This window comes from Mesoplodon mirus, assembly GCF_964341445.2.
Source record: "Mesoplodon mirus genome assembly, contig: HAP1_SCAFFOLD_80, whole genome shotgun sequence".
Classification (NCBI taxonomy): domain Eukaryota; kingdom Metazoa; phylum Chordata; class Mammalia; order Artiodactyla; family Ziphiidae; genus Mesoplodon; species Mesoplodon mirus.
In genome coordinates, this window is record NW_028295781.1 from 435,207 (window position 1) to 507,295 (window position 72,089).

Sequence of the window (72,089 nt, forward strand, 5' to 3'; positions counted from 1 at the left end):
GTGGGTGGCCCGGTGTGAGTGGGGTTCTGCTGGCCTTTCTGCAGGAGTTGCCAGGCTGCCGCCTGTAAAGAAGAGGATGTGTCACCCATAGCTTCCGCTGGAATTTCTCTCCGGACAGAGGTGCGGAAGGAAAAAAGCAGTGGGGGCCGGGACAGGAGGGGTATCTCAGGCAGGGCAATGGAAAGCTTCTGGAAGAGCGCCAGGGTCCAGGACCACGCTGGCTGGCCTGCAGGCACCAAGTTGGCCTGCGTGCTGTCGCTGGTGTGGCTCCACGGTCCTTCCTCTAGGCTTTCAAGCCCTTGTACATATTCAGGTGTTTTACCTGGAAAGGGTGGGAACAGTTCAGCAGCAGCTGGCCTGGGGCTCAGCTCACGTTTACTCACAGATGCCTCGGCACGGTCCCCCAGCTTTGCAATGAGGACGCTCCTTGCGTGGGGGTTGGGTTGCTGGCTGTATGGGAGATGGTTCCCCACCTCTGACCAATTTCAGAATTGTTTACCACTGGAGCAAGTGCCGTGATAGGGTTTTCCTCTGTATAACTCGTGGGTTCACTTTTTTTTTCTTTTATGTTTCAAGTTAGATGTTATTCCTCTTTTATGTATTTATAGATATAAGCATGGAAATAATTCATTCCTATAAATACATCTGTGTGACGGGAAGAACTTTTTTCTGTTTTATTTTTAAATTTTATTTTTTAAAATTTCGAAATTTTATTTATTTTTTTATACAGCACGTTATTATTAGTTATGTATTTTATGCATATACATGTATACAGGTCAATCCCAAACTCCCAACTCATCCCACCACCACCACCCCATGGCTTCCCACACTTGGTGTCCATACGTTTGTTCTCTACCTCTGTGTCTCTATTTCTTCCCTGCAAACCAGTTCATCTGTACCATTTTTAGGCTCCACATATATGCATTAATATACAATATTTGTTTTCCTCTTTCTGACTTACTTCATTCTGTATGACAGTCTCTCGATCCATCGATGTCTCTACAAATGACCCAGTTTCATTCCTTTTTATGGCCGAGTCATATTCCATTTTATATATGTACCACATCTTTATCCATTCATCTGTCTGTGGGCATTTAGGTGGCTTCCATTACCTGGCTATTGTAAATAGTGCTGCAACGAACATTGTGGTGAATGTGCCTTTTTGAAATACGGTTTTCTCTGGGTATATGCCCAGAAGTGGGATTGCTGGATCAGATGGTAATTCTATTTCTAATTTTTTTAAGGAAACTCCATACTGTTCTCCATAGGGACTGTATCAATTTACATTCCCACCAATAGTGGAAGAGGGCTCCTTTTGTCCACACCCTCCCCAGAATTGGTTGTTTGTAGATTTTCTGATGATGCCGATTCTAACAGGTGTGAGGTGATACCTCATTGTAGTTTTGATTTGCATTTCTCTAATAATTAGTGCTGTTGAGCAGCTTTTCATGTGCGTCTTGGCCATCTCTGTGTCTCCTTTGAAGAAACGTCTCTTTAGATCTTCTGCCCATTTTTTTTGGGTTGTTTGTTTTCTTAATATTAAGCTGCATGAGCTGTTTATATATATTGGAGATTAAACCTCTGTCCATTGATTCGTCTGCAACGATTTTCGCCCATTCTGAGGGATGCCTTTTTCCATTCCCGTGTTTTTTAACAAAAAAGGAAAGAAAGGAAAAGAAGCAGAACACGAATGTGCGTAAAATATGCCTTTTGAAACGGTCGTTTTGAAATATGGACGTCCTTTGAAATTTTTGGTCGATATGTGACCCCAGGATTTGTTTTCAGGGCAGGTGTCATTTACAGGCCTGCAATGATTTTGAATATCAACTGACCATTAGCGTTGGGATTAAAGCTGCTGTTGTGTGAAACGGCCACAAGGTGGCAGCAGTTCACCCTTACCAAATCTGGTTACTAGGGCAAGAGAGCCTCAGTGGAAGTGGTGTTCTAGATTGGAGTTTAGAATGGAATGTGCCAGGAGAAAGCCCCTCACGTTTGTCTCACTACTTCTTGTTCGTGTTTTTAATTTAATTTTTTTATTTTTTATTACAGCATGTTTGATTGCAATGTTTGGCTTGTTGTAGGTGTGGAAGATGTGGTTCTTTTACACATATACAGATGACTGTTCTTCTTGGGATCCTTTTCCCATGTACGTTATGACAGAATGTTGAGTAGTCCTCTCTTGGTATTCTGTAGGTCTTTGGTGATTATATATGTCACCTGTGTTTGTATATGTCTGTTAACCCCGATATCGTAATGAAACCAATCCTCACACTTTTCCATTGGTGAACCATAAGTTTGTTTAATGAATCTGTGATTGCCCTTCTCCGTGGAAATATCTGCCCTGGTATCCATTTTTAGGTAACACCTATAAGTGATATGATATGATATGTGTCTTTCACTTTCTGACTTACTACAAGTCACGTGATTACTTCTAGACTCATCTACGGTGCTGCAAATGGCATTGTGTCCTTTTTTCCCTTGGCTTCTCTTCTGCCTTAGCGGGGTCCATTTTCAACAATGTGATTCCCTGAGGGTTGTGGATTAGCTGACCTGGGCAGCCTTACCCTGCCGGCCCGCCCTCCCCAGGTGTGCCTCGTTGAGGTCAATATAAACAGAGCTCCAGGCAGCAATAGCCCCTGAAGCTGTGCCTGACTCCATATTCTCTGCCCCGTCAGCAGTCTCGGGGCTGTGCTGGTGGGAGGGAGTGAGGGGCCACAGCTTTGTGGGTGGCCCGGTGTGAGTGGGGTTCTGCTGGCCTTTCTGCAGGAGTTGCCAGGCTGCCGCCTGTAAAGAAGAGGATGTGTCACCCATACCTTCCGCTGGAATTTCTCTCCGGACAGAGGTGAGGAAGGAAAAAAGCAGTGGGGGCCGGGACAGGAGGGGTATCTCAGGCAGGGCAATGGAAAGCTTCTGGAAGAGCGCCAGGGTCCAGGACCACGCTGGCTGGCCTGCAGGCACCAAGTTGGCCTGCGTGCTGTCACTGGTGTGGCTCCACGGTCCCTCCTCTAGGCTTTCAAGCCCTTGTACATATTCAGGTGTTTTACCTGGAAAGGGTGGGAACAGTTCAGCAGCAGCTGGCCTGGGGCTCAGCTCACGTTTACTCACAGATGCCTCGGCACGGTCCCCCAGCTTTGCAATGAGGACGCTCCTTGCGTGGGGGTTGGGTTGCTGGCTGTATGGGAGATGGTTCCCCACCTCTGACCAATTTCAGAATTGTTTACCACTGGAGCAAGTGCCGTGATAGGGTTTTCCTCTGTATAACTCGTGGGTTCACTTTTTTTTTCTTTTATGTTTCAAGTTAGATGTTATTCCTCTTTTATGTATTTATAGATATAAGCATGGAAATAATTCATTCCTATAAATACATCTGTGTGACGGGAAGAACTTTTTTCTGTTTTATTTTTAAATTTTATTTTTTAAAATTTCGAAATTTTATTTATTTTTTTATACAGCACGTTATTATTAGTTATGTATTTTATGCATATACATGTATACAGGTCAATCCCAAACTCCCAACTCATCCCACCACCACCACCCCATGGCTTCCCACACTTGGTGTCCATACGTTTGTTCTCTACCTCTGTGTCTCTATTTCTTCCCTGCAAACCAGTTCATCTGTACCATTTTTAGGCTCCACATATATGCATTAATATACAATATTTGTTTTCCTCTTTCTGACTTACTTCATTCTGTATGACAGTCTCTCGATCCATCGATGTCTCTACAAATGACCCAGTTTCATTCCTTTTTATGGCCGAGTCATATTCCATTTTATATATGTACCACATCTTTATCCATTCATCTGTCTGTGGGCATTTAGGTTGCTTCCATTACCTGGCTATTGTAAATAGTGCTGCAACGAACATTGTGGTGAATGTGCCTTTTTGAAATACGGTTTTCTCTGGGTATATGCCCAGAAGTGGGATTGCTGGATCAGATGGTAATTCTATTTCTAGTTATTTTAAGGAAACTCCATACTGTTCTCCATAGGGACTGTATCAATTTACATTCCCACCAATAGTGGAAGAGGGCTCCTTTTGTCCACACCCTCCCCAGAATTGGTTGTTTGTAGATTTTCTGATGATGCCGATTCTAACAGGTGTGAGGTGATACCTCATTGTAGTTTTGATTTGCATTTCTCTAATAATTAGTGCTGTTGAGCAGCTTTTCATGTGCGTCTTGGCCATCTCTGTGTCTCCTTTGAAGAAACGTCTCTTTAGATCTTCTGCCCATTTTTTTTGGGTTGTTTGTTTTTTTTAATATTAAGCTGCATGAGCTGTTTATATATATTGGAGATTAAACCTCTGTCCATTGATTCGTCTGCAACGATTTTCGCCCATTCTGAGGGATGCCTTTTTCCATTCCCGTGTTTTTTAACAAAAAAGGAAAGAAAGGAAAAGAAGCAGAACACGAATGTGCGTAAAATATGCCTTTTGAAACGGTGGTTTTGAAATATGGACGTCCTTTGAAATTTTTGGTCGATATGTGACCCCAGGATTTGTTTTCAGGGCAGGTGTCATTTACAGGCCTGCAATGATTTTGAATATCAACTGACCATTAGCGTTGGGATTAAAGCTGCTGTTGTGTGAAACGGCCACAAGGTGGCAGCAGTTCACCCTTACCTAATCTGGTTACTAGGGCAAGAGAGCCTCAGTGGAAGTGGTGTTCTAGATTGGAGTTTAGAATGGAATGTGCCAGGAGAAAGCCCCTCACGTTTGTCTCACTACTTCTTGTTCGTGTTTTTAATTTAATTTTTTTTATTTTTTATTACAGCAAGTTTGATTACAATGTTTGGCTTGTTGTAGGTGTGGAAGATGTGGTTCTTTTACACATATACAGATGACTGTTCTTCTTGGGATCCTTTTCCCATGTACGTTATGACAGAATGTTGAGTAGTCCTCTCTTGGTATTCTGTAGGTCTTTGGTGATTATATATGTCACCTGTGTTTGTATATGTCTGTTAACCCCGATATCGTAATGAAACCAATCCTCACACCTTTCCATTGGTGAACCATAAGTTTGTTTAATGAATCTGTGATTGCCCTTCTCCGTGGAAATATCTGCCCTGGTATCCATTTTTAGGTAACACCTATAAGTGATATGATATGATATGTGTCTTTCACTTTCTGACTTACTACAAGTCACGTGATTACTTCTAGACTCATCTACGGTGCTGCAAATGGCATTGTGTCCTTTTTTCCCTTGGCTTCTCTTCTGCCTTAGCGGGGTCCATTTTCAACAATGTGATTCCCTGAGGGTTGTGGATTAGCTGACCTGGGCAGCCTTACCCTGCCGGCCCGCCCTCCCCAGGTGTGCCTCGTTGAGGTCAATATAAACAGAGCTCCAGGCAGCAATAGCCCCTGAAGCTGTGCCTGACTCCATATTCTCTGCCCCGTCAGCAGTCTCGGGGCTGTGCTGGTGGGAGGGAGTGAGGGGCCACAGCTTTGTGGGTGGCCCGGTGTGAGTGGGGTTCTGCTGGCCTTTCTGCAGGAGTTGCCAGGCTGCCGCCTGTAAAGAAGAGGATGTGTCACCCATACCTTCCGCTGGAATTTCTCTCCGGACAGAGGTGAGGAAGGAAAAAAGCAGTGGGGGCCGGGACAGGAGGGGTATCTCAGGCAGGGCAATGGAAAGCTTCTGGAAGAGCGCCAGGGTCCAGGACCACGCTGGCTGGCCTGCAGGCACCAAGTTGGCCTGCGTGCTGTCGCTGGTGTGGCTCCACGGTCCTTCCTCTAGGCTTTCAAGCCCTTGTACATATTCAGGTGTTTTACCTGGAAAGGGTGGGAACAGTTCAGCAGCAGCTGGCCTGGGGCTCAGCTCACGTTTACTCACAGATGCCTCGGCACGGTCCCCCAGCTTTGCAATGAGGACGCTCCTTGCGTGGGGGTTGGGTTGCTGGCTGTATGGGAGATGGTTCCCCACCTCTGACCAATTTCAGAATTGTTTACCACTGGAGCAAGTGCCGTGATAGGGTTTTCCTCTGTATAACTCGTGGGTTCACTTTTTTTTCCTTTTATGTTTCAAGTTAGATGTTATTCCTCTTTTATGTATTTATAGATATAAGCATGGAAATAATTCATTCCTATAAATACATCTGTGTGACGGGAAGAACTTTTTTCTGTTTTATTTTTAAATTTTATTTTTTAAAATTTTGAAATTTTATTTATTTTTTTATACAGCACGTTATTATTAGTTATGTATTTTATGCATATACATGTATACAGGTCAATCCCAAACTCCCAACTCATCCCACCACCACCACCCCATGGCTTCCCACACTTGGTGTCCATACGTTTGTTCTCTACCTCTGTGTCTCTATTTCTTCCCTGGAAACCAGTTCATCTGTACCATTTTTAGGCTCCACATATATGCATTAATATACAATATTTGTTTTCCTCTTTCTGACTTACTTCATTCTGTATGACAGTCTCTCGATCCATCGATGTCTCTACAAATGACCCAGTTTCATTCCTTTTTATGGCCGAGTCATATTCCATTTTATATATGTACCACATCTTTATCCATTCATCTGTCTGTGGGCATTTAGGTTGCTTCCATTACCTGGCTATTGTAAATAGTGCTGCAACGAACATTGTGGTGAATGTGCCTTTTTGAAATACGGTTTTCTCTGGGTATATGCCCAGAAGTGGGATTGCTGGATCAGATGGTAATTCTATTTCTAGTTATTTTAAGGAAACTCCATACTGTTCTCCATAGGGACTGTATCAATTTACATTCCCACCAATAGTGGAAGAGGGCTCCTTTTGTCCACACCCTCCCCAGAATTGGTTGTTTGTAGATTTTCTGATGATGCCGATTCTAACAGGTGTGAGGTGATACCTCATTGTAGTTTTGATTTGCATTTCTCTAATAATTAGTGCTGTTGAGCAGCTTTTCATGTGCGTCTTGGCCATCTCTGTGTCTCCTTTGAAGAAACGTCTCTTTAGATCTTCTGCCCATTTTTTTGGGTTGTTTGTTTTTTTAATATTAAGCTGCATGAGCTGTTTATATATATTGGAGATTAAACCTCTGTCCATTGATTCGTCTGCAACGATTTTCGCCCATTCTGAGGGATGCCTTTTTCCATTCCCGTGTTTTTTAACAAAAAAGGAAAGAAAGGAAAAGAAGCAGAACACGAATGTGCGTAAAATATGCCTTTTGAAACGGTGGTTTTGAAATATGGACGTCCTTTGAAATTTTTGGTCGATATGTGACCCCAGGATTTGTTTTCAGGGCAGGTGTCATTTACAGGCCTGCAATGATTTTGAATATCAACTGACCATTAGCGTTGGGATTAAAGCTGCTGTTGTGTGAAACGGCCACAAGGTGGCAGCAGTTCACCCTTACCAAATCTGGTTACTAGGGCAAGAGAGCCTCAGTGGAAGTGGTGTTCTAGATTGGAGTTTAGAATGGAATGTACCAGGAGAAAGCCCCTCACGTTTGTCTCACTACTTCTTGTTCGTGTTTTTAATTTAAGTTTTTATTTTTTATTACAGCAAGTTTGATTACAATGTTTGGCTTGTTGTAGGTGTGGAAGATGTGGTTCTTTTACACATATACAGATGACTGTTCCTCTTGGGATCCTTTTCCCATGTGCGTTATGACAGAATGTTGAGTAGTCCTCTCTTGGTATTCTGTAGGTCTTTGGTGATTATATATGTCACCTGTGTTTGTATATGTCTGTTAACCCCGATATCGTAATGAAACCAATCCTCACACCTTTCCATTGGTGAACCATAAGTTTGTTTAATGAATCTGTGATTGCCCTTCTCCGTGGAAATATCTGCCCTGGTATCCATTTTTAGGTAACACCTACAAGTGATATGATATGATATGTGTCTTTCACTTTCTGACTTACTACAAGTCACGTGATTACTTCTAGACTCATCTACGGTGCTGCAAATGGCATTGTGTCCTTTTTTCCCTTGGCTTCTCTTCTGCCTTAGCGGGGTCCATTTTCAACAATGTGATTCCCTGAGGGTTGTGGATTAGCTGACCTGGGCAGCCTTACCCTGCCGGCCCGCCCTCCCCAGGTGTGCCTCGTTGAGGTCAATATAAACAGAGCTCCAGGCAGCAATAGCCCCTGAAGCTGTGCCTGACTCCATATTCTCTGCCCCGTCAGCAGTCTCGGGGCTGTGCTGGTGGGAGGGAGTGAGGGGCCACAGCTTTGTGGGTGGCCCGGTGTGAGTGGGGTTCTGTTGGCCTTTCTGCAGGATTTGCCAGGCTGCCGCCTGTAAAGAAGAGGATGTGTCACCCATACCTTCTGCTGGAATTTCTCTCCGGACAGAGGTGAGGAAGGAAAAAAGCAGTGGGGGCCGGGACAGGAGGGGTATCTCAGGCAGGGCAATGGAAAGCTTCTGGAAGAGCGCCAGGGTCCAGGACCACGCTGGCTGGCCTGCAGGCACCAAGTTGGCCTGCGTGCTGTCGCTGGTGTGGCTCCACGGTCCTTCCTCTAGGCTTTCAAGCCCTTGTACATATTCAGGTGTTTTACCTGGAAAGGGTGGGAACAGTTCAGCAGCAGCTGGCCTGGGGCTCAGCTCACGTTTACTCACAGATGCCTCGGCACGGTCCCCCAGCTTTGCAATGAGGACGCTCCTTGCGTGGTGGTTGGGTTGCTGGCTGTATGGGAGATGGTTCCCCACCTCTGACCAATTTCAGAATTGTTTACCACTGGAGCAAGTGCCGTGATAGGGTTTTCCTTTGTATAACTCGTGGGTTCACTTTTTTTTTCTTTTATGTTTCAAGTTAGATGTTATTCCTCTTTTATGTATTTATAGATATAAGCATGGAAATAATTCATTCCTATAAATACATCTGTGTGACGGGAAGAACTTTTTTCTGTTTTATTTTTAAATTTTATTTTTTAAAATTTTGAAATTTTATTTATTTTTTTATACAGCACGTTATTATTAGTTATGTATTTTATGCATATACATGTATACAGGTCAATCCCAAACTCCCAACTCATCCCACCACCACCACCCCATGGCTTCCCACACTTGGTGTCCATACGTTTGTTCTCTACCTCTGTGTCTCTATTTCTTCCCTGCAAACCAGTTCATCTGTACCATTTTTAGGCTCCACATATATGCATTAATATACAATATTTGTTTTCCTCTTTCTGACTTACTTCATTCTGTATGACAGTCTCTCGATCCATCGATGTCTCTACAAATGACCCAGTTTCATTCCTTTTTATGGCCGAGTCATATTCCATTTTATATATGTACCACATCTTTATCCATTCATCTGTCTGTGGGCATTTAGGTTGCTTCCATTACCTGGCTATTGTACATAGTGCTGCAACGAACATTGTGGTGAATGTGCCTTTTTGAAATACGGTTTTCTCTGGGTATATGCCCAGAAGTGGGATTGCTGGATCAGATGGTAATTCTATTTCTAGTTTTTTTAAGGAAACTCCATACAGTTCTCCATAGTGACTGTATCAATTTACATTCCCACCAATAGTGGAAGAGGGCTCCTTTTGTCCACACCCTCCCCAGAATTGGTTGTTTGTAGATTTTCTGATGATGCCGATTCTAACAGGTGTGAGGTGATACCTCATTGTAGTTTTGATTTGCATTTCTCTAATAATTAGTGCTGTTGAGCAGCTTTTCATGTGCGTCTTGGCCATCTCTGTGTCTCCTTTGAAGAAACGTCTCTTTAGATCTTCTGCCCATTTTTTTTGGGTTGTTTGTTTTCTTAATATTAAGCTGCATGAGCTGTTTATATATATTGGAGATTAAACCTCTGTCCATTGATTCGTCTGCAACGATTTTCGCCCATTCTGAGGGATGCCTTTTTCCATTCCCGTGTTTTTTAACAAAAAAGGAAAGAAAGGAAAAGAAGCAGAACACGAATGTGCGTAAAATATACCTTTTGAAACGGTCGTTTTGAAATATGGACGTCCTTTGAAATTTTTGGTCGATATGTGACCCCAGGATTTGTTTTCAGGGCAGGTGTCATTTACAGGCCTGCAATGATTTTGAATATCAACTGACCATTAGCGTTGGGATTAAAGCTGCTGTTGTGTGAAACGGCCACAAGGTGGCAGCAGTTCACTCTTACCAAATCTGGTTACTAGGGCAAGAGAGCCTCAGTGGAAGTGGTGTTCTAGATTGGAGTTTAGAATGGAATGTGCCAGGAGAAAGCCCCTCACGTTTGTCTCACTACTTCTTGTTCGTGTTTTTAATTTAATTTTTTTATTTTTTATTACAGCAAGTTTGATTACAACGTTTGGCTTGTTGTAGGTGTGGAAGATGTGGTTCTTTTACACATATACAGATGACTGTTCTTCTTGGGATCCTTTTCCCATGTACGTTATGACAGAATGTTGAGTAGTCCTCTCTTGGTATTCTGTAGGTCTTTGGTGATTATATATGTCACCTGTGTTTGTATATGTCTGTTAACCCCGATATCGTAATGAAACCAATCCTCACACCTTTCCATTGGTGAACCATAAGTTTGTTTAATGAATCTGTGATTGCCCTTCTCCGTGGAAATATCTGCCCTGGTATCCATTTTTAGGTAACACCTATAAGTGATATGATATGATATGTGTCTTTCACTTTCTGACTTACTACAAGTCACGTGATTACTTCTAGACTCATCTACGGTGCTGCAAATGGCATTGTGTCCTTTTTTCCCTTGGCTTCTCTTCTGCCTTAGCGGGGTCCATTTTCAACAATGTGATTCCCTGAGGGTTGTGGATTAGCTGACCTGGGCAGCCTTACCCTGCCGGCCCGCCCTCCCCAGGTGTGCCTCGTTGAGGTCAATATAAACAGAGCTCCAGGCAGCAATAGCCCCTGAAGCTGTGCCTGACTCCATATTCTCTGCCCCGTCAGCAGTCTCGGGGCTGTGCTGGTGGGAGGGAGTGAGGGGCCACAGCTTTGTGGGTGGCCCGGTGTGAGTGGGGTTCTGCTGGCCTTTCTGCAGGAGTTGCCAGGCTGCCGCCTGTAAAGAAGAGGATGTGTCACCCATACCTTCCGCTGGAATTTCTCTCCGGACAGAGGTGAGGAAGGAAAAAAGCAGTGGGGGCCGGGACAGGAGGGGTATCTCAGGCAGGGCAATGGAAAGCTTCTGGAAGAGCGCCAGGGTCCAGGACCACGCTGGCTGGCCTGCAGGCACCAAGTTGGCCTGCGTGCTGTCGCTGGTGTGGCTCCACGGTCCTTCCTCTAGGCTTTCAAGCCCTTGTACATATTCAGGTGTTTTACCTGGAAAGGGTGGGAACAGTTCAGCAGCAGCTGGCCTGGGGCTCAGCTCACGTTTACTCACAGATGCCTCGGCACGGTCCCCCAGCTTTGCAATGAGGACGCTCCTTGCGTGGGGGTTGGGTTGCTGGCTGTATGGGAGATGGTTCCCCACCTCTGACCAATTTCAGAATTGTTTACCACTGGAGCAAGTGCCGTGATAGGGTTTTCCTTTGTATAACTCGTGGGTTCACTTTTTTTTTCTTTTATGTTTCAAGTTAGATGTTATTCCTCTTTTATGTATTTATAGATATAAGCATGGAAATAATTCATTCCTATAAATACATCTGTGTGACGGGAAGAACTTTTTTCTGTTTTATTTTTAAATTTTATTTTTTAAAATTTTGAAATTTTATTTATTTTTTTATACAGCACGTTATTATTAGTTATGTATTTTATGCATATACATGTATACAGGTCAATCCCAAACTCCCAACTCATCCCACCACCACCACCCCATGGCTTCCCACACTTGGTGTCCATACGTTTGTTCTCTACCTCTGTGTCTCTATTTCTTCGCTGCAAACCAGTTCATCTGTACCATTTTTAGGCTCCACATATATGCATTAATATACAATATTTGTTTTCCTCTTTCTGACTTACTTCATTCTGTATGACAGTCTCTCGATCCATCGATGTCTCTACAAATGACCCAGTTTCATTCCTTTTTATGGCCGAGTAATATTCCATTTTATATATGTACCACATCTTTATCCATTCATCTGTCTGTGGGCATTTAGGTTGCTTCCATTACCTGGCTATTGTAAATAATGCTGCAACGAACATTGTGGTGAATGTGCCTTTTTGAAATACGGTTTTCTCTGGGTATATGCCCAGAAGTGGGATTGCTGGATCAGATGGTAATTCTATTTCTAGTTTTTTTAAGGAAACTCCATACTGTTCTCCATAGTGACTGTATCAATTTACATTCCCACCAATAGTGGAAGAGGGCTCCTTTTGTCCACACCCTCCCCAGAATTGGTTGTTTGTAGATTTTCTGATGATGCCGATTCTAACAGGTGTGAGGTGATACCTCATTGTAGTTTTGATTTGCATTTCTCTAATAATTAGAGCTGTTGAGCAGCTTTTCATGTGCGTCTTGGCCATCTCTGTGTCTCCTTTGAAGAAACGTCTCTTTAGATCTTCTGCCCATTTTTTTTGGGTTGTTTGTTTTCTTAATATTAAGCTGCATGAGCTGTTTATATATATTGGAGATTAAACCTCTGTCCATTGATTCGTCTGCAACGATTTTCGCCCATTCTGAGGGATGCCTTTTTCCATTCCCGTGTTTTTTAACAAAAAAGGAAAGAAAGGAAAAGAAGCAGAACACGAATGTGCGTAAAATATACCTTTTGAAACGGTGGTTTTGAAATATGGACGTCCTTTGAAATTTTTGGTCGATATGTGACCCCAGGATTTGTTTTCAGGGCAGGTGTCATTTACAGGCCTGCAATGATTTTGAATATCAACTGACCATTAGCGTTGGGATTAAAGCTGCTGTTGTGTGAAACGGCCACAAGGTGGCAGCAGTTCACCCTTACCAAATCTGGTTACTAGGGCAAGAGAGCCTCAGTGGAAGTGGTGTTCTAGATTGGAGTTTAGAATGGAATGTGCCAGGAGAAAGCCCCTCACGTTTGTCTCACTACTTCTTGTTCGTGTTTTTAATTTAATTTTTTTATTTTTTATTACAGCAAGTTTGATTACAATGTTTGGCTTGTTGTAGGTGTGGAAGATGTGGTTCTTTTACACATATACAGATGACTGTTCTTCTTGGGATCCTTTTCCCATGTACGTTATGACAGAATGTTGAGTAGTCCTCTCTTGGTATTCTGTAGGTCTTTGGTGATTATATATGTCACCTGTGTTTGTATATGTCTGTTAACCCCGATATCGTAATGAAACCAATCCTCACACCTTTCCATTGGTGAACCATAAGTTTGTTTAATGAATCTGTGATTGCCCTTCTCCGTGGAAATATCTGCCCTGGTATCCATTTTTAGGTAACACCTATAAGTGATATGATATGATATGTGTCTTTCACTTTCTGACTTACTACAAGTCACGTGATTACTTCTAGACTCATCTACGGTGCTGCAAATGGCATTGTGTCCTTTTTTCCCTTGGCTTCTCTTCTGCCTTAGCGGGGTCCATTTTCAACAATGTGATTCCCTGAGGGTTGTGGATTAGCTGACCTGGGCAGCCTTACCCTGCCGGCCCGCCCTCCCCAGGTGTGCCTCGTTGAGGTCAATATAAACAGAGCTCCAGGCAGCAATAGCCCCTGAAGCTGTGCCTGACTCCATATTCTCTGCCCCGTCAGCAGTCTCGGGGCTGTGCTGGTGGGAGGGAGTGAGGGGCCACAGCTTTGTGGGTGGCCCGGTGTGAGTGGGGTTCTGCTGGCCTTTCTGCAGGAGTTGCCAGGCTGCCGCCTGTAAAGAAGAGGATGTGTCACCCATACCTTCCGCTGGAATTTCTCTCCGGACAGAGGTGAGGAAGGAAAAAAGCAGTGGGGGCCGGGACAGGAGGGGTATCTCAGGCAGGGCAATGGAAAGCTTCTGGAAGAGCGCCAGGGTCCAGGACCACGCTGGCTGGCCTGCAGGCACCAAGTTGGCCTGCGTGCTGTCGCTGGTGTGGCTCCACGGTCCTTCCTCTAGGCTTTCAAGCCCTTGTACATATTCAGGTGTTTTACCTGGAAAGGGTGGGAACAGTTCAGCAGCAGCTGGCCTGGGGTTCAGCTCACGTTTACTCACAGATGCCTCGGCACGGTCCCCCAGCTTTGCAATGAGGACGCTCCTTGCGTGGGGGTTGGGTTGCTGGCTGTATGGGAGATGGTTCCCCACCTCTGACCAATTTCAGAATTGTTTACCACTGGAGCAAGTGCCGTGATAGGGTTTTCCTCTGTATAACTCGTGGGTTCACTTTTTTTTTCTTTTATGTTTCAAGTTAGATGTTATTCCTCTTTTATGTATTTATAGATATAAGCATGGAAATAATTCATTCCTATAAATACATCTGTGTGACGGGAAGAACTTTTTTCTGTTTTATTTTTAAATTTTATTTTTTAAAATTTTGAAATTTTATTTATTTTTTTATACAGCACGTTATTATTAGTTATGTATTTTATGCATATACATGTATACAGGTCAATCCCAAACTCCCAACTCATCCCACCACCACCACCCCATGGCTTCCCACACTTGGTGTCCATACGTTTGTTCTCTACCTCTGTGTCTCTATTTCTTCCCTGGAAACCAGTTCATCTGTACCATTTTTAAGCTCCACATATATGCATTAATATACAATATTTGTTTTCCTCTTTCTGACTTACTTCATTCTGTATGACAGTCTCTCGATCCATCGATGTCTCTACAAATGACCCAGTTTCATTCCTTTTTATGGCCGAGTAATATTCCATTTTATATATGTACCACATCTTTATCCATTCATCTGTCTGTGGGCATTTAGGTTGCTTCCATTACCTGGCTATTGTAAATAGTGCTGCAACGAACATTGTGGTGAATGTGCCTTTTTGAAATACGGTTTTCTCTGGGTATATGCCCAGAAGTGGGATTGCTGGATCAGATGGTAATTCTATTTCTAGTTTTTTTAAGGAAACTCCATACTGTTCTCCATAGTGACTGTATCAATTTACATTCCCACCAATAGTGGAAGAGGGCTCCTTTTGTCCACACCCTCCCCAGAATTGGTTGTTTGTAGATTTTCTGATGATGCCGATTCTAACAGGTGTGAGGTGATACCTCATTGTAGTTTTGATTTGCATTTCTCTAATAATTAGTGCTGTTGAGCAGCTTTTCATGTGCGTCTTGGCCATCTCTGTGTCTCCTTTGAAGAAACGTCTCTTTAGATCTTCTGCCCATTTTTTTTGGGTTGTTTGTTTTCTTAATATTAAGCTGCATGAGCTGTTTATATATATTGGAGATTAAACCTCTGTCCATTGATTCGTCTGCAACGATTTTCGCCCATTCTGAGGGATGCCTTTTTCCATTCCCGTGTTTTTTAACAAAAAAGGAAAGAAAGGAAAAGAAGCAGAACACGAATGTGCGTAAAATATGCCTTTTGAAACGGTCGTTTTGAAATATGGACGTCCTTTGAAATTTTTGGTCGATATGTGACCCCAGGATTTGTTTTCAGGGCAGGTGTCATTTACAGGCCTGCAATGATTTTGAATATCAACTGACCATTAGCGTTGGGATTAAAGCTGCTGTTGTGTGAAACGGCCACAAGGTGGTAGCAGTTCACTCTTACCAAATCTGGTTACTAGGGCAAGAGAGCCTCAGTGGAAGTGGTGTTCTAGATTGGAGTTTAGAATGGAATGTGCCAGGAGAAAGCCCCTCACGTTTGTCTCACTACTTCTTGTTCGTGTTTTTAATTTAATTTTTTTTATTTTTTATTACAGCAAGTTTGATTACAATGTTTGGCTTGTTGTAGGTGTGGAAGATGTGGTTCTTTTACACATATACAGATGACTGTTCTTCTTGGGATCCTTTTCCCATGTACGTTATGACAGAATGTTGAGTAGTCCTCTCTTGGTATTCTGTAGGTCTTTGGTGATTATATATGTCACCTGTGTTTGTATATGTCTGTTAACCCCGATATCGTAATGAAACCAATCCTCACACCTTTCCATTGGTGAACCATAAGTTTGTTTAATGAATCTGTGATTGCCCTTCTCCGTGGAAATATCTGCCCTGGTATCCATTTTTAGGTAACACCTATAAGTGATATGATATGATATGTGTCTTTCACTTTCTGACTTACTACAAGTCACGTGATTACTTCTAGACTCATCTACGGTGCTGCAAATGGCATTGTGTCCTTTTTTCCCTTGGCTTCTCTTCTGCCTTAGCGGGGTCCATTTTCAACAATGTGATTCCCTGAGGGTTGTGGATTAGCTGACCTGGGCAGCCTTACCCTGCCGGCCCGCCCTCCCCAGGTGTGCCTCGTTGAGGTCAATATAAACAGAGCTCCAGGCAGCAATAGCCCCTGAAGCTGTGCCTGACTCCATATTCTCTGCCCCGTCAGCAGTCTCGGGGCTGTGCTGGTGGGAGGGAGTGAGGGGCCACAGCTTTGTGGGTGGCCCGGTGTGAGTGGGGTTCTGCTGGCCTTTCTGCAGGAGTTGCCAGGCTGCCGCCTGTAAAGAAGAGGATGTGTCACCCATACCTTCCGCTGGAATTTCTCTCCGGACAGAGGTGAGGAAGGAAAAAAGCAGTGGGGGCCGGGACAGGAGGGGTATCTCAGGCAGGGCAATGGAAAGCTTCTGGAAGAGCGCCAGGGTCCAGGACCACGCTGGCTGGCCTGCAGGCACCAAGTTGGCCTGCGTGCTGTCGCTGGTGTGGCTCCACGGTCCTTCCTCTAGGCTTTCAAGCCCTTGTACATATTCAGGTGTTTTACCTGGAAAGGGTGGGAACAGTTCAGCAGCAGCTGGCCTGGGGCTCAGCTCACGTTTACTCACAGATGCCTCGGCACGGTCCCCCAGCTTTGCAATGAGGACGCTCCTTGCGTGGGGGTTGGGTTGCTGGCTGTATGGGAGATGGTTCCCCACCTCTGACCAATTTCAGAATTGTTTACCACTGGAGCAAGTGCCGTGATAGGGTTTTCCTCTGTATAACTCGTGGGTTCACTTTTTTTTTCTTTTATGTTTCAAGTTAGATGTTATTCCTCTTTTATGTATTTATAGATATAAGCATGGAAATAATTCATTCCTATAAATACATCTGTGTGACGGGAAGAACTTTTTTCTGTTTTATTTTTAAATTTTACTTTTTAAAATTTTGAAATTTTATTTATTTTTTTATACAGCACGTTATTATTAGTTATGTATTTTATGCATATACATGTATACAGGTCAATCCCAAACTCCCAACTCATCCCACCACCACCACCCCATGGCTTCCCACACTTGGTGTCCATACGTTTGTTCTCTACCTCTGTGTCTCTATTTCTTCGCTGCAAACCAGTTCATCTGTACCATTTTTAGGCTCTACATATATGCATTAATATACAATATTTGTTTTCCTCTTTCTGACTTACTTCATTCTGTATGACAGTCTCTCGATCCATCGATGTCTCTACAAATGACCCAGTTTCATTCCTTTTTATGGCCGAGTCATATTCCATTTTATATATGTACCACATCTTTATCCATTCATCTGTCTGTGGGCATTTAGGTTGCTTCCATTACCTGGCTATTGTAAATAGTGCTGCAACGAACATTGTGGTGAATGTGCCTTTTTGAAATACGGTTTTCTCTGGGTATATGCCCAGAAGTGGGATTGCTGGATCAGATGGTAATTCTATTTCTAGTTATTTTAAGGAAACTCCATACTGTTCTCCATAGGGACTGTATCAATTTACATTCCCACCAATAGTGGAAGAGGGCTCCTTTTGTCCACACCCTCCCCAGAATTGGTTGTTTGTAGATTTTCTGATGATGCCGATTCTAACAGGTGTGAGGTGATACCTCATTGTAGTTTTGATTTGCATTTCTCTAATAATTAGTGCTGTTGAGCAGCTTTTCATGTGCGTCTTGGCCATCTCTGTGTCTCCTTTGAAGAAACGTCTCTTTAGATCTTCTGCCCATTTTTTTGGGTTGTTTGTTTTCTTAATATTAAGCTGCATGAGCTGTTTATATATATTGGAGATTAAACCTCTGTCCATTGATTCGTCTGCAACGATTTTCGCCCATTCTGAGGGATGCCTTTTTCCATTCCCGTGTTTTTTAACAAAAAAGGAAAGAAAGGAAAAGAAGCAGAACACGAATGTGCGTAAAATATGCCTTTTGAAACGGTGGTTTTGAAATATGGACGTCCTTTGAAATTTTTGGTCGATATGTGACCCCAGGATTTGTTTTCAGGGCAGGTGTCATTTACAGGCCTGCAATGATTTTGAATATCAACTGACCATTAGCGTTGGGATTAAAGCTGCTGTTGTGTGAAACGGCCACAAGGTGGCAGCAGTTCACCCTTACCAAATCTGGTTACTAGGGCAAGAGAGCCTCAGTGGAAGTGGTGTTCTAGATTGGAGTTTAGAATGGAATGTACCAGGAGAAAGCCCCTCACGTTTGTCTCACTACTTCTTGTTCGTGTTTTTAATTTAAGTTTTTATTTTTTATTACAGCAAGTTTGATTACAATGTTTGGCTTGTTGTAGGTGTGGAAGATGTGGTTCTTTTACACATATACAGATGACTGTTCCTCTTGGGATCCTTTTCCCATGTACGTTATGACAGAATGTTGAGTAGTCCTCTCTTGGTATTCTGTAGGTCTTTGGTGATTATATATGTCACCTGTGTTTGTATATGTCTGTTAACCCCGATATCGTAATGAAACCAATCCTCACACCTTTCCATTGGTGAACCATAAGTTTGTTTAATGAATCTGTGATTGCCCTTCTCCGTGGAAATATCTGCCCTGGTATCCATTTTTAGGTAACACCTACAAGTGATATGATATGATATGTGTCTTTCACTTTCTGACTTACTACAAGTCACGTGATTACTTCTAGACTCATCTACGGTGCTGCAAATGGCATTGTGTCCTTTTTTCCCTTGGCTTCTCTTCTGCCTTAGCGGGGTCCATTTTCAACAATGTGATTCCCTGAGGGTTGTGGATTAGCTGACCTGGGCAGCCTTACCCTGCCAGCCCGCCCTCCCCAGGTGTGCCTCGTTGAGGTCAATATAAACAGAGCTCCAGGCAGCAATAGCCCCTGAAGCTGTGCCTGACTCCATATTCTCTGCCCCGTCAGCAGTCTCGGGGCTGTGCTGGTGGGAGGGAGTGAGGGGCCACAGCTTTGTGGGTGGCCCGGTGTGAGTGGGGTTCTGCTGGCCTTTCTGCAGGAGTTGCCAGGCTGCCGCCTGTAAAGAAGAGGATGTGTCACCCATACCTTCCGCTGGAATTTCTCTCCGGACAGAGGTGAGGAAGGAAAAAAGCAGTGGGGGCCGGGACAGGAGGGGTATCTCAGGCAGGGCAATGGAAAGCTTCTGGAAGAGCGCCAGGGTCCAGGACCACGCTGGCTGGCCTGCAGGCACCAAGTTGGCCTGCGTGCTGTCGCTGGTGTGGCTCCACGGTCCTTCCTCTAGGCTTTCAAGCCCTTGTACATATTCAGGTGTTTTACCTGGAAAGGGTGGGAACAGTTCAGCAGCAGCTGGCCTGGGGCTCAGCTCACGTTTACTCACAGATGCCTCGGCACGGTCCCCCAGCTTTGCAATGAGGACGCTCCTTGCGTGGTGGTTGGGTTGCTGGCTGTATGGGAGATGGTTCCCCACCTCTGACCAATTTCAGAATTGTTTACCACTGGAGCAAGTGCCGTGATAGGGTTTTCCTTTGTATAACTCGTGGGTTCACTTTTTTTTTCTTTTATGTTTCAAGTTAGATGTTATTCCTCTTTTATGTATTTATAGATATAAGCATGGAAATAATTCATTCCTATAAATACATCTGTGTGACGGGAAGAACTTTTTTCTGTTTTATTTTTAAATTTTATTTTTTAAAATTTTGAAATTTTATTTATTTTTTTATACAGCACGTTATTATTAGTTATGTATTTTATGCATATACATGTATACAGGTCAATCCCAAACTCCCAACTCATCCCACCACCACCACCCCATGGCTTCCCACACTTGGTGTCCATACGTTTGTTCTCTACCTCTGTGTCTCTATTTCTTCCCTGCAAACCAGTTCATCTGTACCATTTTTAGGCTCCACATATATGCATTAATATACAATATTTGTTTTCCTCTTTCTGACTTACTTCATTCTGTATGACAGTCTCTCGATCCATCGATGTCTCTACAAATGACCCAGTTTCATTCCTTTTTATGGCCGAGTCATATTCCATTTTATATATGTACCACATCTTTATCCATTCATCTGTCTGTGGGCATTTAGGTTGCTTCCATTACCTGGCTATTGTAAATAGTGCTGCAACGAACATTGTGGTGAATGTGCCTTTTTGAAATACGGTTTTCTCTGGGTATATGCCCAGAAGTGGGATTGCTGGATCAGATGGTAATTCTATTTCTAGTTATTTTAAGGAAACTCCATACTGTTCTCCATAGGGACTGTATCAATTTACATTCCCACCAATAGTGGAAGAGGGCTCCTTTTGTCCACACCCTCCCCAGAATTGGTTGTTTGTAGATTTTCTGATGATGCCGATTCTAACAGGTGTGAGGTGATACCTCATTGTAGTTTTGATTTGCATTTCTCTAATAATTAGTGCTGTTGAGCAGCTTTTCATGTGCGTCTTGGCCATCTCTGTGTCTCCTTTGAAGAAACGTCTCTTTAGATCTTCTGCCCATTTTTTCTGGGTTGTTTGTTTTTTTTAATATTAAGCTGCATGAGCTGTTTATATATATTGGAGATTAAACCTCTGTCCATTGATTCGTCTGCAACGATTTTCGCCCATTCTGAGGGATGCCTTTTTCCATTCCCGTGTTTTTTAACAAAAAAGGAAAGAAAGGAAAAGAAGCAGAACACTAATGTGCGTAAAATATGCCTTTTGAAACGGTGGTTTTGAAATATGGACGTCCTTTGAAATTTTTGGTCGATATGTGACCCCAGGATTTGTTTTCAGGGCAGGTGTCATTTACAGGCCTGCAATGATTTTGAATATCAACTGACCATTAGCGTTGGGATTAAAGCTGCTGTTGTGTGAAACGGCCACAAGGTGGTAGCAGTTCACTCTTACCAAATCTGGTTACTAGGGCAAGAGAGCCTCAGTGGAAGTGGTGTTCTAGATTGGAGTTTAGAATGGAATGTGCCAGGAGAAAGCCCCTCACGTTTGTCTCACTACTTCTTGTTCGTGTTTTTAATTTAATTTTTTTTATTTTTTATTACAGCAAGTTTGATTACAATGTTTGGCTTGTTGTAGGTGTGGAAGATGTGGTTCTTTTACACATATACAGATGACTGTTCTTCTTGGGATCCTTTTCCCATGTACGTTATGACAGAATGTTGAGTAGTCCTCTCTTGGTATTCTGTAGGTCTTTGGTGATTATATATGTCACCTGTGTTTGTATATGTCTGTTAACCCCGATATCGTAATGAAACCAATCCTCACACCTTTCCATTGGTGAACCATAAGTTTGTTTAATGAATCTGTGATTGCCCTTCTCCGTGGAAATATCTGCCCTGGTATCCATTTTTAGGTAACACCTATAAGTGATATGATATGATATGTGTCTTTCACTTTCTGACTTACTACAAGTCACGTGATTACTTCTAGACTCATCTACGGTGCTGCAAATGGCATTGTGTCCTTTTTTCCCTTGGCTTCTCTTCTGCCTTAGCGGGGTCCATTTTCAACAATGTGATTCCCTGAGGGTTGTGGATTAGCTGACCTGGGCAGCCTTACCCTGCCGGCCCGCCCTCCCCAGGTGTGCCTCGTTGAGGTCAATATAAACAGAGCTCCAGGCAGCAATAGCCCCTGAAGCTGTGCCTGACTCCATATTCTCTGCCCCGTCAGCAGTCTCGGGGCTGTGCTGGTGGGAGGGAGTGAGGGGCCACAGCTTTGTGGGTGGCCCGGTGTGAGTGGGGTTCTGCTGGCCTTTCTGCAGGAGTTGCCAGGCTGCCGCCTGTAAAGAAGAGGATGTGTCACCCATACCTTCCGCTGGAATTTCTCTCCGGACAGAGGTGAGGAAGGAAAAAAGCAGTGGGGGCCGGGACAGGAGGGGTATCTCAGGCAGGGCAATGGAAAGCTTCTGGAAGAGCGCCAGGGTCCAGGACCACGCTGGCTGGCCTGCAGGCACCAAGTTGGCCTGCGTGCTGTCGCTGGTGTGGCTCCACGGTCCTTCCTCTAGGCTTTCAAGCCCTTGTACATATTCAGGTGTTTTACCTGGAAAGGGTGGGAACAGTTCAGCAGCAGCTGGCCTGGGGCTCAGCTCACGTTTACTCACAGATGCCTCGGCACGGTCCCCCAGCTTTGCAATGAGGACGCTCCTTGCGTGGGGGTTGGGTTGCTGGCTGTATGGGAGATGGTTCCCCACCTCTGACCAATTTCAGAATTGTTTACCACTGGAGCAAGTGCCGTGATAGGGTTTTCCTCTGTATAACTCGTGGGTTCACTTTTTTTTTCTTTTATGTTTCAAGTTAGATGTTATTCCTCTTTTATGTATTTATAGATATAAGCATGGAAATAATTCATTCCTATAAATACATCTGTGTGACGGGAAGAACTTTTTTCTGTTTTATTTTTAAATTTTACTTTTTAAAATTTTGAAATTTTATTTATTTTTTTATACAGCACGTTATTATTAGTTATGTATTTTATGCATATACATGTATACAGGTCAATCCCAAACTCCCAACTCATCCCACCACCACCACCCCATGGCTTCCCACACTTGGTGTCCATACGTTTGTTCTCTACCTCTGTGTCTCTATTTCTTCGCTGCAAACCAGTTCATCTGTACCATTTTTAGGCTCTACATATATGCATTAATATACAATATTTGTTTTCCTCTTTCTGACTTACTTCATTCTGTATGACAGTCTCTCGATCCATCGATGTCTCTACAAATGACCCAGTTTCATTCCTTTTTATGGCCGAGTCATATTCCATTTTATATATGTACCACATCTTTATCCATTCATCTGTCTGTGGGCATTTAGGTTGCTTCCATTACCTGGCTATTGTAAATAGTGCTGCAACGAACATTGTGGTGAATGTGCCTTTTTGAAATACGGTTTTCTCTGGGTATATGCCCAGAAGTGGGATTGCTGGATCAGATGGTAATTCTATTTCTAGTTATTTTAAGGAAACTCCATACTGTTCTCCATAGGGACTGTATCAATTTACATTCCCACCAATAGTGGAAGAGGGCTCCTTTTGTCCACACCCTCCCCAGAATTGGTTGTTTGTAGATTTTCTGATGATGCCGATTCTAACAGGTGTGAGGTGATACCTCATTGTAGTTTTGATTTGCATTTCTCTAATAATTAGTGCTGTTGAGCAGCTTTTCATGTGCGTCTTGGCCATCTCTGTGTCTCCTTTGAAGAAACGTCTCTTTAGATCTTCTGCCCATTTTTTTGGGTTGTTTGTTTTCTTAATATTAAGCTGCATGAGCTGTTTATATATATTGGAGATTAAACCTCTGTCCATTGATTCGTCTGCAACGATTTTCGCCCATTCTGAGGGATGCCTTTTTCCATTCCCGTGTTTTTTAACAAAAAAGGAAAGAAAGGAAAAGAAGCAGAACACGAATGTGCGTAAAATATGCCTTTTGAAACGGTGGTTTTGAAATATGGACGTCCTTTGAAATTTTTGGTCGATATGTGACCCCAGGATTTGTTTTCAGGGCAGGTGTCATTTACAGGCCTGCAATGATTTTGAATATCAACTGACCATTAGCGTTGGGATTAAAGCTGCTGTTGTGTGAAACGGCCACAAGGTGGCAGCAGTTCACCCTTACCAAATCTGGTTACTAGGGCAAGAGAGCCTCAGTGGAAGTGGTGTTCTAGATTGGAGTTTAGAATGGAATGTACCAGGAGAAAGCCCCTCACGTTTGTCTCACTACTTCTTGTTCGTGTTTTTAATTTAAGTTTTTATTTTTTATTACAGCAAGTTTGATTACAATGTTTGGCTTGTTGTAGGTGTGGAAGATGTGGTTCTTTTACACATATACAGATGACTGTTCCTCTTGGGATCCTTTTCCCATCTACGTTATGACAGAATGTTGAGTAGTCCTCTCTTGGTATTCTGTAGGTCTTTGGTGATTATATATGTCACCTGTGTTTGTATATGTCTGTTAACCCCGATATCGTAATGAAACCAATCCTCACACCTTTCCATTGGTGAACCATAAGTTTGTTTAATGAATCTGTGATTGCCCTTCTCCGTGGAAATATCTGCCCTGGTATCCATTTTTAGGTAACACCTACAAGTGATATGATATGATATGTGTCTTTCACTTTCTGACTTACTACAAGTCACGTGATTACTTCTAGACTCATCTACGGTGCTGCAAATGGCATTGTGTCCTTTTTTCCCTTGGCTTCTCTTCTGCCTTAGCGGGGTCCATTTTCAACAATGTGATTCCCTGAGGGTTGTGGATTAGCTGACCTGGGCAGCCTTACCCTGCCAGCCCGCCCTCCCCAGGTGTGCCTCGTTGAGGTCAATATAAACAGAGCTCCAGGCAGCAATAGCCCCTGAAGCTGTGCCTGACTCCATATTCTCTGCCCCGTCAGCAGTCTCGGGGCTGTGCTGGTGGGAGGGAGTGAGGGGCCACAGCTTTGTGGGTGGCCCGGTGTGAGTGGGGTTCTGCTGGCCTTTCTGCAGGAGTTGCCAGGCTGCCGCCTGTAAAGAAGAGGATGTGTCACCCATACCTTCCGCTGGAATTTCTCTCCGGACAGAGGTGAGGAAGGAAAAAAGCAGTGGGGGCCGGGACAGGAGGGGTATCTCAGGCAGGGCAATGGAAAGCTTCTGGAAGAGCGCCAGGGTCCAGGACCACGCTGGCTGGCCTGCAGGCACCAAGTTGGCCTGCGTGCTGTCGCTGGTGTGGCTCCACGGTCCTTCCTCTAGGCTTTCAAGCCCTTGTACATATTCAGGTGTTTTACCTGGAAAGGGTGGGAACAGTTCAGCAGCAGCTGGCCTGGGGCTCAGCTCACGTTTACTCACAGATGCCTCGGCACGGTCCCCCAGCTTTGCAATGAGGACGCTCCTTGCGTGGTGGTTGGGTTGCTGGCTGTATGGGAGATGGTTCCCCACCTCTGACCAATTTCAGAATTGTTTACCACTGGAGCAAGTGCCGTGATAGGGTTTTCCTTTGTATAACTCGTGGGTTCACTTTTTTTTTCTTTTATGTTTCAAGTTAGATGTTATTCCTCTTTTATGTATTTATAGATATAAGCATGGAAATAATTCATTCCTATAAATACATCTGTGTGACGGGAAGAACTTTTTTCTGTTTTATTTTTAAATTTTATTTTTTAAAATTTTGAAATTTTATTTATTTTTTTATACAGCACGTTATTATTAGTTATGTATTTTATGCATATACATGTATACAGGTCAATCCCAAACTCCCAACTCATCCCACCACCACCACCCCATGGCTTCCCACACTTGGTGTCCATACGTTTGTTCTCTACCTCTGTGTCTCTATTTCTTCCCTGCAAACCAGTTCATCTGTACCATTTTTAGGCTCCACATATATGCATTAATATACAATATTTGTTTTCCTCTTTCTGACTTACTTCATTCTGTATGACAGTCTCTCGATCCATCGATGTCTCTACAAATGACCCAGTTTCATTCCTTTTTATGGCCGAGTCATATTCCATTTTATATATGTACCACATCTTTATCCATTCATCTGTCTGTGGGCATTTAGGTTGCTTCCATTACCTGGCTATTGTAAATAGTGCTGCAACGAACATTGTGGTGAATGTGCCTTTTTGAAATACGGTTTTCTCTGGGTATATGCCCAGAAGTGGGATTGCTGGATCAGATGGTAATTCTATTTCTAGTTATTTTAAGGAAACTCCATACTGTTCTCCATAGGGACTGTATCAATTTACATTCCCACCAATAGTGGAAGAGGGCTCCTTTTGTCCACACCCTCCCCAGAATTGGTTGTTTGTAGATTTTCTGATGATGCCGATTCTAACAGGTGTGAGGTGATACCTCATTGTAGTTTTGATTTGCATTTCTCTAATAATTAGTGCTGTTGAGCAGCTTTTCATGTGCGTCTTGGCCATCTCTGTGTCTCCTTTGAAGAAACGTCTCTTTAGATCTTCTGCCCATTTTTTCTGGGTTGTTTGTTTTTTTTAATATTAAGCTGCATGAGCTGTTTATATATATTGGAGATTAAACCTCTGTCCATTGATTCGTCTGCAACGATTTTCGCCCATTCTGAGGGATGCCTTTTTCCATTCCCGTGTTTTTTAACAAAAAAGGAAAGAAAGGAAAAGAAGCAGAACACTAATGTGCGTAAAATATGCCTTTTGAAACGGTGGTTTTGAAATATGGACGTCCTTTGAAATTTTTGGTCGATATGTGACCCCAGGATTTGTTTTCAGGGCAGGTGTCATTTACAGGCCTGCAATGATTTTGAATATCAACTGACCATTAGCGTTGGGATTAAGGCTGCTGTTGTGTGAAACGGCCACAAGGTGGCAGCAGTTCACCCTTACCAAATCTGGTTACTAGGGCAAGAGAGCCTCAGTGGAAGTGGTGTTCTAGATTGGAGTTTAGAATGGAATGTACCAGGAGAAAGCCCCTCACGTTTGTCTCACTACTTCTTGTTCGTGTTTTTAATTTAAGTTTTTATTTTTTATTACAGCAAGTTTGATTACAATATTTGGCTTGTTGTAGGTGTGGAAGATGTGGTTCTTTTACACATATACAGATGACTGTTCTTCTTGGGATCCTTTTCCCATGTACGTTATGACAGAATGTTGAGTAGTCCTCTCTTGGTATTCTGTAGGTCTTTGGTGATTATATATGTCACCTGTGTTTGTATATGTCTGTTAACCCCGATATCGTAATGAAACCAATCCTCACACCTTTCCATTGGTGAACCATAAGTTTGTTTAATGAATCTGTGATTGCCCTTCTCCGTGGAAATATCTGCCCTGGTATCCATTTTTAGGTAACACCTATAAGTGATATGATATGATATGTGTCTTTCACTTTCTGACTTACTACAAGTCACGTGATTACTTCTAGACACATCTACGGTGCTTCAAATGGCATTGTGTCCTTTTTTCCCTTGGCTTCTCTTCTGCCTTAGCGGGGTCCATTTTCAACAATGTGATTCCCTGAGGGTTGTGGATTAGCTGACCTGGGCAGCCTTACCCTGCCGGCCCGCCCTCCCCAGGTGTGCCTCGTTGAGGTCAATATAAACAGAGCTCCAGGCAGCAATAGCCCCTGAAGCTGTGCCTGACTCCATATTCTCTGCCCCGTCAGCAGTCTCGGGGCTGTGCTGGTGGGAGGGAGTGAGGGGCCACAGCTTTGTGGGTGGCCCGGTGTGAGTGGGGTTCTGCTGGCCTTTCTGCAGGAGTTGCCAGGCTGCCGCCTGTAAAGAAGAGGATGTGTCACCCATACCTTCCGCTGGAATTTCTCTCCGGACAGAGGTGAGGAAGGAAAAAAGCAGTGGGGGCCGGGACAGGAGGGGTATCTCAGGCAGGGCAATGGAAAGCTTCTGGAAGAGCGCCAGGGTCCAGGACCACGCTGGCTGGCCTGCAGGCACCAAGTTGGCCTGCGTGCTGTCGCTGGTGTGGCTCCACGGTCCTTCCTCTAGGCTTTCAAGCCCTTGTACATATTCAGGTGTTTTACCTGGAAAGGGTGGGAACAGTTCAGCAGCAGCTGGCCTGGGGCTCAGCTCACGTTTACTCACAGATGCCTCGGCACGGTCCCCCAGCTTTGCAATGAGGACGCTCCTTGCGTGGGGGTTGGGTTGCTGGCTGTATGGGAGATGGTTCCCCACCTCTGACCAATTTCAGAATTGTTTACCACTGGAGCAAGTGCCGTGATAGGGTTTTCCTCTGTATAACTCGTGGGTTCACTTTTTTTTTCTTTTATGTTTCAAGTTAGATGTTATTCCTCTTTTATGTATTTATAGATATAAGCATGGAAATAATTCATTCCTATAAATACATCTGTGTGACGGGAAGAACTTTTTTCTGTTTTATTTTTAAATTTTATTTTTTAAAATTTTGAAATTTTATTTATTTTTTTATACAGCACGTTATTATTAGTTATGTATTTTATGCATATACATGTATACAGGTCAATCCCAAACTCCCAACTCATCCCACCACCACCACCCCATGGCTTCCCACACTTGGTGTCCATACGTTTGTTCTCTACCTCTGTGTCTCTATTTCTTCCCTGCAAACCAGTTCATCTGTACCATTTTTAGGCTCCACATATATGCATTAATATACAATATTTGTTTTCCTCTTTCTGACTTACTTCATTCTGTATGACAGTCTCTCGATCCATCGATGTCTCTACAAATGACCCAGTTTCATTCCTTTTTATGGCCGAGTCATATTCCATTTTATATATGTACCACATCTTTATCCATTCATCTGTCTGTGGGCATTTAGGTTGCTTCCATTACCTGGCTATTGTAAATAGTGCTGCAACGAACATTGTGGTGAATGTGCCTTTTTGATTTACGGTTTTCTCTGGGTATATGCCCAGAAGTGGGATTGCTGGATCAGATGGTAATTCTATTTCTAGTTTTTTTAAGGAAACTCCATACTGTTCTCCATAGTGACTGTATCAATTTACATTCCCACCAATAGTGGAAGAGGGCTCCTTTTGTCCACACCCTCCCCAGAATTGGTTGTTTGTAGATTTTCTGATGATGCCGATTCTAACAGGTGTGAGGTGATACCTCATTGTAGTTTTGATTTGCATTTCTCTAATAATTAGTGCTGTTGAGCAGCTTTTCATGTGCGTCTTGGCCATCTCTGTGTCTCCTTTGAAGAAACGTCTCTTTAGATCTTCTGCCCATTTTTTTTGGGTTGTTTGTTTTCTTAATATTAAGCTGCATGAGCTGTTTATATATACTGGAGATTAAACCTCTGTCCATTGATTCGTCTGCAACGATTTTCGCCCATTCTGAGGGATGCCTTTTTCCATTCCCGTGTTTTTTAACAAAAAAGGAAAGAAAGGAAAAGAAGCAGAACACGAATGTGCGTAAAATATGCCTTTTGAAACGGTGGTTTTGAAATATGGACGTCCTTTGAAATTTTTGGTCGATATGTGACCCCAGGATTTGTTTTCAGGGCAGGTGTCATTTACAGGCCTGCAATGATTTTGAATATCAACTGACCATTAGCGTTGGGATTAAAGCTGCTGTTGTGTGAAACGGCCACAAGGTGGCAGCAGTTCACCCTTACCAAATCTGGTTACTAGGGCAAGAGAGCCTCAGTGGAAGTGGTGTTCTAGATTGGAGTTTAGAATGGAATGTGCCAGGAGAAAGCCCCTCACGTTTGTCTCACTACTTCTTGTTCGTGTTTTTAATTTAATTTTTTTTATTTTTTATTACAGCAAGTTTGATTACAATGTTTGGCTTGTTGTAGGTGTGGAAGATGTGGTTCTTTTACACATATACAGATGACTGTTCCTCTTGGGATCCTTTTCCCATGTACGTTATGACAGAATGTTGAGTAGTCCTCTCTTGGTATTCTGTAGGTCTTTGGTGATTATATATGTCACCTGTGTTTGTATATGTCTGTTAACCCCGATATCGTAATGAAACCAATCCTCACACCTTTCCATTGGTGAACCATAAGTTTGTTTAATGAATCTGTGATTGCCCTTCTCCGTGGAAATATCTGCCCTGGTATCCATTTTTAGGTAACACCTACAAGTGATATGATATGATATGTGTCTTTCACTTTCTGACTTACTACAAGTCACGTGATTACTTCTAGACTCATCTACGGTGCTGCAAATGGCATTGTGTCCTTTTTTCCCTTGGCTTCTCTTCTGCCTTAGCGGGGTCCATTTTCAACAATGTGATTCCCTGAGGGTTGTGGATTAGCTGACCTGGGCAGCCTTACCCTGCCAGCCCGCCCTCCCCAGGTGTGCCTCGTTGAGGTCAATATAAACAGAGCTCCAGGCAGCAATAGCCCCTGAAGCTGTGCCTGACTCCATATTCTCTGCCCCGTCAGCAGTCTCGGGGCTGTGCTGGTGGGAGGGAGTGAGGGGCCACAGCTTTGTGGGTGGCCCGGTGTGAGTGGGGTTCTGCTGGCCTTTCTGCAGGAGTTGCCAGGCTGCCGCCTGTAAAGAAGAGGATGTGTCACCCATACCTTCCGCTGGAATTTCTCTCCGGACAGAGGTGAGGAAGGAAAAAAGCAGTGGGGGCCGGGACAGGAGGGGTATCTCAGGCAGGGCAATGGAAAGCTTCTGGAAGAGCGCCAGGGTCCAGGACCACGCTGGCTGGCCTGCAGGCACCAAGTTGGCCTGCGTGCTGTCGCTGGTGTGGCTCCACGGTCCTTCCTCTAGGCTTTCAAGCCCTTGTACATATTCAGGTGTTTTACCTGGAAAGGGTGGGAACAGTTCAGCAGCAGCTGGCCTGGGGCTCAGCTCACGTTTACTCACAGATGCCTCGGCACGGTCCCCCAGCTTTGCAATGAGGACGCTCCTTGCGTGGGGGTTGGGTTGCTGGCTGTATGGGAGATGGTTCCCCACCTCTGACCAATTTCAGAATTGTTTACCACTGGAGCAAGTGCCGTGATAGGGTTTTCCTTTGTATAACTCGTGGGTTCACTTTTTTTTTCTTTTATGTTTCAAGTTAGATGTTATTCCTCTTTTATGTATTTATAGATATAAGCATGGAAATAATTCATTCCTATAAATACATCTGTGTGACGGGAAGAACTTTTTTCTGTTTTATTTTTAAATTTTATTTTTTAAAATTTTGAAATTTTATTTATTTTTTTATACAGCACGTTATTATTAGTTATGTATTTTATGCATATACATGTATACAGGTCAATCCCAAACTCCCAACTCATCCCACCACCACCACCCCATGGCTTCCCACACTTGGTGTCCATACGTTTGTTCTCTACCTCTGTGTCTCTATTTCTTCCCTGCAAACCAGTTCATCTGTACCATTTTTAGGCTCCACATATATGCATTAATATACAATATTTGTTTTCCTCTTTCTGACTTACTTCATTCTGTATGACAGTCTCTCGATCCATCGATGTCTCTACAAATGACCCAGTTTCATTCCTTTTTATGGCCGAGTCATATTCCATTTTATATATGTACCACATCTTTATCCATTCATCTGTCTGTGGGCATTTAGGTTGCTTCCATTACCTGGCTATTGTAAATAGTGCTGCAACGAACATTGTGGTGAATGTGCCTTTTTGAAATACGGTTTTCTCTGGGTATATGCCCAGAAGTGGGATTGCTGGATCAGATGGTAATTCTATTTCTAGTTATTTTAAGGAAACTCCATACTGTTCTCCATAGGGACTGTATCAATTTACATTCCCACCAATAGTGGAAGAGGGCTCCTTTTGTCCACACCCTCCCCAGAATTGGTTGTTTGTAGATTTTCTGATGATGCCGATTCTAACAGGTGTGAGGTGATACCTCATTGTAGTTTTGATTTGCATTTCTCTAATAATTAGTGCTGTTGAGCAGCTTTTCATGTGCGTCTTGGCCATCTCTGTGTCTCCTTTGAAGAAACGTCTCTTTAGATCTTCTGCCCATTTTTTCTGGGTTGTTTGTTTTTTTTAATATTAAGCTGCATGAGCTGTTTATATATATTGGAGATTAAACCTCTGTCCATTGATTCGTCTGCAACGATTTTCGCCCATTCTGAGGGATGCCTTTTTCCATTCCCGTGTTTTTTAACAAAAAAGGAAAGAAAGGAAAAGAAGCAGAACACTAATGTGCGTAAAATATGCCTTTTGAAACGGTGGTTTTGAAATATGGACGTCCTTTGAAATTTTTGGTCGATATGTGACCCCAGGATTTGTTTTCAGGGCAGGTGTCATTTACAGGCCTGCAATGATTTTGAATATCAACTGACCATTAGCGTTGGGATTAAGGCTGCTGTTGTGTGAAACGGCCACAAGGTGGCAGCAGTTCACCCTTACCAAATCTGGTTACTAGGGCAAGAGAGCCTCAGTGGAAGTGGTGTTCTAGATTGGAGTTTAGAATGGAATGTACCAGGAGAAAGCCCCTCACGTTTGTCTCACTACTTCTTGTTCGTGTTTTTAATTTAAGTTTTTATTTTTTATTACAGCAAGTTTGATTACAATATTTGGCTTGTTGTAGGTGTGGAAGATGTGGTTCTTTTACACATATACAGATGACTGTTCTTCTTGGGATCCTTTTCCCATGTACGTTATGACAGAATGTTGAGTAGTCCTCTCTTGGTATTCTGTAGGTCTTTGGTGATTATATATGTCACCTGTGTTTGTATATGTCTGTTAACCCCGATATCGTAATGAAACCAATCCTCACACCTTTCCATTGGTGAACCATAAGTTTGTTTAATGAATCTGTGATTGCCCTTCTCCGTGGAAATATCTGCCCTGGTATCCATTTTTAGGTAACACCTATAAGTGATATGATATGATATGTGTCTTTCACTTTCTGACTTACTACAAGTCACGTGATTACTTCTAGACACATCTACGGTGCTTCAAATGGCATTGTGTCCTTTTTTCCCTTGGCTTCTCTTCTGCCTTAGCGGGGTCCATTTTCAACAATGTGATTCCCTGAGGGTTGTGGATTAGCTGACCTGGGCAGCCTTACCCTGCCGGCCCGCCCTCCCCAGGTGTGCCTCGTTGAGGTCAATATAAACAGAGCTCCAGGCAGCAATAGCCCCTGAAGCTGTGCCTGACTCCATATTCTCTGCCCCGTCAGCAGTCTCGGGGCTGTGCTGGTGGGAGGGAGTGAGGGGCCACAGCTTTGTGGGTGGCCCGGTGTGAGTGGGGTTCTGCTGGCCTTTCTGCAGGAGTTGCCAGGCTGCCGCCTGTAAAGAAGAGGATGTGTCACCCATACCTTCCGCTGGAATTTCTCTCCGGACAGAGGTGAGGAAGGAAAAAAGCAGTGGGGGCCGGGACAGGAGGGGTATCTCAGGCAGGGCAATGGAAAGCTTCTGGAAGAGCGCCAGGGTCCAGGACCACGCTGGCTGGCCTGCAGGCACCAAGTTGGCCTGCGTGCTGTCGCTGGTGTGGCTCCACGGTCCTTCCTCTAGGCTTTCAAGCCCTTGTACATATTCAGGTGTTTTACCTGGAAAGGGTGGGAACAGTTCAGCAGCAGCTGGCCTGGGGCTCAGCTCACGTTTACTCACAGATGCCTCGGCACGGTCCCCCAGCTTTGCAATGAGGACGCTCCTTGCGTGGGGGTTGGGTTGCTGGCTGTATGGGAGATGGTTCCCCACCTCTGACCAATTTCAGAATTGTTTACCACTGGAGCAAGTGCCGTGATAGGGTTTTCCTCTGTATAACTCGTGGGTTCACTTTTTTTTTCTTTTATGTTTCAAGTTAGATGTTATTCCTCTTTTATGTATTTATAGATATAAGCATGGAAATAATTCATTCCTATAAATACATCTGTGTGACGGGAAGAACTTTTTTCTGTTTTATTTTTAAATTTTATTTTTTTAAAATTTTGAAATTTTATTTATTTTTTTATACAGCACGTTATTATTAGTTATGTATTTTATGCATATACATGTATACAGGTCAATCCCAAACTCCCAACTCATCCCACCACCACCACCCCATGGCTTCCCACACTTGGTGTCCATACGTTTGTTCTCTACCTCTGTGTCTCTATTTCTTCCCTGCAAACCAGTTCATCTGTACCATTTTTAGGCTCCACATATATGCATTAATATACAATATTTGTTTTCCTCTTTCTGACTTACTTCATTCTGTATGACAGTCTCTCGATCCATCGATGTCTCTACAAATGACCCAGTTTCATTCCTTTTTATGGCCGAGTCATATTCCATTTTATATATGTACCACATCTTTATCCATTCATCTGTCTGTGGGCATTTAGGTTGCTTCCATTACCTGGCTATTGTAAATAGTGCTGCAACGAACATTGTGGTGAATGTGCCTTTTTGATTTACGGTTTTCTCTGGGTATATGCCCAGAAGTGGGATTGCTGGATCAGATGGTAATTCTATTTCTAGTTTTTTTAAGGAAACTCCATACTGTTCTCCATAGTGACTGTATCAATTTACATTCCCACCAATAGTGGAAGAGGGCTCCTTTTGTCCACACCCTCCCCAGAATTGGTTGTTTGTAGATTTTCTGATGATGCCGATTCTAACAGGTGTGAGGTGATACCTCATTGTAGTTTTGATTTGCATTTCTCTAATAATTAGTGCTGTTGAGCAGCTTTTCATGTGCGTCTTGGCCATCTCTGTGTCTCCTTTGAAGAAACGTCTCTTTAGATCTTCTGCCCATTTTTTTTGGGTTGTTTGTTTTCTTAATATTAAGCTGCATGAGCTGTTTATATATACTGGAGATTAAACCTCTGTCCATTGATTCGTCTGCAACGATTTTCGCCCATTCTGAGGGATGCCTTTTTCCATTCCCGTGTTTTTTAACAAAAAAGGAAAGAAAGGAAAAGAAGCAGAACACGAATGTGCGTAAAATATGCCTTTTGAAACGGTGGTTTTGAAATATGGACGTCCTTTGAAATTTTTGGTCGATATGTGACCCCAGGATTTGTTTTCAGGGCAGGTGTCATTTACAGGCCTGCAATGATTTTGAATATCAACTGACCATTAGCGTTGGGATTAAAGCTGCTGTTGTGTGAAACGGCCACAAGGTGGCAGCAGTTCACCCTTACCAAATCTGGTTACTAGGGCAAGAGAGCCTCAGTGGAAGTGGTGTTCTAGATTGGAGTTTAGAATGGAATGTGCCAGGAGAAAGCCCCTCACGTTTGTCTCAATACTTCTTGTTCGTGTTTTTAATTTAATTTTTTTTATTTTTTATTACAGCAAGTTTGATTACAATGTTTGGCTTGTTGTAGGTGTGGAAGATGTGGTTCTTTTACACATATACAGATGACTGTTCCTCTTGGGATCCTTTTCCCATGTACGTTATGACAGAATGTTGAGTAGTCCTCTCTTGGTATTCTGTAGGTCTTTGGTGATTATATATGTCACCTGTGTTTGTATATGTCTGTTAACCCCGATATCGTAATGAAACCAATCCTCACACCTTTCCATTGGTGAACCATAAGTTTGTTTAATGAATCTGTGATTGCCCTTCTCCGTGGAAATATCTGCCCTGGTATCCATTTTTAGGTAACACCTACAAGTGATATGATATGATATGTGTCTTTCACTTTCTGACTTACTACAAGTCACGTGATTACTTCTAGACTCATCTACGGTGCTGCAAATGGCATTGTGTCCTTTTTTCCCTTGGCTTCTCTTCTGCCTTAGCGGGGTCCATTTTCAACAATGTGATTCCCTGAGGGTTGTGGATTAGCTGACCTGGGCAGCCTTACCCTGCCAGCCCGCCCTCCCCAGGTGTGCCTCGTTGAGGTCAATATAAACAGAGCTCCAGGCAGCAATAGCCCCTGAAGCTGTGCCTGACTCCATATTCTCTGCCCCGTCAGCAGTCTCGGGGCTGTGCTGGTGGGAGGGAGTGAGGGGCCACAGCTTTGTGGGTGGCCCGGTGTGAGTGGGGTTCTGCTGGCCTTTCTGCAGGAGTTGCCAGGCTGCCGCCTGTAAAGAAGAGGATGTGTCACCCATACCTTCCGCTGGAATTTCTCTCCGGACAGAGGTGAGGAAGGAAAAAAGCAGTGGGGGCCGGGACAGGAGGGGTATCTCAGGCAGGGCAATGGAAAGCTTCTGGAAGAGCGCCAGGGTCCAGGACCACGCTGGCTGGCCTGCAGGCACCAAGTTGGCCTGCGTGCTGTCGCTGGTGTGGCTCCACGGTCCTTCCTCTAGGCTTTCAAGCCCTTGTACATATTCAGGTGTTTTACCTGGAAAGGGTGGGAACAGTTCAGCAGCAGCTGGCCTGGGGCTCAGCTCACGTTTACTCACAGATGCCTCGGCACGGTCCCCCAGCTTTGCAATGAGGACGCTCCTTGCGTGGGGGTTGGGTTGCTGGCTGTATGGGAGATGGTTCCCCACCTCTGACCAATTTCAGAATTGTTTACCACTGGAGCAAGTGCCGTGATAGGGTTTTCCTTTGTATAACTCGTGGGTTCACTTTTTTTTTCTTTTATGTTTCAAGTTAGATGTTATTCCTCTTTTATGTATTTATAGATATAAGCATGGAAATAATTCATTCCTATAAATACATCTGTGTGACGGGAAGAACTTTTTTCTGTTTTATTTTTAAATTTTATTTTTTAAAATTTTGAAATTTTATTTATTTTTTTATACAGCACGTTATTATTAGTTATGTATTTTATGCATATACATGTATACAGGTCAATCCCAAACTCCCAACTCATCCCACCACCACCACCCCATGGCTTCCCACACTTGGTGTCCATACGTTTGTTCTCTACCTCTGTGTCTCTATTTCTTCCCTGCAAACCAGTTCATCTGTACCATTTTTAGGCTCCACATATATGCATTAATATACAATATTTGTTTTCCTCTTTCTGACTTACTTCATTCTGTATGACAGTCTCTCGATCCATCGATGTCTCTACAAATGACCCAGTTTCATTCCTTTTTATGGCCGAGTCATATTCCATTTTATATATGTACCACATCTTTATCCATTCATCTGTCTGTGGGCATTTAGGTTGCTTCCATTACCTGGCTATTGTAAATAGTGCTGCAACGAACATTGTGGTGAATGTGCCTTTTTGAAATACGGTTTTCTCTGGGTATATGCCCAGAAGTGGGATTGCTGGATCAGATGGTAATTCTATTTCTAGTTATTTTAAGGAAACTCCATACTGTTCTCCATAGGGACTGTATCAATTTACATTCCCACCAATAGTGGAAGAGGGCTCCTTTTGTCCACACCCTCCCCAGAATTGGTTGTTTGTAGATTTTCTGATGATGCCGATTCTAACAGGTGTGAGGTGATACCTCATTGTAGTTTTGATTTGCATTTCTCTAATAATTAGTGCTGTTGAGCAGCTTTTCATGTGCGTCTTGGCCATCTCTGTGTCTCCTTTGAAGAAACGTCTCTTTAGATCTTCTGCCCATTTTTTTTGGGTTGTTTGTTTTCTTAATATTAAGCTGCATGAGCTGTTTATATATATTGGAGATTAAACCTCTGTCCATTGATTCGTCTGCAACGATTTTCGCCCATTCTGAGGGATGCCTTTTTCCATTCCCGTGTTTTTTAACAAAAAAGGAAAGAAAGGAAAAGAAGCAGAACACGAATGTGCGTAAAATATGCCTTTTGAAACGGTCGTTTTGAAATATGGACGTCCTTTGAAATTTTTGGTCGATATGTGACCCCAGGATTTGTTTTCAGGGCAGGTGTCATTTACAGGCCTGCAATGATTTTGAATATCAACTGACCATTAGCGTTGGGATTAAAGCTGCTGTTGTGTGAAACGGCCACAAGGTGGTAGCAGTTCACTCTTACCAAATCTGGTTACTAGGGCAAGAGAGCCTCAGTGGAAGTGGTGTTCTAGATTGGAGTTTAGAATGGAATGTGCCAGGAGAAAGCCCCTCACGTTTGTCTCACTACTTCTTGTTCGTGTTTTTAATTTAATTTTTTTTATTTTTTATTACAGCAAGTTTGATTACAATGTTTGGCTTGTTGTAGGTGTGGAAGATGTGGTTCTTTTACACATATACAGATGACTGTTCTTCTTGGGATCCTTTTCCCATGTACGTTATGACAGAATGTTGAGTAGTCCTCTCTTGGTATTCTGTAGGTCTTTGGTGATTATATATGTCACCTGTGTTTGTATATGTCTGTTAACCCCGATATCGTAATGAAACCAATCCTCACACCTTTCCATTGGTGAACCATAAGTTTGTTTAATGAATCTGTGATTGCCCTTCTCCGTGGAAATATCTGCCCTGGTATCCATTTTTAGGTAACACCTATAAGTGATATGATATGATATGTGTCTTTCACTTTCTGACTTACTACAAGTCACGTGATTACTTCTAGACTCATCTACGGTGCTGCAAATGGCATTGTGTCCTTTTTTCCCTTGGCTTCTCTTCTGCCTTAGCGGGGTCCATTTTCAACAATGTGATTCCCTGAGGGTTGTGGATTAGCTGACCTGGGCAGCCTTACCCTGCCGGCCCGCCCTCCCCAGGTGTGCCTCGTTGAGGTCAATATAAACAGAGCTCCAGGCAGCAATAGCCCCTGAAGCTGTGCCTGACTCCATATTCTCTGCCCCGTCAGCAGTCTCGGGGCTGTGCTGGTGGGAGGGAGTGAGGGGCCACAGCTTTGTGGGTGGCCCGGTGTGAGTGGGGTTCTGCTGGCCTTTCTGCAGGAGTTGCCAGGCTGCCGCCTGTAAAGAAGAGGATGTGTCACCCATACCTTCCGCTGGAATTTCTCTCCGGACAGAGGTGAGGAAGGAAAAAAGCAGTGGGGGCCGGGACAGGAGGGGTATCTCAGGCAGGGCAATGGAAAGCTTCTGGAAGAGCGCCAGGGTCCAGGACCACGCTGGCTGGCCTGCAGGCACCAAGTTGGCCTGCGTGCTGTCGCTGGTGTGGCTCCACGGTCCTTCCTCTAGGCTTTCAAGCCCTTGTACATATTCAGGTGTTTTACCTGGAAAGGGTGGGAACAGTTCAGCAGCAGCTGGCCTGGGGCTCAGCTCACGTTTACTCACAGATGCCTCGGCACGGTCCCCCAGCTTTGCAATGAGGACGCTCCTTGCGTGGGGGTTGGGTTGCTGGCTGTATGGGAGATGGTTCCCCACCTCTGACCAATTTCAGAATTGTTTACCACTGGAGCAAGTGCCGTGATAGGGTTTTCCTCTGTATAACTCGTGGGTTCACTTTTTTTTTCTTTTATGTTTCAAGTTAGATGTTATTCCTCTTTTATGTATTTATAGATATAAGCATGGAAATAATTCATTCCTATAAATACATCTGTGTGACGGGAAGAACTTTTTTCTGTTTTATTTTTAAATTTTACTTTTTAAAATTTTGAAATTTTATTTATTTTTTTATACAGCACGTTATTATTAGTTATGTATTTTATGCATATACATGTATACAGGTCAATCCCAAACTCCCAACTCATCCCACCACCACCACCCCATGGCTTCCCACACTTGGTGTCCATACGTTTGTTCTCTACCTCTGTGTCTCTATTTCTTCGCTGCAAACCAGTTCATCTGTACCATTTTTAGGCTCTACATATATGCATTAATATACAATATTTGTTTTCCTCTTTCTGACTTACTTCATTCTGTATGACAGTCTCTCGATCCATCGATGTCTCTACAAATGACCCAGTTTCATTCCTTTTTATGGCCGAGTCATATTCCATTTTATATATGTACCACATCTTTATCCATTCATCTGTCTGTGGGCATTTAGGTTGCTTCCATTACCTGGCTATTGTAAATAGTGCTGCAACGAACATTGTGGTGAATGTGCCTTTTTGAAATACGGTTTTCTCTGGGTATATGCCCAGAAGTGGGATTGCTGGATCAGATGGTAATTCTATTTCTAGTTATTTTAAGGAAACTCCATACTGTTCTCCATAGGGACTGTATCAATTTACATTCCCACCAATAGTGGAAGAGGGCTCCTTTTGTCCACACCCTCCCCAGAATTGGTTGTTTGTAGATTTTCTGATGATGCCGATTCTAACAGGTGTGAGGTGATACCTCATTGTAGTTTTGATTTGCATTTCTCTAATAATTAGTGCTGTTGAGCAGCTTTTCATGTGCGTCTTGGCCATCTCTGTGTCTCCTTTGAAGAAACGTCTCTTTAGATCTTCTGCCCATTTTTTTGGGTTGTTTGTTTTCTTAATATTAAGCTGCATGAGCTGTTTATATATATTGGAGATTAAACCTCTGTCCATTGATTCGTCTGCAACGATTTTCGCCCATTCTGAGGGATGCCTTTTTCCATTCCCGTGTTTTTTAACAAAAAAGGAAAGAAAGGAAAAGAAGCAGAACACGAATGTGCGTAAAATATGCCTTTTGAAACGGTGGTTTTGAAATATGGACGTCCTTTGAAATTTTTGGTCGATATGTGACCCCAGGATTTGTTTTCAGGGCAGGTGTCATTTACAGGCCTGCAATGATTTTGAATATCAACTGACCATTAGCGTTGGGATTAAAGCTGCTGTTGTGTGAAACGGCCACAAGGTGGCAGCAGTTCACCCTTACCAAATCTGGTTACTAGGGCAAGAGAGCCTCAGTGGAAGTGGTGTTCTAGATTGGAGTTTAGAATGGAATGTACCAGGAGAAAGCCCCTCACGTTTGTCTCACTACTTCTTGTTCGTGTTTTTAATTTAAGTTTTTAGTTTTTATTACAGCAAGTTTGATTACAATGTTTGGCTTGTTGTAGGTGTGGAAGATGTGGTTCTTTTACACATATACAGATGACTGTTCCTCTTGGGATCCTTTTCCCATGTACGTTATGACAGAATGTTGAGTAGTCCTCTCTTGGTATTCTGTAGGTCTTTGGTGATTATATATGTCACCTGTGTTTGTATATGTCTGTTAACCCCGATATCGTAATGAAACCAATCCTCACACCTTTCCATTGGTGAACCATAAGTTTGTTTAATGAATCTGTGATTGCCCTTCTCCGTGGAAATATCTGTCCTGGTATCCATTTTTAGGTAACACCTACAAGTGATATGATATGATATGTGTCTTTCACTTTCTGACTTACTACAAGTCACGTGATTACTTCTAGACTCATCTACGGTGCTGCAAATGGCATTGTGTCCTTTTTTCGCTTGGCTTCTCTTCTGCCTTAGCGGGGTCCATTTTCAACAATGTGATTCCCTGAGGGTTGTGGATTAGCTGACCTGGGCAGCCTTACCCTGCCAGCCCGCCCTCCCCAGGTGTGCCTCGTTGAGGTCAATATAAACAGAGCTCCAGGCAGCAATAGCCCCTGAAGCTGTGCCTGACTCCATATTCTCTGCCCCGTCAGCAGTCTCGGGGCTGTGCTGGTGGGAGGGAGTGAGGGGCCACAGCTTTGTGGGTGGCCCGGTGTGAGTGGGGTTCTGCTGGCCTTTCTGCAGGAGTTGCCAGGCTGCCGCCTGTAAAGAAGAGGATGTGTCACCCATACCTTCCGCTGGAATTTCTCTCCGGACAGAGGTGAGGAAGGAAAAAAGCAGTGGGGGCCGGGACAGGAGGGGTATCTCAGGCAGGGCAATGGAAAGCTTCTGGAAGAGCGCCAGGGTCCAGGACCACGCTGGCTGGCCTGCAGGCACCAAGTTGGCCTGCGTGCTGTCGCTGGTGTGGCTCCACGGTCCTTCCTCTAGGCTTTCAAGCCCTTGTACATATTCAGGTGTTTTACCTGGAAAGGGTGGGAACAGTTCAGCAGCAGCTGGCCTGGGGCTCAGCTCACGTTTACTCACAGATGCCTCGGCACGGTCCCCCAGCTTTGCAATGAGGACGCTCCTTGCGTGGTGGTTGGGTTGCTGGCTGTATGGGAGATGGTTCCCCACCTCTGACCAATTTCAGAATTGTTTACCACTGGAGCAAGTGCCGTGATAGGGTTTTCCTTTGTATAACTCGTGGGTTCACTTTTTTTTTCTTTTATGTTTCAAGTTAGATGTTATTCCTCTTTTATGTATTTATAGATATAAGCATGGAAATAATTCATTCCTATAAATACATCTGTGTGACGGGAAGAACTTTTTTCTGTTTTATTTTTAAATTTTATTTTTTAAAATTTTGAAATTTTATTTATTTTTTTATACAGCACGTTATTATTAGTTATGTATTTTATGCATATACATGTATACAGGTCAATCCCAAACTCCCAACTCATCCCACCACCACCACCCCATGGCTTCCCACACTTGGTGTCCATACGTTTGTTCTCTACCTCTGTGTCTCTATTTCTTCCCTGCAAACCAGTTCATCTGTACCATTTTTAGGCTCCACATATATGCATTAATATACAATATTTGTTTTCCTCTTTCTGACTTACTTCATTCTGTATGACAGTCTCTCGATCCATCGATGTCTCTACAAATGACCCAGTTTCATTCCTTTTTATGGCCGAGTCATATTCCATTTTATATATGTACCACATCTTTATCCATTCATCTGTCTGTGGGCATTTAGGTTGCTTCCATTACCTGGCTATTGTAAATAGTGCTGCAACGAACATTGTGGTGAATGTGCCTTTTTGAAATACGGTTTTCTCTGGGTATATGCCCAGAAGTGGGATTGCTGGATCAGATGGTAATTCTATTTCTAGTTATTTTAAGGAAACTCCATACTGTTCTCCATAGGGACTGTATCAATTTACATTCCCACCAATAGTGGAAGAGGGCTCCTTTTGTCCACACCCTCCCCAGAATTGGTTGTTTGTAGATTTTCTGATGATGCCGATTCTAACAGGTGTGAGGTGATACCTCATTGTAGTTTTGATTTGCATTTCTCTAATAATTAGTGCTGTTGAGCAGCTTTTCATGTGCGTCTTGGCCATCTCTGTGTCTCCTTTGAAGAAACGTCTCTTTAGATCTTCTGCCCATTTTTTCTGGGTTGTTTGTTTTTTTTAATATTAAGCTGCATGAGCTGTTTATATATATTGGAGATTAAACCTCTGTCCATTGATTCGTCTGCAACGATTTTCGCCCATTCTGAGGGATGCCTTTTTCCATTCCCGTGTTTTTTAACAAAAAAGGAAAGAAAGGAAAAGAAGCAGAACACTAATGTGCGTAAAATATGCCTTTTGAAACGGTGGTTTTGAAATATGGACGTCCTTTGAAATTTTTGGTCGATATGTGACCCCAGGATTTGTTTTCAGGGCAGGTGTCATTTACAGGCCTGCAATGATTTTGAATATCAACTGACCATTAGCGTTGGGATTAAAGCTGCTGTTGTGTGAAACGGCCACAAGGTGGTAGCAGTTCACTCTTACCAAATCTGGTTACTAGGGCAAGAGAGCCTCAGTGGAAGTGGTGTTCTAGATTGGAGTTTAGAATGGAATGTGCCAGGAGAAAGCCCCTCACGTTTGTCTCACTACTTCTTGTTCGTGTTTTTAATTTAATTTTTTTTATTTTTTATTACAGCAAGTTTGATTACAATGTTTGGCTTGTTGTAGGTGTGGAAGATGTGGTTCTTTTACACATATACAGATGACTGTTCTTCTTGGGATCCTTTTCCCATGTACGTTATGACAGAATGTTGAGTAGTCCTCTCTTGGTATTCTGTAGGTCTTTGGTGATTATATATGTCACCTGTGTTTGTATATGTCTGTTAACCCCGATATCGTAATGAAACCAATCCTCACACCTTTCCATTGGTGAACCATAAGTTTGTTTAATGAATCTGTGATTGCCCTTCTCCGTGGAAATATCTGCCCTGGTATCCATTTTTAGGTAACACCTATAAGTGATATGATATGATATGTGTCTTTCACTTTCTGACTTACTACAAGTCACGTGATTACTTCTAGACTCATCTACGGTGCTGCAAATGGCATTGTGTCCTTTTTTCCCTTGGCTTCTCTTCTGCCTTAGCGGGGTCCATTTTCAACAATGTGATTCCCTGAGGGTTGTGGATTAGCTGACCTGGGCAGCCTTACCCTGCCGGCCCGCCCTCCCCAGGTGTGCCTCGTTGAGGTCAATATAAACAGAGCTCCAGGCAGCAATAGCCCCTGAAGCTGTGCCTGACTCCATATTCTCTGCCCCGTCAGCAGTCTCGGGGCTGTGCTGGTGGGAGGGAGTGAGGGGCCACAGCTTTGTGGGTGGCCCGGTGTGAGTGGGGTTCTGCTGGCCTTTCTGCAGGAGTTGCCAGGCTGCCGCCTGTAAAGAAGAGGATGTGTCACCCATACCTTCCGCTGGAATTTCTCTCCGGACAGAGGTGAGGAAGGAAAAAAGCAGTGGGGGCCGGGACAGGAGGGGTATCTCAGGCAGGGCAATGGAAAGCTTCTGGAAGAGCGCCAGGGTCCAGGACCACGCTGGCTGGCCTGCAGGCACCAAGTTGGCCTGCGTGCTGTCGCTGGTGTGGCTCCACGGTCCTTCCTCTAGGCTTTCAAGCCCTTGTACATATTCAGGTGTTTTACCTGGAAAGGGTGGGAACAGTTCAGCAGCAGCTGGCCTGGGGCTCAGCTCACGTTTACTCACAGATGCCTCGGCACGGTCCCCCAGCTTTGCAATGAGGACGCTCCTTGCGTGGGGGTTGGGTTGCTGGCTGTATGGGAGATGGTTCCCCACCTCTGACCAATTTCAGAATTGTTTACCACTGGAGCAAGTGCCGTGATAGGGTTTTCCTCTGTATAACTCGTGGGTTCACTTTTTTTTTCTTTTATGTTTCAAGTTAGATGTTATTCCTCTTTTATGTATTTATAGATATAAGCATGGAAATAATTCATTCCTATAAATACATCTGTGTGACGGGAAGAACTTTTTTCTGTTTTATTTTTAAATTTTACTTTTTAAAATTTTGAAATTTTATTTATTTTTTTATACAGCACGTTATTATTAGTTATGTATTTTATGCATATACATGTATACAGGTCAATCCCAAACTCCCAACTCATCCCACCACCACCACCCCATGGCTTCCCACACTTGGTGTCCATACGTTTGTTCTCTACCTCTGTGTCTCTATTTCTTCGCTGCAAACCAGTTCATCTGTACCATTTTTAGGCTCTACATATATGCATTAATATACAATATTTGTTTTCCTCTTTCTGACTTACTTCATTCTGTATGACAGTCTCTCGATCCATCGATGTCTCTACAAATGACCCAGTTTCATTCCTTTTTATGGCCGAGTCATATTCCATTTTATATATGTACCACATCTTTATCCATTCATCTGTCTGTGGGCATTTAGGTTGCTTCCATTACCTGGCTATTGTAAATAGTGCTGCAACGAACATTGTGGTGAATGTGCCTTTTTGAAATACGGTTTTCTCTGGGTATATGCCCAGAAGTGGGATTGCTGGATCAGATGGTAATTCTATTTCTAGTTATTTTAAGGAAACTCCATACTGTTCTCCATAGGGACTGTATCAATTTACATTCCCACCAATAGTGGAAGAGGGCTCCTTTTGTCCACACCCTCCCCAGAATTGGTTGTTTGTAGATTTTCTGATGATGCCGATTCTAACAGGTGTGAGGTGATACCTCATTGTAGTTTTGATTTGCATTTCTCTAATAATTAGTGCTGTTGAGCAGCTTTTCATGTGCGTCTTGGCCATCTCTGTGTCTCCTTTGAAGAAACGTCTCTTTAGATCTTCTGCCCATTTTTTTGGGTTGTTTGTTTTCTTAATATTAAGCTGCATGAGCTGTTTATATATATTGGAGATTAAACCTCTGTCCATTGATTCGTCTGCAACGATTTTCGCCCATTCTGAGGGATGCCTTTTTCCATTCCCGTGTTTTTTAACAAAAAAGGAAAGAAAGGAAAAGAAGCAGAACACGAATGTGCGTAAAATATGCCTTTTGAAACGGTGGTTTTGAAATATGGACGTCCTTTGAAATTTTTGGTCGATATGTGACCCCAGGATTTGTTTTCAGGGCAGGTGTCATTTACAGGCCTGCAATGATTTTGAATATCAACTGACCATTAGCGTTGGGATTAAAGCTGCTGTTGTGTGAAACGGCCACAAGGTGGCAGCAGTTCACCCTTACCAAATCTGGTTACTAGGGCAAGAGAGCCTCAGTGGAAGTGGTGTTCTAGATTGGAGTTTAGAATGGAATGTACCAGGAGAAAGCCCCTCACGTTTGTCTCACTACTTCTTGTTCGTGTTTTTAATTTAAGTTTTTATTTTTTATTACAGCAAGTTTGATTACAATGTTTGGCTTGTTGTAGGTGTGGAAGATGTGGTTCTTTTACACATATACAGATGACTGTTCCTCTTGGGATCCTTTTCCCATGTACGTTATGACAGAATGTTGAGTAGTCCTCTCTTGGTATTCTGTAGGTCTTTGGTGATTATATATGTCACCTGTGTTTGTATATGTCTGTTAACCCCGATATCGTAATGAAACCAATCCTCACACCTTTCCATTGGTGAACCATAAGTTTGTTTAATGAATCTGTGATTGCCCTTCTCCGTGGAAATATCTGCCCTGGTATCCATTTTTAGGTAACACCTACAAGTGATATGATATGATATGTGTCTTTCACTTTCTGACTTACTACAAGTCACGTGATTACTTCTAGACTCATCTACGGTGCTGCAAATGGCATTGTGTCCTTTTTTCCCTTGGCTTCTCTTCTGCCTTAGCGGGGTCCATTTTCAACAATGTGATTCCCTGAGGGTTGTGGATTAGCTGACCTGGGCAGCCTTACCCTGCCAGCCCGCGCTCCCCAGGTGTGCCTCGTTGAGGTCAATATAAACAGAGCTCCAGGCAGCAATAGCCCCTGAAGCTGTGCCTGACTCCATATTCTCTGCCCCGTCAGCAGTCTCGGGGCTGTGCTGGTGGGAGGGAGTGAGGGGCCACAGCTTTGTGGGTGGCCCGGTGTGAGTGGGGTTCTGCTGGCCTTTCTGCAGGAGTTGCCAGGCTGCCGCCTGTAAAGAAGAGGATGTGTCACCCATACCTTCCGCTGGAATTTCTCTCCGGACAGAGGTGAGGAAGGAAAAAAGCAGTGGGGGCCGGGACAGGAGGGGTATCTCAGGCAGGGCAATGGAAAGCTTCTGGAAGAGCGCCAGGGTCCAGGACCACGCTGGCTGGCCTGCAGGCACCAAGTTGGCCTGCGTGCTGTCGCTGGTGTGGCTCCACGGTCCTTCCTCTAGGCTTTCAAGCCCTTGTACATATTCAGGTGTTTTACCTGGAAAGGGTGGGAACAGTTCAGCAGCAGCTGGCCTGGGGCTCAGCTCACGTTTACTCACAGATGCCTCGGCACGGTCCCCCAGCTTTGCAATGAGGACGCTCCTTGCGTGGTGGTTGGGTTGCTGGCTGTATGGGAGATGGTTCCCCACCTCTGACCAATTTCAGAATTGTTTACCACTGGAGCAAGTGCCGTGATAGGGTTTTCCTTTGTATAACTCGTGGGTTCACTTTTTTTTTCTTTTATGTTTCAAGTTAGATGTTATTCCTCTTTTATGTATTTATAGATATAAGCATGGAAATAATTCATTCCTATAAATACATCTGTGTGACGGGAAGAACTTTTTTCTGTTTTATTTTTAAATTTTATTTTTTAAAATTTTGAAATTTTATTTATTTTTTTATACAGCACGTTATTATTAGTTATGTATTTTATGCATATACATGTATACAGGTCAATCCCAAACTCCCAACTCATCCCACCACCACCACCCCATGGCTTCCCACACTTGGTGTCCATACGTTTGTTCTCTACCTCTGTGTCTCTATTTCTTCCCTGCAAACCAGTTCATCTGTACCATTTTTAGGCTCCACATATATGCATTAATATACAATATTTGTTTTCCTCTTTCTGACTTACTTCATTCTGTATGACAGTCTCTCGATCCATCGATGTCTCTACAAATGACCCAGTTTCATTCCTTTTTATGGCCGAGTCATATTCCATTTTATATATGTACCACATCTTTATCCATTCATCTGTCTGTGGGCATTTAGGTTGCTTCCATTACCTGGCTATTGTAAATAGTGCTGCAACGAACATTGTGGTGAATGTGCCTTTTTGAAATACGGTTTTCTCTGGGTATATGCCCAGAAGTGGGATTGCTGGATCAGATGGTAATTCTATTTCTAGTTATTTTAAGGAAACTCCATACTGTTCTCCATAGGGACTGTATCAATTTACATTCCCACCAATAGTGGAAGAGGGCTCCTTTTGTCCACACCCTCCCCAGAATTGGTTGTTTGTAGATTTTCTGATGATGCCGATTCTAACAGGTGTGAGGTGATACCTCATTGTAGTTTTGATTTGCATTTCTCTAATAATTAGTGCTGTTGAGCAGCTTTTCATGTGCGTCTTGGCCATCTCTGTGTCTCCTTTGAAGAAACGTCTCTTTAGATCTTCTGCCCATTTTTTCTGGGTTGTTTGTTTTTTTTAATATTAAGCTGCATGAGCTGTTTATATATATTGGAGATTAAACCTCTGTCCATTGATTCGTCTGCAACGATTTTCGCCCATTCTGAGGGATGCCTTTTTCCATTCCCGTGTTTTTTAACAAAAAAGGAAAGAAAGGAAAAGAAGCAGAACACTAATGTGCGTAAAATATGCCTTTTGAAACGGTGGTTTGGAAATATGGACGTCCTTTGAAATTTTTGGTCGATATGTGACCCCAGGATTTGTTTTCAGGGCAGGTGTCATTTACAGGCCTGCAATGATTTTGAATATCAACTGACCATTAGCGTTGGGATTAAGGCTGCTGTTGTGTGAAACGGCCACAAGGTGGCAGCAGTTCACCCTTACCAAATCTGGTTACTAGGGCAAGAGAGCCTCAGTGGAAGTGGTGTTCTAGATTGGAGTTTAGAATGGAATGTACCAGGAGAAAGCCCCTCACGTTTGTCTCACTACTTCTTGTTCGTGTTTTTAATTTAAGTTTTTATTTTTTATTACAGCAAGTTTGATTACAATGTTTGGCTTGTTGTAGGTGTGGAAGATGTGGTTCTTTTACACATATACAGATGACTGTTCTTCTTGGGATCCTTTTCCCATGTACGTTATGACAGAATGTTGAGTAGTCCTCTCTTGGTATTCTGTAGGTCTTTGGTGATTATATATGTCACCTGTGTTTGTATATGTCTGTTAACCCCGATATCGTAATGAAACCAATCCTCACACCTTTCCATTGGTGAACCATAAGTTTGTTTAATGAATCTGTGATTGCCCTTCTCCGTGGAAATATCTGCCCTGGTATCCATTTTTAGGTAACACCTATAAGTGATATGATATGATATGTGTCTTTCACTTTCTGACTTACTACAAGTCACGTGATTACTTCTAGACACATCTACGGTGCTTCAAATGGCATTGTGTCCTTTTTTCCCTTGGCTTCTCTTCTGCCTTAGCGGGGTCCATTTTCAACAATGTGATTCCCTGAGGGTTGTGGATTAGCTGACCTGGGCAGCCTTACCCTGCCGGCCCGCCCTCCCCAGGTGTGCCTCGTTGAGGTCAATATAAACAGAGCTCCAGGCAGCAATAGCCCCTGAAGCTGTGCCTGACTCCATATTCTCTGCCCCGTCAGCAGTCTCGGGGCTGTGCTGGTGGGAGGGAGTGAGGGGCCACAGCTTTGTGGGTGGCCCGGTGTGAGTGGGGTTCTGCTGGCCTTTCTGCAGGAGTTGCCAGGCTGCCGCCTGTAAAGAAGAGGATGTGTCACCCATACCTTCCGCTGGAATTTCTCTCCGGACAGAGGTGAGGAAGGAAAAAAGCAGTGGGGGCCGGGACAGGAGGGGTATCTCAGGCAGGGCAATGGAAAGCTTCTGGAAGAGCGCCAGGGTCCAGGACCACGCTGGCTGGCCTGCAGGCACCAAGTTGGCCTGCGTGCTGTCGCTGGTGTGGCTCCACGGTCCTTCCTCTAGGCTTTCAAGCCCTTGTACATATTCAGGTGTTTTACCTGGAAAGGGTGGGAACAGTTCAGCAGCAGCTGGCCTGGGGCTCAGCTCACGTTTACTCACAGATGCCTCGGCACGGTCCCCCAGCTTTGCAATGAGGACGCTCCTTGCGTGGGGGTTGGGTTGCTGGCTGTATGGGAGATGGTTCCCCACCTCTGACCAATTTCAGAATTGTTTACCACTGGAGCAAGTGCCGTGATAGGGTTTTCCTCTGTATAACTCGTGGGTTCACTTTTTTTTTCTTTTATGTTTCAAGTTAGATGTTATTCCTCTTTTATGTATTTATAGATATAAGCATGGAAATAATTCATTCCTATAAATACATCTGTGTGACGGGAAGAACTTTTTTCTGTTTTATTTTTAAATTTTATTTTTTAAAATTTTGAAATTTTATTTATTTTTTTATACAGCACGTTATTATTAGTTATGTATTTTATGCATATACATGTATACAGGTCAATCCCAAACTCCCAACTCATCCCACCACCACCACCCCATGGCTTCCCACACTTGGTGTCCATACGTTTGTTCTCTACCTCTGTGTCTCTATTTCTTCCCTGCAAACCAGTTCATCTGTACCATTTTTAGGCTCCACATATATGCATTAATATACAATATTTGTTTTCCTCTTTCTGACTTACTTCATTCTGTATGACAGTCTCTCGATCCATCGATGTCTCTACAAATGACCCAGTTTCATTCCTTTTTATGGCCGAGTCATATTCCATTTTATATATGTACCACATCTTTATCCATTCATCTGTCTGTGGGCATTTAGGTTGCTTCCATTACCTGGCTATTGTAAATAGTGCTGCAACGAACATTGTGGTGAATGTGCCTTTTTGATTTACGGTTTTCTCTGGGTATATGCCCAGAAGTGGGATTGCTGGATCAGATGGTAATTCTATTTCTAGTTTTTTTAAGGAAACTCCATACTGTTCTCCATAGTGACTGTATCAATTTACATTCCCACCAATAGTGGAAGAGGGCTCCTTTTGTCCACACCCTCCCCAGAATTGGTTGTTTGTAGATTTTCTGATGATGCCGATTCTAACAGGTGTGAGGTGATACCTCATTGTAGTTTTGATTTGCATTTCTCTAATAATTAGTGCTGTTGAGCAGCTTTTCATGTGCGTCTTGGCCATCTCTGTGTCTCCTTTGAAGAAACGTCTCTTTAGATCTTCTGCCCATTTTTTTTGGGTTGTTTGTTTTCTTAATATTAAGCTGCATGAGCTGTTTATATATACTGGAGATTAAACCTCTGTCCATTGATTCGTCTGCAACGATTTTCGCCCATTCTGAGGGATGCCTTTTTCCATTCCCGTGTTTTTTAACAAAAAAGGAAAGAAAGGAAAAGAAGCAGAACACGAATGTGCGTAAAATATGCCTTTTGAAACGGTGGTTTTGAAATATGGACGTCCTTTGAAATTTTTGGTCGATATGTGACCCCAGGATTTGTTTTCAGGGCAGGTGTCATTTACAGGCCTGCAATGATTTTGAATATCAACTGACCATTAGCGTTGGGATTAAAGCTGCTGTTGTGTGAAACGGCCACAAGGTGGCAGCAGTTCACCCTTACCAAATCTGGTTACTAGGGCAAGAGAGCCTCAGTGGAAGTGGTGTTCTAGATTGGAGTTTAGAATGGAATGTGCCAGGAGAAAGCCCCTCACGTTTGTCTCAATACTTCTTGTTCGTGTTTTTAATTTAATTTTTTTATTTTTTATTACAGCAAGTTTGATTACAATGTTTGGCTTGTTGTAGGTGTGGAAGATGTGGTTCTTTTACACATATACAGATGACTGTTCCTCTTGGGATCCTTTTCCCATGTACGTTATGACAGAATGTTGAGTAGTCCTCTCTTGGTATTCTGTAGGTCTTTGGTGATTATATATGTCACCTGTGTTTGTATATGTCTGTTAACCCCGATATCGTAATGAAACCAATCCTCACACCTTTCCATTGGTGAACCATAAGTTTGTTTAATGAATCTGTGATTGCCCTTCTCCGTGGAAATATCTGCCCTGGTATCCATTTTTAGGTAACACCTACAAGTGATATGATATGATATGTGTCTTTCACTTTCTGACTTACTACAAGTCACGTGATTACTTCTAGACTCATCTACGGTGCTGCAAATGGCATTGTGTCCTTTTTTCCCTTGGCTTCTCTTCTGCCTTAGCGGGGTCCATTTTCAACAATGTGATTCCCTGAGGGTTGTGGATTAGCTGACCTGGGCAGCCTTACCCTGCCAGCCCGCCCTCCCCAGGTGTGCCTCGTTGAGGTCAATATAAACAGAGCTCCAGGCAGCAATAGCCCCTGAAGCTGTGCCTGACTCCATATTCTCTGCCCCGTCAGCAGTCTCGGGGCTGTGCTGGTGGGAGGGAGTGAGGGGCCACAGCTTTGTGGGTGGCCCGGTGTGAGTGGGGTTCTGCTGGCCTTTCTGCAGGAGTTGCCAGGCTGCCGCCTGTAAAGAAGAGGATGTGTCACCCATACCTTCCGCTGGAATTTCTCTCCGGACAGAGGTGAGGAAGGAAAAAAGCAGTGGGGGCCGGGACAGGAGGGGTATCTCAGGCAGGGCAATGGAAAGCTTCTGGAAGAGCGCCAGGGTCCAGGACCACGCTGGCTGGCCTGCAGGCACCAAGTTGGCCTGCGTGCTGTCGCTGGTGTGGCTCCACGGTCCTTCCTCTAGGCTTTCAAGCCCTTGTACATATTCAGGTGTTTTACCTGGAAAGGGTGGGAACAGTTCAGCAGCAGCTGGCCTGGGGCTCAGCTCACGTTTACTCACAGATGCCTCGGCACGGTCCCCCAGCTTTGCAATGAGGACGCTCCTTGCGTGGTGGTTGGGTTGCTGGCTGTATGGGAGATGGTTCCCCACCTCTGACCAATTTCAGAATTGTTTACCACTGGAGCAAGTGCCGTGATAGGGTTTTCCTTTGTATAACTCGTGGGTTCACTTTTTTTTTCTTTTATGTTTCAAGTTAGATGTTATTCCTCTTTTATGTATTTATAGATATAAGCATGGAAATAATTCATTCCTATAAATACATCTGTGTGACGGGAAGAACTTTTTTCTGTTTTATTTTTAAATTTTATTTTTTAAAATTTTGAAATTTTATTTATTTTTTTATACAGCACGTTATTATTAGTTATGTATTTTATGCATATACATGTATACAGGTCAATCCCAAACTCCCAACTCATCCCACCACCACCACCCCATGGCTTCCCACACTTGGTGTCCATACGTTTGTTCTCTACCTCTGTGTCTCTATTTCTTCCCTGCAAACCAGTTCATCTGTACCATTTTTAGGCTCCACATATATGCATTAATATACAATATTTGTTTTCCTCTTTCTGACTTACTTCATTCTGTATGACAGTCTCTCGATCCATCGATGTCTCTACAAATGACCCAGTTTCATTCCTTTTTATGGCCGAGTCATATTCCATTTTATATATGTACCACATCTTTATCCATTCATCTGTCTGTGGGCATTTAGGTTGCTTCCATTACCTGGCTATTGTAAATAGTGCTGCAACGAACATTGTGGTGAATGTGCCTTTTTGAAATACGGTTTTCTCTGGGTATATGCCCAGAAGTGGGATTGCTGGATCAGATGGTAATTCTATTTCTAGTTATTTTAAGGAAACTCCATACTGTTCTCCATAGGGACTGTATCAATTTACATTCCCACCAATAGTGGAAGAGGGCTCCTTTTGTCCACACCCTCCCCAGAATTGGTTGTTTGTAGATTTTCTGATGATGCCGATTCTAACAGGTGTGAGGTGATACCTCATTGTAGTTTTGATTTGCATTTCTCTAATAATTAGTGCTGTTGAGCAGCTTTTCATGTGCGTCTTGGCCATCTCTGTGTCTCCTTTGAAGAAACGTCTCTTTAGATCTTCTGCCCATTTTTTCTGGGTTGTTTGTTTTTTTTAATATTAAGCTGCATGAGCTGTTTATATATATTGGAGATTAAACCTCTGTCCATTGATTCGTCTGCAACGATTTTCGCCCATTCTGAGGGATGCCTTTTTCCATTCCCGTGTTTTTTAACAAAAAAGGAAAGAAAGGAAAAGAAGCAGAACACTAATGTGCGTAAAATATGCCTTTTGAAACGGTGGTTTTGAAATATGGACGTCCTTTGAAATTTTTGGTCGATATGTGACCCCAGGATTTGTTTTCAGGGCAGGTGTCATTTACAGGCCTGCAATGATTTTGAATATCAACTGACCATTAGCGTTGGGATTAAAGCTGCTGTTGTGTGAAACGGCCACAAGGTGGTAGCAGTTCACTCTTACCAAATCTGGTTACTAGGGCAAGAGAGCCTCAGTGGAAGTGGTGTTCTAGATTGGAGTTTAGAATGGAATGTGCCAGGAGAAAGCCCCTCACGTTTGTCTCACTACTTCTTGTTCGTGTTTTTAATTTAATTTTTTTTATTTTTTATTACAGCAAGTTTGATTACAATGTTTGGCTTGTTGTAGGTGTGGAAGATGTGGTTCTTTTACACATATACAGATGACTGTTCTTCTTGGGATCCTTTTCCCATGTACGTTATGACAGAATGTTGAGTAGTCCTCTCTTGGTATTCTGTAGGTCTTTGGTGATTATATATGTCACCTGTGTTTGTATATGTCTGTTAACCCCGATATCGTAATGAAACCAATCCTCACACCTTTCCATTGGTGAACCATAAGTTTGTTTAATGAATCTGTGATTGCCCTTCTCCGTGGAAATATCTGCCCTGGTATCCATTTTTAGGTAACACCTATAAGTGATATGATATGATATGTGTCTTTCACTTTCTGACTTACTACAAGTCACGTGATTACTTCTAGACTCATCTACGGTGCTGCAAATGGCATTGTGTCCTTTTTTCCCTTGGCTTCTCTTCTGCCTTAGCGGGGTCCATTTTCAACAATGTGATTCCCTGAGGGTTGTGGATTAGCTGACCTGGGCAGCCTTACCCTGCCGGCCCGCCCTCCCCAGGTGTGCCTCGTTGAGGTCAATATAAACAGAGCTCCAGGCAGCAATAGCCCCTGAAGCTGTGCCTGACTCCATATTCTCTGCCCCGTCAGCAGTCTCGGGGCTGTGCTGGTGGGAGGGAGTGAGGGGCCACAGCTTTGTGGGTGGCCCGGTGTGAGTGGGGTTCTGCTGGCCTTTCTGCAGGAGTTGCCAGGCTGCCGCCTGTAAAGAAGAGGATGTGTCACCCATACCTTCCGCTGGAATTTCTCTCCGGACAGAGGTGAGGAAGGAAAAAAGCAGTGGGGGCCGGGACAGGAGGGGTATCTCAGGCAGGGCAATGGAAAGCTTCTGGAAGAGCGCCAGGGTCCAGGACCACGCTGGCTGGCCTGCAGGCACCAAGTTGGCCTGCGTGCTGTCGCTGGTGTGGCTCCACGGTCCTTCCTCTAGGCTTTCAAGCCCTTGTACATATTCAGGTGTTTTACCTGGAAAGGGTGGGAACAGTTCAGCAGCAGCTGGCCTGGGGCTCAGCTCACGTTTACTCACAGATGCCTCGGCACGGTCCCCCAGCTTTGCAATGAGGACGCTCCTTGCGTGGGGGTTGGGTTGCTGGCTGTATGGGAGATGGTTCCCCACCTCTGACCAATTTCAGAATTGTTTACCACTGGAGCAAGTGCCGTGATAGGGTTTTCCTCTGTATAACTCGTGGGTTCACTTTTTTTTTCTTTTATGTTTCAAGTTAGATGTTATTCCTCTTTTATGTATTTATAGATATAAGCATGGAAATAATTCATTCCTATAAATACATCTGTGTGACGGGAAGAACTTTTTTCTGTTTTATTTTTAAATTTTACTTTTTAAAATTTTGAAATTTTATTTATTTTTTTATACAGCACGTTATTATTAGTTATGTATTTTATGCATATACATGTATACAGGTCAATCCCAAACTCCCAACTCATCCCACCACCACCACCCCATGGCTTCCCACACTTGGTGTCCATACGTTTGTTCTCTACCTCTGTGTCTCTATTTCTTCGCTGCAAACCAGTTCATCTGTACCATTTTTAGGCTCTACATATATGCATTAATATACAATATTTGTTTTCCTCTTTCTGACTTACTTCATTCTGTATGACAGTCTCTCGATCCATCGATGTCTCTACAAATGACCCAGTTTCATTCCTTTTTATGGCCGAGTCATATTCCATTTTATATATGTACCACATCTTTATCCATTCATCTGTCTGTGGGCATTTAGGTTGCTTCCATTACCTGGCTATTGTAAATAGTGCTGCAACGAACATTGTGGTGAATGTGCCTTTTTGAAATACGGTTTTCTCTGGGTATATGCCCAGAAGTGGGATTGCTGGATCAGATGGTAATTCTATTTCTAGTTATTTTAAGGAAACTCCATACTGTTCTCCATAGGGACTGTATCAATTTACATTCCCACCAATAGTGGAAGAGGGCTCCTTTTGTCCACACCCTCCCCAGAATTGGTTGTTTGTAGATTTTCTGATGATGCCGATTCTAACAGGTGTGAGGTGATACCTCATTGTAGTTTTGATTTGCATTTCTCTAATAATTAGTGCTGTTGAGCAGCTTTTCATGTGCGTCTTGGCCATCTCTGTGTCTCCTTTGAAGAAACGTCTCTTTAGATCTTCTGCCCATTTTTTTGGGTTGTTTGTTTTCTTAATATTAAGCTGCATGAGCTGTTTATATATATTGGAGATTAAACCTCTGTCCATTGATTCGTCTGCAACGATTTTCGCCCATTCTGAGGGATGCCTTTTTCCATTCCCGTGTTTTTTAACAAAAAAGGAAAGAAAGGAAAAGAAGCAGAACACGAATGTGCGTAAAATATGCCTTTTGAAACGGTGGTTTTGAAATATGGACGTCCTTTGAAATTTTTGGTCGATATGTGACCCCAGGATTTGTTTTCAGGGCAGGTGTCATTTACAGGCCTGCAATGATTTTGAATATCAACTGACCATTAGCGTTGGGATTAAAGCTGCTGTTGTGTGAAACGGCCACAAGGTGGCAGCAGTTCACCCTTACCAAATCTGGTTACTAGGGCAAGAGAGCCTCAGTGGAAGTGGTGTTCTAGATTGGAGTTTAGAATGGAATGTACCAGGAGAAAGCCCCTCACGTTTGTCTCACTACTTCTTGTTCGTGTTTTTAATTTAAGTTTTTATTTTTTATTACAGCAAGTTTGATTACAATGTTTGGCTTGTTGTAGGTGTGGAAGATGTGGTTCTTTTACACATATACAGATGACTGTTCCTCTTGGGATCCTTTTCCCATGTACGTTATGACAGAATGTTGAGTAGTCCTCTCTTGGTATTCTGTAGGTCTTTGGTGATTATATATGTCACCTGTGTTTGTATATGTCTGTTAACCCCGATATCGTAATGAAACCAATCCTCACACCTTTCCATTGGTGAACCATAAGTTTGTTTAATGAATCTGTGATTGCCCTTCTCCGTGGAAATATCTGCCCTGGTATCCATTTTTAGGTAACACCTACAAGTGATATGATATGATATGTGTCTTTCACTTTCTGACTTACTACAAGTCACGTGATTACTTCTAGACTCATCTACGGTGCTGCAAATGGCATTGTGTCCTTTTTTCGCTTGGCTTCTCTTCTGCCTTAGCGGGGTCCATTTTCAACAATGTGATTCCCTGAGGGTTGTGGATTAGCTGACCTGGGCAGCCTTACCCTGCCAGCCCGCCCTCCCCAGGTGTGCCTCGTTGAGGTCAATATAAACAGAGCTCCAGGCAGCAATAGCCCCTGAAGCTGTGCCTGACTCCATATTCTCTGCCCCGTCAGCAGTCTCGGGGCTGTGCTGGTGGGAGGGAGTGAGGGGCCACAGCTTTGTGGGTGGCCCGGTGTGAGTGGGGTTCTGCTGGCCTTTCTGCAGGAGTTGCCAGGCTGCCGCCTGTAAAGAAGAGGATGTGTCACCCATACCTTCCGCTGGAATTTCTCTCCGGACAGAGGTGAGGAAGGAAAAAAGCAGTGGGGGCCGGGACAGGAGGGGTATCTCAGGCAGGGCAATGGAAAGCTTCTGGAAGAGCGCCAGGGTCCAGGACCACGCTGGCTGGCCTGCAGGCACCAAGTTGGCCTGCGTGCTGTCGCTGGTGTGGCTCCACGGTCCTTCCTCTAGGCTTTCAAGCCCTTGTACATATTCAGGTGTTTTACCTGGAAAGGGTGGGAACAGTTCAGCAGCAGCTGGCCTGGGGCTCAGCTCACGTTTACTCACAGATGCCTCGGCACGGTCCCCCAGCTTTGCAATGAGGACGCTCCTTGCGTGGTGGTTGGGTTGCTGGCTGTATGGGAGATGGTTCCCCACCTCTGACCAATTTCAGAATTGTTTACCACTGGAGCAAGTGCCGTGATAGGGTTTTCCTTTGTATAACTCGTGGGTTCACTTTTTTTTTCTTTTATGTTTCAAGTTAGATGTTATTCCTCTTTTATGTATTTATAGATATAAGCATGGAAATAATTCATTCCTATAAATACATCTGTGTGACGGGAAGAACTTTTTTCTGTTTTATTTTTAAATTTTATTTTTTAAAATTTTGAAATTTTATTTATTTTTTTATACAGCACGTTATTATTAGTTATGTATTTTATGCATATACATGTATACAGGTCAATCCCAAACTCCCAACTCATCCCACCACCACCACCCCATGGCTTCCCACACTTGGTGTCCATACGTTTGTTCTCTACCTCTGTGTCTCTATTTCTTCCCTGCAAACCAGTTCATCTGTACCATTTTTAGGCTCCACATATATGCATTAATATACAATATTTGTTTTCCTCTTTCTGACTTACTTCATTCTGTATGACAGTCTCTCGATCCATCGATGTCTCTACAAATGACCCAGTTTCATTCCTTTTTATGGCCGAGTCATATTCCATTTTATATATGTACCACATCTTTATCCATTCATCTGTCTGTGGGCATTTAGGTTGCTTCCATTACCTGGCTATTGTAAATAGTGCTGCAACGAACATTGTGGTGAATGTGCCTTTTTGAAATACGGTTTTCTCTGGGTATATGCCCAGAAGTGGGATTGCTGGATCAGATGGTAATTCTATTTCTAGTTATTTTAAGGAAACTCCATACTGTTCTCCATAGGGACTGTATCAATTTACATTCCCACCAATAGTGGAAGAGGGCTCCTTTTGTCCACACCCTCCCCAGAATTGGTTGTTTGTAGATTTTCTGATGATGCCGATTCTAACAGGTGTGAGGTGATACCTCATTGTAGTTTTGATTTGCATTTCTCTAATAATTAGTGCTGTTGAGCAGCTTTTCATGTGCGTCTTGGCCATCTCTGTGTCTCCTTTGAAGAAACGTCTCTTTAGATCTTCTGCCCATTTTTTCTGGGTTGTTTGTTTTTTTTAATATTAAGCTGCATGAGCTATTTATATATATTGGAGATTAAACCTCTGTCCATTGATTCGTCTGCAACGATTTTCGCCCATTCTGAGGGATGCCTTTTTCCATTCCCGTGTTTTTTAACAAAAAAGGAAAGAAAGGAAAAGAAGCAGAACACTAATGTGCGTAAAATATGCCTTTTGAAACGGTGGTTTTGAAATATGGACGTCCTTTGAAATTTTTGGTCGATATGTGACCCCAGGATTTGTTTTCAGGGCAGGTGTCATTTACAGGCCTGCAATGATTTTGAATATCAACTGACCATTAGCGTTGGGATTAAGGCTGCTGTTGTGTGAAACGGCCACAAGGTGGCAGCAGTTCACCCTTACCAAATCTGGTTACTAGGGCAAGAGAGCCTCAGTGGAAGTGGTGTTCTAGATTGGAGTTTAGAATGGAATGTACCAGGAGAAAGCCCCTCACGTTTGTCTCACTACTTCTTGTTCGTGTTTTTAATTTAAGTTTTTATTTTTTATTACAGCAAGTTTGATTACAATGTTTGGCTTGTTGTAGGTGTGGAAGATGTGGTTCTTTTACACATATACAGATGACTGTTCTTCTTGGGATCCTTTTCCCATGTACGTTATGACAGAATGTTGAGTAGTCCTCTCTTGGTATTCTGTAGGTCTTTGGTGATTATATATGTCACCTGTGTTTGTATATGTCTGTTAACCCCGATATCGTAATGAAACCAATCCTCACACCTTTCCATTGGTGAACCATAAGTTTGTTTAATGAATCTGTGATTGCCCTTCTCCGTGGAAATATCTGCCCTGGTATCCATTTTTAGGTAACACCTATAAGTGATATGATATGATATGTGTCTTTCACTTTCTGACTTACTACAAGTCACGTGATTACTTCTAGACACATCTACGGTGCTTCAAATGGCATTGTGTCCTTTTTTCCCTTGGCTTCTCTTCTGCCTTAGCGGGGTCCATTTTCAACAATGTGATTCCCTGAGGGTTGTGGATTAGCTGACCTGGGCAGCCTTACCCTGCCGGCCCGCCCTCCCCAGGTGTGCCTCGTTGAGGTCAATATAAACAGAGCTCCAGGCAGCAATAGCCCCTGAAGCTGTGCCTGACTCCATATTCTCTGCCCCGTCAGCAGTCTCGGGGCTGTGCTGGTGGGAGGGAGTGAGGGGCCACAGCTTTGTGGGTGGCCCGGTGTGAGTGGGGTTCTGCTGGCCTTTCTGCAGGAGTTGCCAGGCTGCCGCCTGTAAAGAAGAGGATGTGTCACCCATACCTTCCGCTGGAATTTCTCTCCGGACAGAGGTGAGGAAGGAAAAAAGCAGTGGGGGCCGGGACAGGAGGGGTATCTCAGGCAGGGCAATGGAAAGCTTCTGGAAGAGCGCCAGGGTCCAGGACCACGCTGGCTGGCCTGCAGGCACCAAGTTGGCCTGCGTGCTGTCGCTGGTGTGGCTCCACGGTCCTTCCTCTAGGCTTTCAAGCCCTTGTACATATTCAGGTGTTTTACCTGGAAAGGGTGGGAACAGTTCAGCAGCAGCTGGCCTGGGGCTCAGCTCACGTTTACTCACAGATGCCTCGGCACGGTCCCCCAGCTTTGCAATGAGGACGCTCCTTGCGTGGGGGTTGGGTTGCTGGCTGTATGGGAGATGGTTCCCCACCTCTGACCAATTTCAGAATTGTTTACCACTGGAGCAAGTGCCGTGATAGGGTTTTCCTCTGTATAACTCGTGGGTTCACTTTTTTTTTCTTTTATGTTTCAAGTTAGATGTTATTCCTCTTTTATGTATTTATAGATATAAGCATGGAAATAATTCATTCCTATAAATACATCTGTGTGACGGGAAGAACTTTTTTCTGTTTTATTTTTAAATTTTATTTTTTAAAATTTTGAAATTTTATTTATTTTTTTATACAGCACGTTATTATTAGTTATGTATTTTATGCATATACATGTATACAGGTCAATCCCAAACTCCCAACTCATCCCACCACCACCACCCCATGGCTTCCCACACTTGGTGTCCATACGTTTGTTCTCTACCTCTGTGTCTCTATTTCTTCCCTGCAAACCAGTTCATCTGTACCATTTTTAGGCTCCACATATATGCATTAATATACAATATTTGTTTTCCTCTTTCTGACTTACTTCATTCTGTATGACAGTCTCTCGATCCATCGATGTCTCTACAAATGACCCAGTTTCATTCCTTTTTATGGCCGAGTCATATTCCATTTTATATATGTACCACATCTTTATCCATTCATCTGTCTGTGGGCATTTAGGTTGCTTCCATTACCTGGCTATTGTAAATAGTGCTGCAACGAACATTGTGGTGAATGTGCCTTTTTGATTTACGGTTTTCTCTGGGTATATGCCCAGAAGTGGGATTGCTGGATCAGATGGTAATTCTATTTCTAGTTTTTTTAAGGAAACTCCATACTGTTCTCCATAGTGACTGTATCAATTTACATTCCCACCAATAGTGGAAGAGGGCTCCTTTTGTCCACACCCTCCCCAGAATTGGTTGTTTGTAGATTTTCTGATGATGCCGATTCTAACAGGTGTGAGGTGATACCTCATTGTAGTTTTGATTTGCATTTCTCTAATAATTAGTGCTGTTGAGCAGCTTTTCATGTGCGTCTTGGCCATCTCTGTGTCTCCTTTGAAGAAACGTCTCTTTAGATCTTCTGCCCATTTTTTTTGGGTTGTTTGTTTTCTTAATATTAAGCTGCATGAGCTGTTTATATATACTGGAGATTAAACCTCTGTCCATTGATTCGTCTGCAACGATTTTCGCCCATTCTGAGGGATGCCTTTTTCCATTCCCGTGTTTTTTAACAAAAAAGGAAAGAAAGGAAAAGAAGCAGAACACGAATGTGCGTAAAATATGCCTTTTGAAACGGTGGTTTTGAAATATGGACGTCCTTTGAAATTTTTGGTCGATATGTGACCCCAGGATTTGTTTTCAGGGCAGGTGTCATTTACAGGCCTGCAATGATTTTGAATATCAACTGACCATTAGCGTTGGGATTAAAGCTGCTGTTGTGTGAAACGGCCACAAGGTGGCAGCAGTTCACCCTTACCAAATCTGGTTACTAGGGCAAGAGAGCCTCAGTGGAAGTGGTGTTCTAGATTGGAGTTTAGAATGGAATGTGCCAGGAGAAAGCCCCTCACGTTTGTCTCAATACTTCTTGTTCGTGTTTTTAATTTAATTTTTTTATTTTTTATTACAGCAAGTTTGATTACAATGTTTGGCTTGTTGTAGGTGTGGAAGATGTGGTTCTTTTACACATATACAGATGACTGTTCTTCTTGGGATCCTTTTCCCATGTACGTTATGACAGAATGTTGAGTAGTCCTCTCTTGGTATTCTGTAGGTCTTTGGTGATTATATATGTCACCTGTGTTTGTATATGTCTGTTAACCCCGATATCGTAATGAAACCAATCCTCACACCTTTCCATTGGTGAACCATAAGTTTGTTTAATGAATCTGTGATTGCCCTTCTCCGTGGAAATATCTGCCCTGGTATCCATTTTTAGGTAACACCTATAAGTGATATGATATGATATGTGTCTTTCACTTTCTGACTTACTACAAGTCACGTGATTACTTCTAGACTCATCTACGGTGCTGCAAATGGCATTGTGTCCTTTTTTCCCTTGGCTTCTCTTCTGCCTTAGCGGGGTCCATTTTCAACAATGTGATTCCCTGAGGGTTGTGGATTAGCTGACCTGGGCAGCCTTACCCTGCCGGCCCGCCCTCCCCAGGTGTGCCTCGTTGAGGTCAATATAAACAGAGCTCCAGGCAGCAATAGCCCCTGAAGCTGTGCCTGACTCCATATTCTCTGCCCCGTCAGCAGTCTCGGGGCTGTGCTGGTGGGAGGGAGTGAGGGGCCACAGCTTTGTGGGTGGCCCGGTGTGAGTGGGGTTCTGCTGGCCTTTCTGCAGGAGTTGCCAGGCTGCCGCCTGTAAAGAAGAGGATGTGTCACCCATACCTTCCGCTGGAATTTCTCTCCGGACAGAGGTGAGGAAGGGAAAAAGCAGTGGGGGCCGGGACAGGAGGGGTATCTCAGGCAGGGCAATGGAAAGCTTCTGGAAGAGCGCCAGGGTCCAGGACCACGCTGGCTGGCCTGCAGGCACCAAGTTGGCCTGCGTGCTGTCGCTGGTGTGGCTCCACGGTCCTTCCTCTAGGCTTTCAAGCCCTTGTACATATTCAGGTGTTTTACCTGGAAAGGGTGGGAACAGTTCAGCAGCAGCTGGCCTGGGGCTCAGCTCACGTTTACTCACAGATGCCTCGGCACGGTCCCCCAGCTTTGCAATGAGGACGCTCCTTGCGTGGGGGTTGGGTTGCTGGCTGTATGGGAGATGGTTCCCCACCTCTGACCAATTTCAGAATTGTTTACCACTGGAGAAAGTGCCGTGATAGGGTTTTCCTCTGTATAACTCGTGGGTTCACTTTTTTTTTCTTTTATGTTTCAAGTTAGATGTTATTCCTCTTTTATGTATTTATAGATATAAGCATGGAAATAATTCATTCCTATAAATACATCTGTGTGACGGGAAGAACTTTTTTCTGTTTTATTTTTAAATTTTATTTTTTAAAATTTCGAAATTTTATTTATTTTTTTATACAGCACGTTATTATTAGTTATGTATTTTATGCATATACATGTATACAGGTCAATCCCAAACTTCCAACTCATCCCACCACCACCACCCAATGGCTTCCCACACTTGGTGTCCATACGTTTGTTCTCTACCTCTGTGTCTCTATTTCTTCCCTGCAAACCAGTTCATCTGTACCATTTTTAGGCTCCACATATATGCATTAATATACAATATTTGTTTTCCTCTTTCTGACTTACTTCATTCTGTATGACAGTCTCTCGATCCATCGATGTCTCTACAAATGACCCAGTTTCATTCCTTTTTATGGCCGAGTCATATTCCATTTTATATATGTACCACATCTTTATCCATTCATCTGTCTATGGGCATTTAGGTTGCTTCCATTACCTGGCTATTGTAAATAGTGCTGCAACGAACATTGTGGTGAATGTGCCTTTTTGAAATATGGTTTTCTCTGTGTATATGCCCAGAAGTGGGATTGCTGGATCAGATGGTAATTCTATTTCTAGTTATTTTAAGGAAACTCCATACTGTTCTCCATAGGGACTGTATCAATTTACATTCCCACCAATAGTGGAAGAGGGCTGCTTTTGTCCACACCCTCCCCAGAATTGGTTGTTTGTAGATTTTCTGATGATGCCGATTCTAACAGGTGTGAGGTGATACCTCATTGTAGTTTTGATTTGCATTTCTCTAATAATTAGTGCTGTTGAGCAGCTTTTCATGTGCGTCTTGGCCATCTCTGTGTCTCCTTTGAAGAAACGTCTCTTTAGATCTTCTGCCCATTTTTTTTGGGTTGTTTGTTTTCTTAATATTAAGCTGCATGAGCTGTTTATATATATTGGAGATTAAACCTCTGTCCATTGATTCGTCTGCAACGATTTTCGCCCATTCTGAGGGATGCCTTTTTCCATTCCCGTGTTTTTTAACAAAAAAGGAAAGAAAGGAAAAGAAGCAGAACACGAATGTGCGTAAAATATGCCTTTTGAAACGGTCGTTTTGAAATATGGACGTCCTTTGAAATTTTTGGTCGATATGTGACCCCAGGATTTGTTTTCAGGGCAGGTGTCATTTACAGGCCTGCAATGATTTTGAATATCAACTGACCATTAGCGTTGGGATTAAAGCTGCTGTTGTGTGAAACGGCCACAAGGTGGCGGCAGTTCACCCTTACCAAATCTGGTTACTAGGGCAAGAGAGCCTCAGTGGAAGTGGTGTTCTAGATTGGAGTTTAGAATGGAATGTGCCAGGAGAAAGCCCCTCACGTTTGTCTCACTACTTCTTGTTCGTGTTTTTAATTTACTTTTTTTATTTTTTATTACAGCAAGTTTGATTACAATGTTTGGCTTGTTGTAGGTGTGGAAGATGTGGTTCTTTTACACATATACAGATGACTGTTCTTCTTGGGATCCTTTTCCCATGTACGTTATGACAGAATGTTGAGTAGTCCTCTCTTGGTATTCTGTAGGTCTTTGGTGATTATATATGTCACCTGTGTTTGTATATGTCTGTTAACCCCGATATCGTAATGAAACCAATCCTCACACCTTTCCATTGGTGAACCATAAGTTTGTTTAATGAATCTGTGATTGCCCTTCTCCGTGGAAATATCTGCCCTGGTATCCATTTTTAGGTAACACCTATAAGTGATATGATATGATATGTGTCTTTCACTTTCTGACTTACTACAAGTCACGTGATTACTTCTAGACTCATCTACGGTGCTGCAAATGGCATTGTGTCCTTTTTTCCCTTGGCTTCTCTTCTGCCTTAGCGGGGTCCATTTTCAACAATGTGATTCCCTGAGGGTTGTGGATTAGCTGACCTGGGCAGCCTTACCCTGCCGGCCCGCCCTCCCCAGGTGTGCCTCGTTGAGGTCAATATAAACAGAGCTCCAGGCAGCAATAGCCCCTGAAGCTGTGCCTGACTCCATATTCTCTGCCCCGTCAGCAGTCTCGGGGCTATGCTGGTGGGAGGGAGTGAGGGGCCACAGCTTTGTGGGTGGCCCGGTGTGAGTGGGGTTCTGCTGGCCTTTCTGCAGGAGTTGCCAGGCTGCCGCCTGTAAAGAAGAGGATGTGTCACCCATACCTTCCGCTGGAATTTCTCTCCGGACAGAGGTGAGGAAGGAAAAAAGCAGTGGGGGCCGGGACAGGAGGGGTATCTCAGGCAGGGCAATGGAAAGCTTCTGGAAGAGCGCCAGGGTCCAGGACCACGCTGGCTGGCCTGCAGGCACCAAGTTGGCCTGCGTGCTGTCGCTGGTGTGGCTCCACGGTCCTTCCTCTAGGCTTTCAAGCCCTTGTACATATTCAGGTGTTTTACCTGGAAAGGGTGGGAACAGTTCAGCAGCAGCTGGCCTGGGGCTCAGCTCACGTTTACTCACAGATGCCTCGGCACGGTCCCCCAGCTTTGCAATGAGGACGCTCCTTGCGTGGGGGTTGGGTTGCTGGCTGTATGGGAGATGGTTCCCCACCTCTGACCAATTTCAGAATTGTTTACCACTGGAGCAAGTGCCGTGATAGGGTTTTCCTCTGTATAACTCGTGGGTTCACTTTTTTTTTCTTTTATGTTTCAAGTTAGATGTTATTCCTCTTTTATGTATTTATAGATATAAGCATGGAAATAATTCATTCCTACAAATACATCTGTGTGACGGGAAGAACTTTTTTCTGTTTTATTTTTAAATTTTATTTTTTAAAATTTCGAAATTTTATTTATTTTTTTATACAGCACGTTATTATTAGTTATGTATTTTATGCATATACATGTATACAGGTCAATCCCAAACTCCCAACTCATCCCACCACCACCACCCCATGGCTTCCCACACTTGGTGTCCATACGTTTGTTCTCTACCTCTGTGTCTCTATTTCTTCCCTGCAAACCAGTTCATCTGTACCATTTTTAGGCTCCACATATATGCATTAATATACAATATTTGTTTTCCTCTTTCTGACTTACTTCATTCTGTATGACAGTCTCTCGATCCATCGATGTCTCTACAAATGACCCAGTTTCATTCCTTTTTATGGCCGAGTCATATTCCATTTTATATATGTACCACATCTTTATCCATTCATCTGTCTGTGGGCATTTAGGTTGCTTCCATTACCTGGCTATTGTAAATAGTGCTGCAACGAACATTGTGGTGAATGTGCCTTTTTGAAATACGGTTTTCTCTGGGTATATGCCCAGAAGTGGGATTGCTGGATCAGATGGTAATTCTATTTCTAGTTTTTTTAAGGAAACTCCATACTGTTCTCCATAGGGACTGTATCAATTTACATTCCCACCAATAGTGGAAGAGGGCTCCTTTTGTCCACACCCTCCCCAGAATTGGTTGTTTGTAGATTTTCTGATGATGCCGATTCTAACAGGTGTGAGGTGATACCTCATTGTAGTTTTGATTTGCATTTCTCTAATAATTAGTGCTGTTGAGCAGCTTTTCATGTGCGTCTTGGCCATCTCTGTGTCTCCTTTGAAGAAACGTCTCTTTAGATCTTCTGCCCATTTTTTTTGGGTTGTTTGTTTTCTTAATATTAAGCTGCATGAGCTGTTTATATATATTGGAGATTAAACCTCTGTCCATTGATTCGTCTGCAACGATTTTCGCCCATTCTGAGGGATGCCTTTTTCCATTCCCGTGTTTTTTAACAAAAAAGGAAAGAAAGGAAAAGAAGCAGAACACGAATGTGCGTAAAATATACCTTTTGAAACGGTGGTTTTGAAATATGGACGTCCTTTGAAATTTTTGGTCGATATGTGACCCCAGGATTTGTTTTCAGGGCAGGTGTCATTTACAGGCCTGCAATGATTTTGAATATCAACTGACCATTAGCGTTGGGATTAAAGCTGCTGTTGTGTGAAACGGCCACAAGGTGGCAGCAGTTCACCCTTACCAAATCTGGTTACTAGGGCAAGAGAGCCTCAGTGGAAGTGGTGTTCTAGATTGGAGTTTAGAATGGAATGTGCCAGGAGAAAGCCCCTCACGTTTGTCTCACTACTTCTTGTTCGTGTTTTTAATTTAATTTTTTTTATTTTTTATTACAGCAAGTTTGATTACAATGTTTGGCTTGTTGTAGGTGTGGAAGATGTGGTTCTTTTACACATATACAGATGACTGTTCTTCTTGGGATCCTTTTCCCATGTACGTTATGACAGAATGTTGAGTAGTCCTCTCTTCGTATTCTGTAGGTCTTTGGTGATTATATATGTCACCTGTGTTTGTATATGTCTGTTAACCCCGATATCGTAATGAAACCAATCCTCACACCTTTCCATTGGTGAACCATAAGTTTGTTTAATGAATCTGTGATTGCCCTTCTCCGTGGAAATATCTGCCCTGGTATCCATTTTTAGGTAACACCTATAAGTGATATGATATGATATGTGTCTTTCACTTTCTGACTTACTACAAGTCACGTGATTACTTCTAGACTCATCTACGGTGCTGCAAATGGCATTGTGTCCTTTTTTCCCTTGGCTTCTCTTCTGCCTTAGCGGGGTCCATTTTCAACAATGTGATTCCCTGAGGGTTGTGGATTAGCTGACCTGGGCAGCCTTACCCTGCCGGCCCGCCCTCCCCAGGTGTGCCTCGTTGAGGTCAATATAAACAGAGCTCCAGGCAGCAATAGCCCCTGAAGCTGTGCCTGACTCCATATTCTCTGCCCCGTCAGCAGTCTCGGGGCTGTGCTGGTGGGAGGGAGTGAGGGGCCACAGCTTTGTGGGTGGCCCGGTGTGAGTGGGGTTCTGCTGGCCTTTCTGCAGGAGTTGCCAGGCTGCCGCCTGTAAAGAAGAGGATGTGTCACCCATACCTTCCGCTGGAATTTCTCTCCGGACAGAGGTGAGGAAGGAAAAAAGCAGTGGGGGCCGGGACAGGAGGGGTATCTCAGGCAGGGCAATGGAAAGCTTCTGGAAGAGCGCCAGGGTCCAGGACCACGCTGGCTGGCCTGCAGGCACCAAGTTGGCCTGCGTGCTGTCGCTGGTGTGGCTCCACGGTCCTTCCTCTAGGCTTTCAAGCCCTTGTACATATTCAGGTGTTTTACCTGGAAAGGGTGGGAACAGTTCAGCAGCAGCTGGCCTGGGGCTCAGCTCACGTTTACTCACAGATGCCTCGGCACGGTCCCCCAGCTTTGCAATGAGGACGCTCCTTGCGTGGGGGTTGGGTTGCTGGCTGTATGGGAGATGGTTCCCCACCTCTGACCAATTTCAGAATTGTTTACCACTGGAGCAAGTGCCGTGATAGGGTTTTCCTCTGTATAACTCGTGGGTTCACTTTTTTTTTCTTTTATGTTTCAAGTTAGATGTTATTCCTCTTTTATGTATTTATAGATATAAGCATGGAAATAATTCATTCCTATAAATACATCTGTGTGACGGGAAGAACTTTTTTCTGTTTTATTTTTAAATTTTATTTTTTAAAATTTCGAAATTTTATTTATTTTTTTATACAGCACGTTATTATTAGTTATGTATTTTATGCATATACATGTATACAGGTCAATCCCAAACTCCCAACTCATCCCACCACCACCACCCCATGGCTTCCCACACTTGGTGTCCATACGTTTGTTCTCTACCTCTGTGTCTCTATTTCTTCCCTGCAAACCAGTTCATCTGTACCATTTTAAGGCTCCACATATATGCATTAATATACAATATTTGTTTTCCTCTTTCTGACTTACTTCATTCTGTATGACAGTCTCTCGATCCATCGATGTCTCTACAAATGACCCAGTTTCATTCATTTTCATGGCCGAGTCATATTCCATTTTATATATGTACCACATCTTTATCCATTCATCTGTCTGTGGGCATTTAGGTTGCTTCCATTACCTGGCTATTGTAAATAGTGCTGCAACGAACATTGTGGTGAATGTGCCTTTTTGAAATACGGTTTTCTCTGGGTATATGCCCAGAAGTGGGATTGCTGGATCAGATGGTAATTCTATTTCTAGTTATTTTAAGGAAACTCCATACTGTTCTCCATAGGGACTGTATCAATTTACATTCCCACCAATAGTGGAAGAGGGCTCCTTTTGTCCACACCCTCCCCAGAATTGGTTGTTTGTAGATTTTCTGATGATGCCGATTCTAACAGGTGTGAGGTGATACCTCATTGTAGTTTTGATTTGCATTTCTCTAATAATTAGTGCTGTTGAGCAGCTTTTCATGTGCGTCTTGCCCATCTCTGTGTCTCCTTTGAAGAAACGTCTCTTTAGATCTTCTGCCCATTTTTTTTGGGTTGTTTGTTTTCTTAATATTAAGCTGCATGAGCTGTTTATATATATTGGAGATTAAACCTCTGTCCATTGATTCGTCTGCAACGATTTTCGCCCATTCTGAGGGATGCCTTTTTCCATTCCCGTGTTTTTTAACAAAAAAGGAAAGAAAGGAAAAGAAGCAGAACACGAATGTGCGTAAAATATGCCTTTTGAAACGGTGGTTTTGAAATATGGACGTCCTTTGAATTTTTTGGTCGATATGTGACCCCAGGATTTGTTTTCAGGGCAGGTGTCATTTACAGGCCTGCAATGATTTTGAATATCAACTGACCATTAGCGTTGGGATTAAAGCTGCTGTTGTGTGAAACGGCCACAAGGTGGCAGCAGTTCACCCTTACCAAATCTGGTTACTAGGGCAAGAGAGCCTCAGTGGAAGTGGTGTTCTAGATAGGAGTTTAGAATGGAATGTACCAGGAGAAAGCCCCTCACGTTTGTCTCACTACTTCTTGTTCGTGTTTTTAATTTAAGTTTTTATTTTTTATTACAGCAAGTTTGATTACAATGTTTGGCTTGTTGTAGGTGTGGAAGATGTGGTTCTTTTACACATATACAGATGACTGTTCTTCTTGGGATCCTTTTCCCATGTACGTTATGACAGAATGTTGAGTAGTCCTCTCTTGGTATTCTGTAGGTCTTTGGTGATTATATATGTCACCTGTGTTTGTATATGTCTGTTAACCCCGATATCGTAATGAAACCAATCCTCACACCTTTCCATTGGTGAACCATAAGTTTGTTTAATGAATCTGTGATTGCCCTTCTCCGTGGAAATATCTGCCCTGGTATCCATTTTTAGGTAACACCTATAAGTGATATGATATGATATGTGTCTTTCACTTTCTGACTTACTACAAGTCACGTGATTACTTCTAGACTCATCTACAGTGCTGCAAATGGCATTGTGTCCTTTTTTCCCTTGGCTTCTCTTCTGCCTTAGCGGGGTCCATTTTCAACAATGTGATTCCCTGAGGGTTGTGGATTAGCTGACCTGGGCAGCCTTACCCTGCCGGCCCGCCCTCCCCAGGTGTGCCTCGTTGAGGTCAATATAAACAGAGCTCCAGGCAGCAATAGCCCCTGAAGCTGTGCCTGACTCCATATTCTCTGCCCCGTCAGCAGTCTCGGGGCTGTGCTGGTGGGAGGGAGTGAGGGGCCACAGCTTTGTGGGTGGCCCGGTGTGAGTGGGGTTCTGCTGGCCTTTCTGCAGGAGTTGCCAGGCTGCCGCCTGTAAAGAAGAGGATGTGTCACCCATACCTTCCGCTGGAATTTCTCTCCGGACAGAGGTGAGGAAGGAAAAAAGCAGTGGGGGCCGGGACAGGAGGGGTATCTCAGGCAGGGCAATGGAAAGCTTCTGGAAGAGCGCCAGGGTCCAGGACCACGCTGGCTGGCCTGCAGGCACCAAGTTGGCCTGCGTGCTGTCACTGGTGTGGCTCCACGGTCCTTCCTCTAGGCTTTCAAGCCCTTGTACATATTCAGGTGTTTTACCTGGAAAGGGTGGGAACAGTTCAGCAGCAGCTGGCCTGGGGCTCAGCTCACGTTTACTCACAGATGCCTCGGCACGGTCCCCCAGCTTTGCAATGAGGACGCTCCTTGCGTGGGGGTTGGGTTGCTGGCTGTATGGGAGATGGTTCCCCACCTCTGACCAATTTCAGAATTGTTTACCACTGGAGCAAGTGCCGTGATAGGGTTTTCCTCTGTATAACTCGTGGGTTCACTTTTTTTTTCTTTTATGTTTCAAGTTAGATGTTATTCCTCTTTTATGTATTTATAGATATAAGCATGGAAATAATTCATTCCTATAAATACATCTGTGTGACGGGAAGAACTTTTTTCTGTTTTATTTTTAAATTTTATTTTTTAAAATTTCGAAATTTTATTTATTTTTTTATACAGCACGTTATTATTAGTTATGTATTTTATGCATATACATGTATACAGGTCAATCCCAAACTCCCAACTCATCCCACCACCACCACCCCATGGCTTCCCACACTTGGTGTCCATACGTTTGTTCTCTACCTCTGTGTCTCTATTTCTTCCCTGCAAACCAGTTCATCTGTACCATTTTTAGGCTCCACATATATGCATTAATATACAATATTTGTTTTCCTCTTTCTGACTTACTTCATTCTGTATGACAGTCTCTCGATCCATCGATGTCTCTACAAATGACCCAGTTTCATTCCTTTTTATGGCCGAGTCATATTCCATTTTATATATGTACCACATCTTTATCCATTCATCTGTCTGTGGGCATTTAGGTTGCTTCCATTACCTGCCTATTGTAAATAGTGCTGCAACGAACATTGTGGTGAATGTGCCTTTTTGAAATACGGTTTTCTCTGGGTATATGCCCAGAAGTGGGATTGCTGGATCAGATGGTAATTCTATTTCTAATTTTTTTAAGGAAACTCCATACTGTTCTCCATAGGGACTGTATCAATTTACATTCCCACCAATAGTGGAAGAGGGCTCCTTT